The following is a 68,297-nucleotide window of genomic DNA, read 5'->3' as shown; positions in this document are numbered from 1 at the left end:
TCACTTCTAACGAAGGAGGGACAAAGTAACAGGCAATGGTAGTTTGGAAGATTAAAAATATCAAACTATCAAAGCCATTTTATTAGAAATCATCCATGTATACTTTTGTTTACATTTGGAACATTTTACCATCTGCGATTAAGATGTTAAGACTATTGCTTCTTTTAGATAAAACGGTTTGCATTCTCGAAAAAAGCAGATTGATATTTCATAATATTATTGTAGATGATAAAAGATTTCATTACATGTATATCTGGGAGTATTTTTGTATGATGTAATCTTTTGGTGATTTGTAAATATTACTTGATATTACAGAATCGGAAAGTAATAAGATTCCAAAAGTTACCCAAAAATTATGAAATTACTTTTCATTTCAACACATTATTACTGACTACTGTTGGGCTGCTGATATCCTTGGGGACGAAAAGTCCACTAGCACAGGCATCTATCCAGCGTTTGTAAAAATTCATCCAAGATATTAGGTATATGATTTAGAACGCTGGACGTGCATTTAGTCTGCACAAGACTCACCAGTGTCGCTCGAATCAAAACGGTTAAAATTCATAATCAAATACGAAGTTGACGATAGATATAAGAAGATGTGGTATGAGTGCCAATGAGACAACTCTCCATCCAAGTCACAATTTGTAAAAGTAAACCATTACAGGTCAAAGTACGACCTTCAACACAGAGCCTTGGCTCACACCGAACAGCAAGTAATAAAGGGCTCCAAAAATGACTAGTGTCAAACCATTCAAACAGGAAAACCAACGATCTAATCTATATAAAAAACGAGAAACGAGAAACACTTATGAACCACATCAACAAACAGTTTTACTGATTTAGGACAGGTGCAAACAAATGCAGCGAGTTTAAGGTAGCACTACAGTCTAACAATGATTTTTTGGAGATATTTTTTTATCACATAATTTTAAAGTAAGTATCATTCTGCACATTTTGTAAAAATCCCAAAGTCATTATCATATCACAACAGGTAGTAAATTGATAATGAACTTATGTAAATAAAAGCACATGGTAATTACTCTAAATATATGGGCATTTGGGAGGGGATAATATGTCAATCCTCTGTTGATGCCAGTGTTCAGCTGTTAATCCCTGACCACAAGATAAATATTGTGGTCTAATCTCACTGTATTGCAACAAAAGTAATTTATATAACCATGGAAGTAAACAGAGAAAAGGAAAAAGATATGAAAAGGAAAAAATCTATAAGATTTAAAATCTACCAAAATGAAAAAAAAAAAATATGGATAAGAGTGTGAAAGTATATTTGAAAGCCTCTGACAAAGGTTCTTACTACAAACAAGAAGAATATGTGTCTGAATCTTCTACATTTAAATGATGAGCGAGTCTTCTGTTAGGAGTTTTAGGCATTTTAACCAATTTTAAGTTTATGTGAAATTTTTTAATTCCATAAAACTAAAAAATCATGTGGGTCATTCTACTTTCAGGAAGGGGATGGTCTTGATATTTTTATGAACATATCTTTTATTGCATAATTTCAATGTTCTAGCTAATTTCATGGTATATTTCTTTTTAAAATACAAATGAAAATTATTCTTTATAGTGAGAATGATGATGTTAAATATTGATTATATGCAGCAGGTCAATCCTGTTATTCTCTTATCTTAGACTGTCTGGACAGAGGCGGAGCTTTGTCTATATTTCATTACTACATTACAGATGTTGGTCAAATCTGTGACGTCAAACTACCGCCAAATGCCAAGTTAGTGTTAGACAGTGCACACATAATGCAAAATTTACAGTCTAAGAGTATCAAAGACACGAACTGTGTGGTTCTACTGATAAAATAGTGGTGTCAGAACACTCCTGGGGTGTTCCCAGTGGAATGTTTATGATTACGTTGCATTTATAGGGGTTCTAAGGGGGAAATTCAGTTTTAAGGTGATTTCTCAGAACAATTTTTGATGAGAATTGTTAGCAAAAAATGAAAATAGAAGTTTTATGGGTACCCCTTTTGGTTTGGCTTAGATATATGTGATTAAATGGAGTATTTATTACAATACCGTGTCCCAGTTTTTGGATAATTTGTTTCTTAATGAATTTATAGGTCTCCAAAGATGAAAGGCGAAATGAGGTATGGCACCCAGCAGTTAAATTAATAAATCTTCTTACTGGAGGCATATATCAAAAATCTGAGACACGGTTTTGTAGCTTGTGTATGGTCCTTTGTTCATTTATGCATCATTGTCATTTTGCTTAGTTTCTGTTGTTATCTATTCTGACATCGGACTCGGACTTCTTTTAAACTGAGTTTTACTGTGCGTATTGCTATGTGTTTCTATTTTCTACATTGACAAGAGGTATAGGGGGAGGGTTGAGATCTCACAAAACATGTTTAACCCCGCCGCATTTTTGCGCCTGTCCCAAGTCAGGAGCCTCTGGCCTTTGTTAGTCTTGTATGTTTTTGAATTTTAGTTCATTTATATGTTTTGGAGTTTAGTGTGACGTCCATTTTCACTGAACTAGCACACAATTTTATTTAGGGGACAGCTGAGGATCACCTCTGGGTGCGGGATTTTCTCGCTGCATTGACGACCCATTGGTGGCCTTCGGCTGTTGTCTGCTTTTTGGTCGGGTTGTCTCTTTGACATAGTCCCCATTTCCATTCTCAATTTTATTGATTAAAGGGATGAGAACAAATGTTTACTACCATTTGACCTAGAAGTGCCATTTTCATCCAAGTTGGAAGACCACTTTTTTGGCAATTAATGAGCTATATTTTTAAATTAATCATACCAAAAATAAATTTATCTATGAATTAAGAAAGATTTATATTTTAGCTTTGAAATGAATTAAAGATTTTAAAAATCCATAGAGTAGTTTTGGAAAAATCAATCTTTAAAGACTGTTGGTTGGAGTCAGAAAATTCTGACTGTAGTGCTACCTTAAACGTTTTAACAGGCGCCAACCTTCACCCTAACCTGAAATAATAGTGTAACATCACAACATAGAAAGACACACTATAAAATATCAATTGAAATGGCTTAAATCAATCAAAAGACATATTAACAAAAACAAGTATATTTGACACAATATAGATACAAAATTATCAAAAAAGAGGGGGGGGGGGGGGGGGGGGGGGGGGGGGTGAGATGTAAAACAATATTAGAAAGACAACTATAACCTTGGACAAAATGCCGTTTAATAAAATAACGTACATAGGTAAATAAAAATAATTTTGTTGTAAGGAGTACATTGAGTACGGAAATATTTTTTACAAAATAAATAAATTTGTTGTTCAGAACAGAAGTGAAAACTTATCGTCATACTAAATACTTATCAAAGGTGATATATATTAAAAATAGTGAGACGAGATATAACACAAAATAAGTGATCATTAAATAACAAAAATGCAATTGTATCAACAGGTCAAATTAACACGAAAGTACGATTTGAGAGTACTCGCAGTTACTGAAAGCTAGTTAAAAGCCAAAAACATTTAATTATAAAAAAATCATGCATCAGAGACTAAAATTAACTAAAACACATCCCAGGGATTTAGTGTTTTAATGTCATGGACAGTCAAAGAAGACGTTACTTGTGCAATGCCAAAATAAAAGTATCGACAGGCAATAGAATAGTTAGGATTTAACCTTTTAATAAATATGTGTAATGTTGAAGAGCATTGAAAACCAAATATTCCGAAAGTTTGTGTCAAATACGTTTAAGGTTACCTATGCCTAAAAAAAACATGAGCACATTTTAAGCCTGGTATGGTCACTATCTTTGATTACTTCATACCTTCCTCCTTTGGAAAGGATGTATAATGTAGCAGGTCAGACTGCGTGTTGTTAGTTATTGTTTATACGTCTGTTTTCTTACGGAGGAGTCGATGTTGGTAGTTCGGTCTTTTGACTGTTTGTAATGTTTGGAAATTCTGGTTTTATGTTAAATTATGTGTTATTCTGGAAATATTTATAAGGAATGTAGCAAAACATTTAAATAAATCACACATTTTATTGTTTGAACGCTTGAAAACTTAGTTCATGGAATGGAATAATATAAAGAATGCAAACCGATGTCCAGAGAACATACCACTATGCTGGTGATTCCATTGGTAACAAAACGTCCACAGTAGTGGTCGTAAAAACATCAAAGATATCAGACTAACAATTCAATACGTGAGACGTAAGTTTTGACTACATAAGACTCGTCAGTCGCGCCCATATTAAACAGAGGGGGAGAATCAAATTAATTACGAAAAGCACTGAAAACCAAAATCACCTTTTGGTTGGCCATTATAGAACATCTGTTTGACAGATGACGACGAATATCTTCCAATTCTTATTCCTCGAGTGTGACCTACCAAGTTAATTTGTAATTACATGAGTAACAAGACGGACGCCACATATGGAGCAGAATCTGCTGGCCCTTCTAGAGCACCGAGGACGCCACATGTGGAGCAGGATCTGTTTACCATTCTAGAGCACCTAAGACCATCTCCTTTTTAGCTCACCTTTCCAAAGGAAAGGTGAACTTTTGCCATCACTTGGCGTCCGTCGTTGTCGTCGTCGTCCGTCCTGTGTAAACTATTTCAAACATCTTCTCCTCTGAAACTACTGCACCAATTCAAACCAAACTTAAGCTGAATGATCCTTAGGGTATCTAGAATAAAGTTTGTGTTTTATTTTATGTTTCGTCAAAAAACATGGCCGCCATAGCTAAATATAGAACATAGGGGTAAAATGCAGTTTTTGGTTTATATCTCAAAAAATAAAGCATTTAGAGCATATCTGACAGGGGTAAATATGTTCATTAGGTCAAGTTCTATCAGCCCTGAAATTTTCAGATGAATCTAACAACCCATTGTTGGGTTGCTGCCACTTAATTGGTAATTTTAAGGAAATTTTGCAGTTTTTGGTTATTATCTTGAATATTATTATAGATAAAGATAAACTGTAAACAGCAAACATGTTCAGCAAAGTAAGATCTACAAATAAGTTAATATGGCCAAAATTGTAAATTTACCCTTTAAGGAGTTATTGCCCTTTAAGGACCATTTTACACAATTTGTTCATCATGTTTTCTAACTTTTAAAAAATCTTCTCCTCTAAAACTACTGAACCAAATTAAACCAAACTTAAGCTAAACGATTTTTAGATTATCTAGAATAAAGTTTGTGTTTTATTTTCTGTTTCCCCAGAAAACATGGCCGCCATGGCTAAAAATAGAATATGGGGTAAATTGCAGTTTTTAACTTATATCTCAATAAACTGCTTTGCCAAGCGCAGCTGGATACGACCGCAGAGGTCCAACCCTGAACAGTTGGGGCAAAAATTGACACAATATTCAAGCTTGATACAGGTCTGAATTTGGATTGTAATTAAATATTTGACACATTATAGGTTTCTGACACAGAATAAATGTAGTCAAAGAACTTAAAATTGGTTATATGATTTGAATTAATATTCAATTGAAGATTTCTTGCTTTTGTACAATACACTGTGCTGTTGCGTAATACTTAGTAAATCTGTTTTCAGACTATATACAATGAATCGTGACCCCCAATTTTTCTTTGGAAAATTGACAATTTCTTAAATCTTGAAGAAAAAAAATTGACACCCCCCAATAAATTTTTTTTAACCCCCACCCCCATTTTCCAAAAATAAATATTTGAAGAAATTTTCTTGTTAATTTCTTAAAAATTGAAAATAAAAAATCATCCCCCCCCCAAATTTTTTTTTTTACACCCCTCAATTTTTTTTAACCCTCCTCCCCCCCCCCCCCCCCCCTTTTTCCCCCAAAAAATAACATTTGAAGAAAATTTTCTTTTTGTAAAATGTGGTACATTTTAAGAGACATCAATACACCTAAACACAAGTTATTGTCTGAAAACTAGAAAAATGCTTGTTTAAGACCCTTTTTGGCCCCATAATTCCTGAACGGTTTGGACAATTACCCCCAAAATAAATCCCAACCTTCGACTTGTGGTATTGAACCTTGTGGTACAATTTCAGGGCAATCAATATACTTATAAACAAGTTATTGTCCTGAAACTAGAAAAATGCTTGTTTTGGGCCCCTAATTCCTAAACGGTTGGGACCATCACCCCCAAAAACAATCCCAACCTTTCAACGACGATGTCATGATAGCAATACACGACCCCAAAATGTTTTGGCGGTCGTATAAAATCTAAAGCATTTAGAGCAAATCAGACAAGAAGTTAAAGTATTCATTAGGTCAAGGTCTACCTGCACTGAAATTATCAGCCAAATGGGGTATCTGATTTTAAGGTTATTGCCCCTGAATTGATGATTTTAAGGAAATTTTGCAGTTTTAGGTTATTATCTTGAATATTTTTATAGATAAAGATAAACTGTAAACAGCAAAAATGCTCAGCAAAGTAAGGTCTACAAATAAGTTTTGAATGACCAAAATTGTCAATGGACCCCTTAAGGAGTTATTGCCCTTTAAAGACAATTTTTCACAATTTGTTCATCTAGTTTGCTTATTTAAAAAAATATTCTCCTTTGAAACTGCTGAATCAATTTTAACAAAACTTGGGCTGAATGAGTTTCAGAGTATCTAGTATAAATTTTGTATTTTATTTCCTTGTACGTCTAGAAAGATAGCCACTATGGCTAAAATAGAACATAGGGGTAAAATGCATTTTTTTGCTTTTGAAGAAAATATGACAGATACAAAGAACATTTAAATGGCATTTTTAAGCCACTCATTAATATATATTGAAAAGCAAAAATAATCATTGAAATATTTAACCAAAAAATTACAGGTGAGCGATTCAGGCTCTTGAGAGCCTCTTGTTTTAGTTATTATCTACATTACACAAACTTTACACTGTATGACAAACTTTTATTGTGGCTGTTATGTTAAAATCATGAGGATATACCATAGCAATATAATTTAAAGGCAAAAATAAAATAATGGTAGTCTAAATCATAGTTGACTGTCACATTTCTAAATAGTTCATTGGATGTATCCAGCTGTTAACCATAAGTGATATCTGAGATCAAAGGATTTCTCTTTACCTATTATTTAATCAAACATATATTGTTAGTCTTGTATGTTTTTTTTTTGTTTTTTTTTTTTAATTTTAGTTCATTTATATGTTTTGGAGTTTAGTGTGACTTCCATTTTCACTGAACTAGTACACAATTTTATTTAGGGACCAGCTGAGGACCACCTCTGGGTGCGGGATTTTCTCGCTGCGTTGAAGACCCATTGGTGGCCAACGGCTGTTGTCTGTTCTTTGGTTGGGTTGTTGTCTCTTTGACATATTCCCCCATTTCCATTCTCAATTGTATTGCTATGGTTTTAGAAGAGACAGGTTTTCAATATGAGAAATGACAGATGGAAATGATAACAGCTCACATTGCCCCTTTTATGCCATCATATCAGACCTTACTGATAATCATTTTAAGCATAGTATCTTTGATGAGGGTTTTTATTTTAACGATGAGAATTCGTTTTGATAAAGGATGTCATCTCTGTGTATATATCCTGCATGATTCACATATAATTGTGAAATAAAAATGTAAAAAATTCTAAGATTGAAGGATGGCAATTGTATGCTAATAGATCACCAAATTTCTAGCACCTTTATTTACAACTAACAAATTTTTATAGAAAAATATTTATTGAATAAAAGTATAATGCTTTAGTTATTTGCAATTTTTACAACTGACAATGCATGGAGTTACATCAGAAGTTCATTACTGGGAGAAGTGTTCAAGCTCTCCTTATGATATGAAGATCGCACTGTTAAAAGTTTCAACAGTTTTAAAAGGTAGAGCTTAAGTTGTATTTCAGAATAATCTCTGTATTGCTATAACAATTTTATATATGAAATCAAGGATAAAAACTAAAATCATTCAATTTTAGACAAATAATTGTAAAATTTTCCAACAAGTTATATCAAAGATATCCTACAGATAACAACTACTACTGGTGTGTTTAACGAGCTTGACTTCCCTTGAGGGTCTCGCACGGTTTGTATAGTTCAAATGAACACTGCACTGTGATCTCCTTCCTGACATATAATGTTGCATACTTGTCCCAGTAATGGACTTCTGGTCATATGTGGAGGTAAGTGGTTATACAGTATAAAAATTGATCTATTGATGATTGTGTAAACTATAATATGCATATTTGAATGTATTTGCTTTAAGCTTGAATATTGTGCTCCAAGTGATGTATTGTATATTTGGTTCATAAAGCCTTTTGACAGCAATATCATAGAACTGATGAACAGTATTATTGAAACATATGAAAATCTAATGAGAAAAAGTCATGTTTGCTGCAAGCATATCACTAAAAAGGAATCCATGCTTTATAGAAAAGATATAAAACAGTCAAAACAATTAAGTAGTGGAAACAAAGCTGTGTTGACCTGAAAATTTGTAAATAAATGGACAATAAACAAAAAAAGACAAAAAAAACAACAACACATGTATAAGAGAGCACTGAACAACACACATAGATGTCTTAGGGGTTTGTTTCTTTCTTGGGTTGATTCCTAACTGATAGATACACCACATCAATCCATATGATGTATGAGAAAAAAAAACAAAATCAAGTTTTGTGTTAAATTTGATTAAGATTCAGCATGTACTTATTTTACTTCAAAAGCATAATTAAGAATGTCTTAGGTTTACTTTGGGACTGAACATATTTATTTAACATTATAATGTACAATGTATATTATACTATTTTAATAGTTTAATATTATCTTCCATACACAAATAAAACACTATATGAAAGACAGTTAACTTAAACCATACCATTACAGTGGTAAAGAAATACCACTCAATGTAAATTTATGATTTGATCATCATGAAAATATTTCATATGGCAGTGGTATAACTTATGGGTACAATGCCATTATATTGTTATCGTTATATCATAAAGATATTCCATGGCAGTATAGCTTAAGGGTAAAATGCCATTATATTGTTATGGTATTATCAAGTTTCTTAAACACCCCAACTGACCAAATATCCCTTTGAGCTTTCCTGAAAGAAAAACTATGGACAACCTATAAGAATACATAAGGAGCTTATACAAATCTATTTTGGTACAAAAATATTTTTTAAAAGAATGGATAACAAAATGTTAAAATATTTAATAAAAAGTGACTTCTAAAAATGGTGAGAAGATTCTAAGGTGTATTCTTAATTACTTTCTGACTAGTACATAAAGAGCTTAAGTAAATCCCAAAGCAAAACTCAGTACCATCTACAATCTTAAGAACTGTCTGACTAGTACATAAAGAGCTTAAGTAAAACTGAGTACCATCTACAATCTTGAGAACTGTCTGACTAGTACATAAAGAGCTTAAGTAAATCTGAGTACCATCTACAATCTTAAGAACTGTCTGACTAGTACATAAAGAGCTTAAGTAAATCTGAGTACCATCTACAATCTTAAGAACTGTCTGACTAGTACATAAAGAGCTTAAGTAAAACTCAGTACCATCTGCAATCTTAAGAACTGTCTGACTACTACATAAAGAGCTTAAGTAAAACTGAGTACCACCTACAATCTTAAGAACTGTCTGACTAGTACATAAAGAGCTTAAGTAAATCTGAGTACCATCTACAATCTTAAGAACTGTCTGACTAGTACATAAAGAGCTTAAGTAAATCTGAGTACCATCTACAATCTTAAGAACTGTCTGACTAGTACATAAAGAGCTTAAGTAAATCTGAGTACCATCTACAATCTTAAGAACTGTCTGACTAGTACATAAAGAGCTTAAGTAAATCTGAGTACCATCTACAATCTTAAGAACTGTCTGACTAGTACATAAAGAGCTTAAGTAAATCTGAGTACCATCTACAATCTTAAGAACTGTCTGACTAGTACATAAAGAGCTTAAGTAAATCTGAGTACCATCTACAATCTTAAGAACTGTCTGACTAGTACATAAAGAGCTTAAGTATATCCCAAAGCAAAACTGAGTACCATCTACAATCTTATGAATAAAAAAAAATTTGGAGTATACCTAAACCAGACTGTTACCTAAAAACAAAGAATGAAAAAAGACCTGCAAAGGGCAACAAAAGACTGGTTTTCAGACACTATATCAAGCCATTAATTGTCCTGAGTTTATTAAAGTTGTGAGGTAATTGAATAGAAACTAATGAAGATCTGCCATCCTGTCTTGTCTTGTTTTGATGAAAATCCTGCCTTTCAAAGGCACACCTCTGGTTTCAGAGTAAATGGTGTATTCAACAACCACTAAAAGTTTATAACAATATTTAGTTTCTAAAGATTTTATTAGTTCACTTCTTTGACTGAGTGATCGTTAGTAACCCTTTTTGGTAATGTTAATAATAGCTTATTCCATCTTATGTACAGAGTTAAGCAGAGTTTTCTACTAATGTATTTTATAAGATGAAGAAAGTCTGTACATTTATATTTCCAACGACAGTTGCATACCAAGGCACTAGCATTCGAAATTAGTTGAGTATTAGTTTCTAATTGTTCTACTATTCTACATTTTGCGCAGAACTTGCTATTATTGCATCAACATAAAATTCTCAAAATTCTCTAATAAGTACTGAGGAGAAAAATATAAGTGATTAAGATGAAAATGAAAATGAAAATACATAATTGGAATATGTCAATGCAATAGCAAACCAACAACACAATATAACAAAAACAAGACATCTTAGGAGCACCATTTAGCAAATACTTCATCTATTTGGGATTAAAAAAAAATTTAAATAAGGGAGTAATCATCATAACAAACATGTTTTATCTCCCTTTCATATATTTTATATAGAAAAGTACAAATGACAAAAACAAAATATTACGAATTTTCTCCAACAGAATTAAGAAATGTGTAACTACTGATCTGTTCTGAACCTGAGCTTGTGTCACATTCTCCGACCTCTGAACCTGAGTTTGTGTCACATTGTCCGGCCTTTAAATAATCAGAAACACCACTTGAAATATCACCAGAATTTTCATCTTGCAGGAATCTTAATTCCTCATTTCTCCCATTGTCTGAGAAATTTTTTGCCTCTTTTATTGTCAATATCTGTACATCGTGTGGGAGATACTGGGAATCGGTGACAGCAAATTTTTCAACCTTATCTTGATTAATTAGTTTGTTCTGAATGTTCTTCTGCTTACTCTTTTCCAATGCGTAATTCAAAGATGAAGTGTCTAGGTTTATTATAGGAGTATTTGTATTTGAACTTTGCTTACTCTTTTCCAAAGCGTAATTCAAAGATGAAGTGTCATTGTTTATTATAGGAGTATTTGTATTTGGACCTTTCTTACTCTTTTCTAATGGGGAATTGAAAGATGAAGTGTCAATGTTTATGGTAGGGCTACTTGTGAATGAACCTTCATTACTTTTTTCTGATGTGGAATTCAAGATCGATGAAGTGTCCATCTTTACTGCAAGAGTACTTGTATTTGAACCTTCATTACTATTTTCTGAAAAAGTACTTAAAATATCTGATTGCACATATGAAGAAAGAGAATTTTCACCAATTTGATTGGAGTCCTTTTCTTCCAAATTCACACTTTCAGAGTATGCATTCAAATTGTCTGATTGCACATTTGACAAAGGACGATTTTCCTTCATCTGAGTTGAGCATTGTACTTCAGAATTTTCATTTTGATTAATGATATCTGATGTATCAGTGTAATCACTGACAGTGCTGTTACTACAGATGTTGTTGCTATGGTTACTGTTACTACAGATGTTGTTGCTATGGTTGCTGTTGCTATGGTTTGAACTTTGATTGAGACTATCTGACTTCAAAGATCCATCAACATCAACTTCTACATAATTTTCAACTTGATCATTAACCTTCTCTGGTGTAAAGGTTTGTAACTGAATATTATTTGAATCTTGTAAATCTTCCATACTTTTTCTTAACCAATCTTTAAGGTATTCTTTTTTGTTCTTGGTTTCATCTGCATTATCTTTTTCCATTAACGGTACACATATACTTAAACTATTGGAAGTTTCTTCCCTTATTTTTGATTCAAAATGGTCCAATACAGATGATCTTTTCTGCTTTGGTCTGCTGATGCGGCTACTATTAGTTATGCTGGTATGATTACTGGTACCTGACTTTGAAGTTGTCGACGATTTAAAGGTACCTGTATAACCATCTGTAACGTCACTTACTGTTCTGTCCCTTTCACAAATTTTGTCCTCACTTCTGCATTCTGTTAGTTCCTCATTGTTTTGTTTATTTTCCAATGTGCCATTGAATGGATTATCGTTGGAACTGTTAGAATCAGATATTGGTAAATTGGGAGAAGAAATACCTGTCTGATTTGACAACTCTTCTTCCGGTAGGATTATTTCATTATGAATGGACACGGATGATACACCACTATCAGACGATGTTCCTCCATTTTTTTCCTTCTGCAATTAAAAAAAATTTAAATATTTTCTATTAATGCTTAGAAATTTAAAATCATAATAACAATAATAATAATAAAATTCATAAAATTCAAGTGCAGCACTTTTTCACATGAATGTTGAACATGTGTATATTAAAAGGAAATATGGACACAATACCTTTAACACTACTTTCTGATTGTTTTCACCATAAACAAATTCAAAAGCCACTGTAAGTTGAATGACATGTAACATCAAACTTGTCAGTTTGTGAAATGCGAGCAATCCAGTACATCGTTTCAAAATTAAGAAATTTTTCTCTGAAGACACATCTCCTGACAGGGAGGTCAATGGAACTCCAAACTCCAAGTTACCTCCCACTGTCACAACTCAAGATATGTGCCTGTTCGATATTTGTTGTTATATTTGTGAATTTTGTCTTGCTTGCTTCAGGGTTTCATCCTTCTTTCTATCAAATGAAAAACTGCAGCAACTACCATAACAGTATATTTGGAGATGTATTATATAAAGGTGGTAACAACGATTTTAGATCTTTTTATCTTATTATGCCTCTTATTAAAATGTATGTATAGAATGACAATTTTAGATAAAATAATAGCTCTTACCATACATTTTCCTTCATATGGGCAAGATAACGCATTTCCAAATGTAAATTATACTTATAAAACACATTAAAACGTTAAATTTAATCAAAAGCAAGAAAAAATATCACACTTTTGAAACAAAAAAGAGGGTCTTAAAGATTTTGGTGTGAAAATGTGCTGTACCATTGTGCCAATAACAAATTTCTAATTTAACCCATTGACAGCAAATTTTTTAGAATGAACATGGTGTTGAAGCTGTATTTATTTTTAACATTGTGCAAAAGGCCTCAAAAACCTCCTTCAAATAACATTTTATGGCTACTTATCTGCAATCAGATTTTTTACTGTTATTTGTTTAATTTAAAGAATTCTAGAATATTTGTAATAACAAGAATTCAAGAAATGTAAGTTTATAATTATTCTTCAGTTTATTTGGATAACTTTCTTTTTCATATTGTAACAATGGACACATTCGTCACTAGCACAAGGACAAGGACTATGTCCCTAGGGCCATCAATAGGGTTATTTCTTACCTGATTTTCTATATCAGAACTCTGAAAATAGAATTAAAAAAACAATGAATTAAGATATCTAATACATTAGGTAAATTAATTAATTATGACAACTTTTAATTGATATGATAATTGCTGACAAATTAACATTAATTTTTAGGATAAAACCAATGTTGAATTTTTTATATCCTTATTTTATCAAACTTATATTTTTCTTCTTGAAAATTAAATTTTTAAAACAAATATCCCTTTTCATAATATATGTATCCATTCACAATTTTAATGAATCCCATATTATGTTGAATCTATGTGCTCTGAATCTGTCATTGTAGTTTTGTTTAAGATATTTGATTTCATGGGTCATAAATCAAAGTCAATGACTAAATTTCTAAACTACCAATAATTTCCATGACTAAATTCTGAGACTATTAATAATAGTCTTAGCTAAATTTTAGAACTACCAATATTTCCCATGACTTAATTTAAAATTACGTATAATTTCCATGAACAAATTTAAAAACTGTCAAAAATTTCCATGACTAAATATAAAACTACCAATAATTTCCATGTCAATCAATTTTTAAAACAACCAATTCTTTCCATGGATCATGACTAAATTTTGACATTACCAATAATTTCTATGAGTGAATTTTTCCAAAACACTACATGTTTTAAACACTAAGCACATTTCACCATGATAATTGACTCTCTATGAGGTGGGAAATAAAGACCATGATAATCTACTTAGAAAGATGACTTGTCTTAGTTGTAAGGCATTAAAATTTCTTTCATAATAGTAGGTTAAACAGGATAATGTGCAAACCCTAAACCAATGCTTCCCAATAAATACTTTATGTCCTCTTTTATAACATATACTACAAGTACAACAAAATATTTCTTTCCACTAGACATGCACATATGTCTACATAGAACTGTAGAAGTTTGGAAACAATTTTACATGGTTAGTAGACACAACATACAATGTATAAGAAATTATTTCTACATAAACTATTTATATGAAGCAGAGCAGAAGTAAAATTTATAGATGTTTCATAAGAAAAAGCTTTGATAAATCTATAAATAAATAGAAAAAAATCAGCACAAATACTATTAGTATGCAAAACTACTGTCAACATGTTAATTAAAAAGATTTAAAAACAAAACTCCTCAAATATTCTATATTCAACTCAAGCAGAAAACTCCTCAAATATTAGATATTCAACTCAAGCAGAAACCTCCTCAAATATTAGATATTCAACTCTAGCAGAAAACTCCTCAAATATTTGATATTCAACTCAAGCAGAAAACTCCTCAAATATTAGATATTCAACTCAAGCAGAAAACTCCTCAAATATTAGATATTCAACTCTAGCAGAAAACTCCTCAAATATTAGATATTCAACTCAAGCTGAAAACTCCTCAAATATTAGATATTCAACTCAAGCAGAAAACTCCTCAAATATTAGATATTCAACTCAAGCAGAAAACTCCTCAAGTATTCGATATTCAACTCAAGCAGAAAACTCCTCAAATATTAGATATTCAACTCAAGCAGAAAACTCCTAAAAAATTAGATATTCAACTCAAGCAGAAAACCCCTCAAATATTTGATATTCAACTCAAGCAGAAACCTCCTCAAATATTAGATATTCAACTCAAGCAGAAACCTCCTCAAATATTAGATATTCAACTCAAGCAGAAACCTCCTCAAATATTAGATATTCAACTCAAGCAGAAAACTCCTCAAATATTTGATATTCAACTCAAGCAGAAAACTCCTCAAATATTAGATATTCAACTCAAGCAGAAAACTCCTCAAATATTAGATATTCAACTCAAGCAGAAAACTCCTCAAATATTAGATATTCAACTCAAGCAGAAAACTCCTCAAATATTAGATATTCAACTCAAGAAGAAAAGAATACTGACACTGTAGAGTGGATTCATTTATTTTCCATTGGTACCGATTTTCGTTGATTGATTTGGTGGTTTTAGTAAAGAGAGCATACAATCTTGTAGGAAATTTATTCTTTATTGAATGTTTTAGTTCCTGTTTTATCTGAACCAATGGAATCAACGAAAATAGGTACCCAACAAATAATAATGAATCACCATTAGATAAAGCTTAAGATTAGAACTGTCTGATGAATCTTACCGGTACAGGTATGTATTGACTTGGCTGAAAATTATATCATCTTACACATTATTACAATCAAATATTAGAATACTATAATCATTACATATTCCTGTAAATATTGTAAAACTGTGTTAGCATTTTGAATGAACCAATTTTAAGTAGTCAGACTTCACTTCAGAATGAATGACCATGTTTATTACTAAGACCTGCAATATAGCAGGACACATTAAACTTTGTTTACAAAACACTCTTTTCATCCTGACTATGACAGTTACTATTATTTAAAACCAACGTAGATCTTAATTCCTACAGTCAATGAACCGTGTTTTTCAGTCAACATTTTTAACATTATTCCAAATTCAAATTTCTTTTATCTAATAGGCAACTTTCGAGATCATTGCATTTCCATCAAAAACTTTGGATTTAGTGAACATAGTTTATGAGTTAATGGGCTTTGTAACTTCAGTTCCTTCGTTGAGCAAGTGGTTGAAAAAATATGATGTTATATCGCACAAATATTTTGGCAAATTAAATTCTTATAATTGAAATTCAGCGCTGCCGTAATTAGGGAAAAAGTGATTAAGTACTGACAAAAACAAATATTATTTCTAGTTTATCCTGCATATAAATGATGATCACAAAGACGCTTGATGAAATTGTATAGAGCAGTGATACAGAGACTTTAAAATATAAATAAAGGTGAAATTATATTTTTTCTATACATTCTCATTTCTTTGTGATGTTACCTCGTGAACAACACTTTCCTTTGACAATAGTTTTGTTGTATGACATCAGAGAAATACAGGATTTGTTTAACATGTGATATATCAGTTTGTAATTCACAAGGAAATTACCTCAATAAGAATTGGAATTATGGAATGTGTCAAAGACACAACAATTTATTTCGACAAGATTAACCTAATATAAAGTATAAATTCTGGGCAAACAATATTTCTCCAATTTTTTTTTTCAAGTTTTTAAATTTTGTTTTCCAGTTTTGACAGTAAACTACTCTAAGCATTACACAGGATGAAGTGTTGGAATCACTTTTGCTAATGAATTTTATACAATATACTAACAATCTAAAAAGAAAAGTTATTTTCCCCTGTAAGATGTGATTATAAAACTTAGCCACCTACAATTAGAAGATGCAGTTGGAGCTTAAACTAAACATTGTTATCTCCATACTAATGAAAACTGACAGAAAACTGCTAAATCATATATTTAAAATTTGTCAATTGTCGTCTGCACTTGCTTGTAAGTTTTCATAGCATCAATTTTGAAATGATGCCATGAAAATTGGTGATATTATCCATTCAAAATGAACGTTACAAACGATGTTGCATTTGAATTTGTGATGACACAACAGGAATTTCAAAAGAAAAACCTGAAGAAAGGACTTTGTATAAAAAATTCGTAAGGGTTCCGCGGAACCCAGTGTCTCGCCTACTTTTTCTGTTAATCGCAGGCTCAACAAAAATGAGGAAGTAAATCAATAAAAATATTCCTCTTGATACTATCTTTTGATTGTAAGAAGCTTCTGTCCAAGTTTGGTAAAAATCCAGGATAGTTTATGAATCTAATAAATGTTTAAAAACTTTAACTGCAGACTGAATGTAATGTTAACTAGAAGAAAACAAAATTTCCTTCTAGATACTAGCATTTGATCATAAACAAGCTTCTGTCCAAGTTTGGTACAAATCAAAAATAGTATAAGAAAGTTATTAAAATTTAAAAAACTTTAACCACAGAGTGAATGTGTTGTTTCCTGGCAGAAAATCTAAGTCCATTTAAAAGTAAAATACGGAAAAAATGGATTTATTTTTTTACAAAATTTCCTTCTAGATACTAGCTCTTGATCATAAACAAGCTTCTGTCCAAGTTTGGTACAAATCCAAAATAGTATAAGAAAGTTATTAAATTTTTTAAAACTTTAACCACAGAGTGAATGTGTTGTTTCCTGGCAGAAAATCTAAGTCCATTTAAAAGTAAAATAAGGAAAAAATGGATTTTTTTTTTTTACAAAATTTACTTCTGGATACTATCTTATGATCATAAACAAGCTTCTGTCCAAGTTTGGTAGAAACCCAGGATAGTTTAAGAAAGTTATTAAAATTTTAAAAACTTTAACCACAGAGTGAATGTAATATATTCCCGGCAGAAAAACTAAGTCCATTTATAAGTAAAATACGGAAAAAATGGAATTTTATTTTTACAAAATTTACTTCTGGATACTATCTTATGATCATAAACAAGCTTCTGTTCAAGTTTGGTAGAAACCCAGGATAGTTTAAGAAAGTTATTAAAATTTTAAAAACTTTAACCACAGAGTGAATGTAATATTTCCCGGCAGAAAAACTAAGTCCATTTATAAGTAAAATACGGAAAAAATGGAATTTTATTTTTACAAAATTTACTTCTGGATACTATCTTATGATCATAAACAAGCTTCTGTTCAAGTTTGGTAGAAACCCAGGATAGTTTAAGAAAGTTATTAAAATTTTAAAAACTTTAACCACAGAGTGAATGTAATATTTCCCGGCAGAAAAACTAAGTCCATTTATAAGTAAAATACGGAAAAAATGGAATTTTATTTTTACAAAATTTACTTCTGGATACTATCTCATGATCATAAACAAGCTTCTGTTCAAGTTTGGTAGAAACCCAGGATAGTTTAAGAAAGTTATTAAAATTTTAAAAACTTTAACCACAGAGTGAATGTAATATTTCCCGGCAGAAAAACGAAGTCCATTTATAAGTAAAATACGGAAAAAATGGAATTTTATTTTTACAAAATTTACTTCTGGATACTATCTTATGATCATAAAAAAGCTTCTGTTCAAGTTTGGTAGAAACCCAGGATAGTTTAAGAAAGTTATTAAAATTTTAAAAACTTTAACCACAGAGTGAATGTAATATTTCCCGGCAGAAAAACTAAGTCCATTTATAAGTAAAATACGGAAAAAATGGAATTTTATTTTTACAAAATTTACTTCTGGATACTATCTTATGATCATAAACAAGCTTCTGTTCAAGTTTGGTAGAAACCCAGGATAGTTTAAGAAAGTTATTAAAATTTTAAAAACTTTAACCACAGAGTGAATGTAATATTTCCCGGCAGAAAAACGAAGTCCATTTATAAGTAAAATACGGAAAAAATGGAATTTTATTTTTACAAAATTTACTTCTGGATACTATCTTATGATCATAAACAAGCTTCTGTTCAAGTTTGGTAGAAACCCAGGATAGTTTAAGAAAGTTATTAAAATTTCAAAAACTTTAACCACAGAGTGAATATTTGTGGACGCCGCCGACGACGACGACGCCGACGGAATGTAGGATCGCTATGTCTCGCTTTTTCGACTAAAGTCGAAGGCTCGACAATAAAACCACAAGTTGATAGGACAAAAATAATCAACTAGTAAAGGAAAATATACATCGGCTAAGAATTAAAGAAAATAACTTACTTTAATCTGTGGTGTAATGATGCTGGTATCATGATTACTATACGTTTTCCTGACTTTCCTGGAATCAGAAGATTACAGATTAAACATCAAAACAAATGGTCCTGAAATTCCATATAGTTTAGTTTAAACATATCTATTTATCGCGGATAAAGGATTCAAGATTGGCCTGCTTTTGCACCATATGAATGCAATATTATTAAATATGCTAATAGGCCTTTGGACTAGGCAATTAAAAAAAAAAGTGACACTCATTTAAAGCAAATATTGAGAATAGAATATCAAGGATTGTTATTTGAAGTTTTTGTATTTTGATCTTGGATTTAATGTGTATCCAATCAAAGACTAAAATATGAAACAAATAAATAGCAATATATATGTATAAACCTACCATAAACAAAGAAGAATTCCAAGTATGGATACTATTGAACAAAATACAACTATCAAAACTTTTATTCCAACAGGTAAAGGTGTATCTGAAAAAAGTGAAATTTATTACATTTATTCAATATCTTTAAAGCACAAATTTGAATAAAATAGAATTGAAGAATTATAAAAAAAAATCAAAACAATAAAATGCCCAAATAAAGTTTATAATGGTGTTAAATTCTAAATTGTTAACAATGGGACATACCAATGGATCAATCTATAAATCACACAAAAAGACAAACAGAAGCACACACACACACACACACAGTTGAACAGGACAATACTAAATGTAAAATGATATCAGCTAACAAGCTCTGAACAAACCACCATCTTTAGACAGAGAACAGGACACAACAGACTCAACCAACATCTACACAAAGTCATGAAAGTTGTTCCATCTCCAATGTGTCCTTGTGGAGAAGCAGAGCAGGATATGGCACACCTCTTACAGTCATGCAAGATCCATCAGGCATTGAGAGATAAAATATGGCACTCAGAAACACCACTTAAAGAGAAGCTATATAGACCAATGGATGCCTTACAGAAGACCACCAGATTTGTTGAGGAGACTGGTTTTCAAGTGAAAAGGCAAACGATAAGAAGAAGAAGATATAAAAATGGATTTGACACTTGCGCTGTCTTGCTACAGTATAAACATTACAATGAATTATAAGATTAAATTATCTGAGTTATCCCCCTTTGTGAATTTATTTGAGATTTTTAGGCAGTAGGACAGCACTTTGATAAGTTGAAAACAATGTAAAGAAACCCACATGTTTACCACCCACTTGATACAGCCCTCTCTGATGTACCAGGTTGTTACCACTAACAGTCTGTATGATTAGGAGAATTACTAATGTCATGTGATTCTAATCGGTTACTTGGTCATTGAAATACAGGTGAAGTTAACATAATAAATCACTGTAAATGTGTTTTCATTGTACAAAACATTAGACACAGAATTTGAGGTAATATGGTCTTACTACAACGAAAAACGACTGAGAAATGACAAAGTTATGATGATTCAAAGAAATTTAATATTGCAATTTCACTCATACTTCTTAATAAACTCTTCCATCTGTGTTTATGAACTTTAAAACAGTCCATGATATACATTATAACAGAATTTTTGCCTTATAATTGGATGTTATAATGATTCATGCTTATGTTAATTTTAATACTAATCATTGGGAAAATGACACTTTCTAAAGTAAAAACTACATGCCCCTTATGTCCTCTAATCTCAGACAGGAATATTTACTTATCAATAAGATGTGTTTGTACTTAATTAAAATGAAGTGTTCTTTTATCTAAATTTCTTTACATGTTATAAGTTTTCTTGTTTGAATTGGTTTACATTTGTCATTTTGGGGCCTTTAAAGCTGACTATGCTGTATGGGCTTTGCTCATTGTTGAAGGCCATATTGTGACCTATAGTTGTTAATTTCTTTTATCTAATCAGCTAGTACTAGTCTCTTGTGAAGAGTTGTCTCATTGGAAATCATACCACTTGTTCTTTTTTTATATCTGAGCCATTAACTTACAAACTTAATTGTCATAATTTTTCAGTTTCTGGCCAACCTTACACTCATAAAATGACAAAAAATCTTTGCAAAACATCAATAGATGCAGTCACCATTATATTATTCTTTACCTGTAGAAAATGTCAAGGCCATCTGTGGGTTACTGATTACTTCATCACCGCCATTACTTGTCACACCCAAGCACACTGCATAATTGGTGGATGGTTTTAAATTTTCCAGAGTTATTCCCCCTGTTTTAATATTAGCCTCAACTCTTTTATGTAAGAATGCTGTTAAAGAAAAATCAAAATGAATTCCAATTCTATACAGACTGGTAATAAGTATGTGTATCAAACAATAAAGTAATTTTAATTTATAGTATTTCTAACCCTATTTTGTATACAGTATACACCAATGGACTGCTGGGATTCTTTCTCTCCCAGGTACTACAAAATCTGATACGTTTTTCAGTATAAAATTGATAAAATCTTGAACTATTCAAGACTTCGCTAAATTTGTGGATTTTGGTATGTCTGACTGAAAAACTATCAGCACTGCTCTGTGAATAAATTAACCACATAATTCTAATCATAGATAAATTTTATCATAAAGAAGATATATTTTGCCATATAAAATGACCATAATAAATGTGATTTATTTGATGTGAAGTATTTTATAATGGTTTGTGAATATGGGAATGAAATTGGCGCCATACACTGGCATCACTTTAAAATTTAGTTTGAATGTCATTTTATACAGAAATTATTAGGATAATAGCGAGCACATTTTTAACACATGTCCTTTTCTGTATGGTACTGTCTTTATTAATTATAACCTGACGATAAAATCGGCTACAATTAGGTAGTGTCAATTCCCGTCAATATATATGTTCCTGGTAGTACACAGTATCTACCAATGGCCGGCGTGGATAAAAACTGTAATCACATGACTTTATACTATCATGTGACTTTCTGTAGTACACAATATACACCAATGGCCTGCTGGGATACTTACTGCTATCACATGACTTTGTATTATCATCTGACTTTCTGTAGTATACAGTATATACACCAATGACCTGCTGGGATACTTACTGCTATCACATGACTTTGTATTATCATCTGACTTTCTGTAGTACACAGTATACACCAATGACCTGCTGGGATACTTACTGTGATCACATGACTTTATATTATCATCTGACTTTCTGTAGTATACAGTATATACACCAATTACCTGCTGGGATACTTACTGTTATCACATGACTTTATATCTTCATGTGACTTTCAGTAGTACACAGTATACACCAATTACCTGCTGGGATACTTACTGTGATCACATGACTTTGTATCCTCACGTGACTCTTTGTAGTACACAGTATACACCAATGGCCTGCTAGGATACTTATTTATATTACAATAATCGCCAGGTTTAACAACTAGTTCTGTCTGACTTTCAGGTATAGCACTGATGTCGGAGATGCCTAAAGGACCTGTTAATAAAAATACCAACAATTTATATTCATGCATCCTGATACTTATGTTTATTGCATATTTGTAAATGCAAAAATGAACTTAAATTTTCAAAAGTTTTTATGTGGATTAATCATAATAATTTGACAAAAAAACCTTAACAATGGTAATTTTTTATGGTTAAGTGGAAGATTTTCATGATTTTGAAAATACATTTTTTTTTAATGACAACCTGAAGATAAGAATTAAAGAAACTATGCAAAAAACTTAGTTTTTAATGAAATGCTTAAGAATAAATGAATAAGTTTAAAAGTAAAATAAAAGTTTTAGTACTGCCAAAAACTGTACAAATATAAATGATATTAACTGGGTGTACAGTTTACTGAGATAAATCATTGACAATATTATCTCTGAAATATTCATTAATAAACTTTGATCAAAATAAACAAGACGACCTTATCATGCTTGTGCAAAATAATATCAATACATCTTGTTAATCTATTTCAGTTAAAAAAATCTCTATGGAAGGTCATCCTTGGGTTAAGGAATTCGTGGTACCTATGTAACAACCATTGCTATATTTTAAGGTTGTATTTATATGTATTTGTATATATTGCCTTTACCTGAAAAAAAATTATTATTATTACATTATTATTATGTAACTGTTTAAAAATTAAGTTGTACAAAAAAGACCAAATTTTATCTTTTATTTCTTATTTGAATGTTCCAAAAAAGATCAAAATGTTAAACATAGATATAAGAAGATGTGGTATGAGTGCCAATGAGACGACTCTCTCATCCAAGTCACAATTGTAAATTAAAGTAAACCATAATAGGTCAAAGTCTGAAACAATAGATAAAAAAGACACACTATAAAATAACAATTAAAAGGGATCCCGCTATCATGTTTAACCCCGCCACATTCTGTATGTTTGTACCTGTCCCAAGTAAGAAGCCTGTAAATCAGTGGTTGTCATTTGTTGATGTGTTACATATTTGTTTTTCGTTCATTTTTTGTACATAAATTAGATGGTTAGTTTTCTCATATGAATTGTTTTACATATGTCATTTTGGGGCCTTTTATAGCTGACTATGCGGTATGGTCTTTGCTCTTTGTTGAAGGCGGTACGGTGACCTATAGTTGTAAATTTCTGTGTCATTCCAGTCTCTTGTAGAGAGTTGTCTCATTGGCAATCATACCACATCTTCTTTTTTATATTAACTCAATTAAAAGACAAATTAATGTCTGTGAACATACACTGAACGAATAAATTTGATCTTTGACACAATGTAAATACATATACATATACATATAGATTCTACCACTGCATCAAGTGTGATACGATATTTATCCACTCGAGACAGTTAAATTTTCAAATTTAAAACGCGAAACTTGGTGGTGGAATCTGTTTCTCTAATGATTTTCAAACAATACACAGGCAAACTTATTCCGTCTTTTCGAATGATCAGCAAAAAGATGTGTTCTTTCTATGTGACGTCATCAGGCATGTTCGCCTTTTTTCATGCTGTCACAATAGGAAATTCAGAGGAAAGCAAGAAAATTCGACGTCATAATCGGATTTTAACCAATGAAGAACTGAGATCAAACGAACCACACGCTGATTAAATTTTTTTATACAATGGGTGCAGATAGGAATAAATTGAGGAAGAATTTGAGAAATGTACATATATATTTGCACTTGCAAAAGGTCAATTTTTATTCAATGCAGCTCAAATTATAAATAACATACTTCCTGTGAAATCAGGAAAATGACACTTTGAGAAAACCATTTCTGTGTTATATCCATCAGTGTAGAGATAGGACACAGCAAATATCCATCTATCTTCTCTCTCTGTGGTGACTGATATATTCGTCAGATCACGAGATACATTAATCAAATTCAAATCACTCTGAAAGTAAAGTCAGAAAATATATCAACACTATGTCATATTGTAAATGTTTAGTATGTCTTGTGGTATGCTCGTTCCTAGTACTACGTTCCAGGTATTAGCTGATAGCCATACTCTCTCTATATATATATATATATATGGGTATATGTGTAACATACTGATCGGGAACCAGTCTAATCGTGTCACGTAAATAAACTGCTAATTTTTGAAAGTATAAATTATTATTAGTATTAATTAGCCCTTTCTATCTAATTCTTTAGAAAGTGTTCTAATTGAGATTATTTTTCTTTTTCTTTCTCTTCTTTCTTCATTCATTGTATTTTTGTTTTGCGAGATGTTGATAAGGTATTTGGTATATGATAACAAGCAGTATAAAATTGAGAATGGAAATGGGGAAATCAAATTAGTGTCAAAAAGACAACAAGACCATAGAGCAGAAAACAGACCTTGGCCACCAATGGGTCTTTAACATAGAGAGAAAATCCCACACCTGGAGGCAGCTTTCAGCTGGTATACATACTTTGATTCATTATTTTGTACAAAAATTAGGCCATAAATTTTCTCGTTTGAACTGTTGTTCATTTGTTATTTTTGGGCCTTCATAACTGAATATGCGGTATTGGCTTTGCTCATTGTTGAAGGCTGTACAGTGACTTATAGTTGTTAATTTCTGTGTCATTTGGTCTCTTGTGGAGAGTTGTCTCATTGGCAATCATACCACATCTTCTTTTCTATATAAATTGAAACCAAACACCTTGTAACCTGAAATACTTTTATCTCCAAGAAAATCCTCTGAACAGATTATTATGAAAAGAGGCACATAAGACTACTGACCTGACAAACTGTCTGAATACCAACGCACCAGTATACAACAATCTTCTCTAATTGACTGCTTATATTTCTACTCTGTGTGTCCCAGGATACACTGTAATGTTTACCTGATCCTTCCACAACAATATATGCTGGTGTTTGTCTTCCTGTAAGTGATGCACATTTCTTAAAGTTAATTTCACTATTAAATTTTGAATTGAATTGTCTAAGTCTACCCAATACATATATTTGCTTGGTCATATTATCAAAACAGTTTGCCATTATTCAAGAATTATGTGAAAAATATACCATAAACTCAACATTTATAGAGTTAAAAAAAAAAATAGCAATTTTGAGTTTCAATGTCCCTGTTTCTCATACAAAGTATGGAGTTCTTATATTTCAATGTAAACCACAAGTAATACTTCATTGTATTTATAAACTTCTTTAAATAAAAAATATGTCAAAGTTGATGTTTTCCATGGATCTAATGAACATCAACAAGAAAATCCAATGCTAAGCTGTTGCTGATAAGGATAGGTTTTTGTTGCAGATTGTCAGACTGGAAAAATTCAAGGCAAAATCATTCCATTCACCATATACAGCTGATCTATTGCTTTCCAGAAACAGAACTAACCACAAAAAGTTAATATTGACCAATGAACCATGAAAATACAGTCAAGGTCAGATAAAACATATAGTATCTGAGATACTGACTTAACCACAAAAACTATACTTTGATCACTGATCCAAGAAATGAGGTTGAGGTCAAGTGAACCCTGTCTGACGGACATGTAGACCTTGCAAGAATCCTTTATATCTAATATAGTTATCCTATAACTAATAAGTGACTACTTCAAATAACAAAAAACCCTGAATTTTTTTCAAGCAGTCGCTGAACTATGAAAATGAGGTCAAGGACATTTTTACCTTCTGAAATATAAAGCTTTACACCAATAGTTCACTTCATCACAGTTGCTGCCAGATAGTAGCCCCTATGTTTTGTAATCTAAGACTTTAATTCATTGAAGGCAAAAAAAGGAACGGGACATGTCAACTCTAAAATTTACATATTTGGTTTGCCAAAAAAAAAAATCCTGCCCAATCATTCCAATCTTTTTGTACATGAGATAAAACTTCCAAGGCTTAGATTTTCCTGTAACAAAAAACTTAACTGAATGAAAAACAAATCTTCTGTTCAACAGGTTAATATAAAAAATACTGATAACAAGCATTCTGAGAGTATTGCATTGGTCAAAATTCATTGTACTGGAACAAAATGCTAACTTGATCTATAACTTGTCATGTTGTAAACTATATAATAAATATCAAGTCAATATCTTCAAGCATGATGAAAAAAAATGTGGAAAACTGATTATTTGAGTGAATTTTCTAAGTCCAAGGATCATAACTCTGCACAAAATCATCAGATCGGAACAAAATTCGAACATAATCTGTAGCTTGTCATGATAAAACAATGTACTAATTATTAAATCAATATTTTCAAGCATGATTAAAAAAAAGTGTGGAAAACTGAATATTTGAGTGAATTTTCTAAGTCCGAGGACCATAACTCTGCACAAAATTATCAGACCGGAACAAATTCAAACTTGATCTGTAACTTGTCATGAGAAAGCAATATACCAAATATCAAATCAATATCTTCAAGCACAAAGAAAAAAAGTGTGGAAAACTGATTTGCCGGACTGACGGATGGACAGACAGACAGACAGGCGGACGGAGTGCAAGCCTTAAGTCCCCTTGGACTTCGTTGTAGGGGACTAATAATAAATCATTCACACTTTAAATGACACAGTTTAATCAATCATACCACAATGTCCTTTTAAGGCATAAGTCAACTTTAATTATTACTTTAATCCTCCACAAGAATTATTACCTGAATCATACAATGGTGTAGTAATTCTACTGGAATCAATACTCTCTCCAATATCATTCACCGTCTTAACTTCTATCAAGTAAGATGTTAAATTCTTTTGAGGACGGGTAACTTCTATCATTGCTATGTCCCATGACACATTCAATTGTCTAAAGACTGGTCCTTCAGAAGTTGAATATACTGTAACTGTGTAGAATGCTTTCTCAGAAAATTTTTCCCTTTTACTAATAGGCTGAAATATGGATTTTTTTTTGAAATACTGTGGACTTATTAATATTACTCGAATACCAATTTTTGTGGATTTTGTGGGTATAAGTGAACCACGATTTTAAATGTTCAATGAAGTGAAAATTTTCTTTTTTTTTAATAAACAAAACTTTATTGCAGTATTACTTTTTAATCAGATTACAGGGTTAGTCAAGATACCCCTGTAATAAGTTAAATTTGAATGCTGGTAATTTCTTTTAATTAACCACAAATGTTTTATAAGCTGTGCACAAAATATCAACAAAAATCAAATATCCATGAAAACACAATTTTTCCTCAATCCAAAAAATTTGTTATACAAGAAATTATGAATGAATCACCAGTATATTTGATATTTCAAATATTTTACAAAGATTCTTAACCATTAATATTTCTAGAAAAAACAGAATATTATTTGCAATATAAATGTCAGAATATCTAATTTACCTTAATGCTGCAGATGATAAAATTGATGATATTTTTATCGCTTACCCTAATATAAAGAGACAGGACTCCACTAGACCAAATGTAGCCACCAATATACGGTACACTAACAGGAGCTGAAATAACCATAAACATACTGATAAATGATATAAAGAGACAAGACTCCTTTAGACATAATGTAGCCACCAATATACAGTACACTAACAGGAGCTGAAATAATCATTAACATACTGATAAATGATATAAAGAGACAGGACTCTGTTAGACGTTATGTAGCCACCAATATACGGTACACTAACAGGAGCTGAAATAACCATTAACATACTGATAAGTGATATAAAGAGACAGGACTCATTTAGACATAATGTAGCCACCAATATACGGTACACTAACAGGAGCTGAAATAACCATTAACATACTGATAAGTGATATAAAGAGACAAGACTCCTTTAGACATAATGTAGCCACCAATATATGGTACACTAACAGGAGCTGAAATAATCATTAACATCCTGATAAGTGATATAGTGAGACAAGACTCCTTTAGACATAATGTAGCCACCAATATACGGTACACTAACTTGAGCTGAAATAACCATTAACATACTGATAAGTGATATAGTAAGACAAGACTCCTTTAGACATAATGTAGCCACCAATATATGGTACACTAACTGGAGCTGAAATAACCATTAACATACTGATAAGTGATATAAAGAGACAAGACTCCTTTAGACATAATGTAGCCACCAATATAAGATACACTAACAGGAGCTGAAATAATCATTAACATACTGATAAGTGATATAAAGAGACAGGACTCATTTAGACCTAATGTAGCCACCAATATACGGTACACTAACTGGAGCTGAAATAATCATTAACATACTGATAAGTGATATAAAGAGACAAGACTCCTTTAGACATAATGTAGCCACCAATATACGGTACACTAAAAGGAGCTGAAATAATCATTAACATACTGATAAGTGATATAAAGAGACAAGACTTCTTTAGACATAATGTATCCACCAATATACGGTACACTAAAAGGAGCTGAAATAATCATTAACATACTGATAAGTGATATAAAGAGACAAGACTCCTTTAGACATAATGTAGCCACCAATATACAGTACACTAACAGGAGCTGAAATAATCATTAACATACTGATAAATGATATAAAGAGACAGGACTCTGTTAGACATAATGTAGCCACCAATATACGGTACACTAACTGGAGCTGAAATAACCATTAACATACTGATAAGTGATATAAAGAGACAGGACTCATTTAGACCTAATGTAGCCACCAATATACGGTACACTAACTGGAGCTGAAATAATCATTAACATACTGATAAGTGATATAAAGAGACAAGACTCCTTTAGACATAATGTATCCACCAATATACGGTACACTAAAAGGAGCTGAAATAATCATTAACATACTGATAAGTGATATAAAGAGACAAGACTCCTTTAGACATAATATAGCCACCAATATACTGTACACTAAAAGGAGCTGAAATAACCATTCACTTACTGATAAGTGATATAAAGAGACAGGTCTCCTTTAGATCTAATGTAGCCACCAATATATGGTACACTAACTGGAGCTGAAATAACCATTAACATAGAAAGAGACATAACTTTTTAAATGATAAACTTATTGAAGTAATATTATGTATACATCAAATTGTCCCAATTGTTAGGGTACCATAGCTGAAAACTACTGTGTTACTTATAAAGTAGTCATGAAATTTTTGGTATGGTGTAATAAGATACCTGCTGGTTTTGTTGTATAGGTACCAGTCACAGTAGGACTCCAGTACTTATCTCCCTTAGATTGAGGAACTTTAGCTTTCACTGTGACAGTATATGCTGTGTATGGAATAAGATCAGGAAGAATGACAGCATTACTTTCATTAGGTGAATTGAACTGTGTCTGAAAATTAAAAAAATACTGTATTTCAACTATAGAAGTTAGGGATAGATGTCAAGTTTTAAATGATATGTTATATTTAAGAACGGTTATGAAAAATGTCAGTTTAGAGGTTAGGGATACAATTTACCATTCAAAATGGTTAAGAAGAAATGTCAATTCAAATTGATAAGGAATAAATGACAATTTTAATTTTTTAAGGGAATATATGTCATTTCTACCAACTAGTTAATAAAAAATTGTAAGGGTTCCGCGAAACCCAGTGTCTCGCCTACTTTATGAATGTAATTAATGTTTTAAGAAGTTTAACTGCAGACTGCATATTATGTTAACAGGATGAAAAACTAAGTTCATATATAAGTAACATACGGAAAAACTGAAAATATATTTTTACAAAATTTCCTTCTGCATACTAGCTTTTGATCATAAACAAGCTTCTGTCCAAGTATGTTTGAAATCCAGGATAGTTTAAGAAAGTTATTAAAATTTTAAAAACTTTATCCACAGAGTGAATGTAATGTTAATTGGCAGAAAAACTAATATAAACAAGAAGATGTGGTATGATTGCCAATGAGACAACTCTCCACAAGAGACCAAAATGACACAGTAATTAACAACTATAGGTCACCGTACGGCCTTCAATAATGAGCAAAGCCCATACCGCATAGTCAGCTATAAAAGGCCCCGAAATGACAATGTAAAATAATTCAAATGAGAAAACTAACAGCCTAATTTATGTACAATAAATGAACGAAAAACAAATATGTAACACATAAACAAACGACAACCACTGAATTACAGGCTCCTGACTTGGGACAGGCACATACACAGAGAATGTGGCGGTGTTAAACATGTTTGCGGGATCCCAACCCTTCCCCTAACCTGGGACAGTGGTGTAACAGTACAACATAAGAACGAACTATAAAAATCAGTTGAAAAAGGCTTAACTCATCAGATGAAAAAAAAACAATTACTACAAATACAAGTGGACGTGTCCGGGTACTTGTACATCCCAACAACAAAAAGACACTAAGTACAGATCTGAGAGTACTCGCAGTTACTGACAGCTAGTTCAAAGCCACTAACAACTAATAAAAAAAATCATGCATCTAAGACCATTTATAAGTCAAATACGAATAAACAGGATTTTTTTTTTACAAAATTTTATTAAAACAGAAAGTTATTAAAATTTTAAAAACTTTAACCACAGAGTGAATGTTATGTTAACCGACAGAAAAACTAAGTCCATTTATAAGTTAAATAAGGATAAACAGGATTTATTTTTTTACAAAATTTACTTCTGGATACTATCTTATAATCATAAACAAGCTTCTGTCCATGTTTGGTAGAAATCCAGGATAGTTTAAGAAAGTTATTTAAATTTCAAAAACTTTAACCACAGAGTGAATAATTGTGGACGCCACAGACGACGGAATGTAGGATCGCTATGTCTCGCTTTTTCGACAAAAGTCAACGGCTCGACAAAAATGTCAATTTTTAATTGGTAGCTAACAAAGTTATGGAAAGGTGTCAATTCCAAATGGGTAGAGATTCATCAATACAAGACTTTTGTAATGACTGATGGTGATCATTATCAATTGGATTCTTATAGCACTGTCTCCCAGGTAAAGGAAGACATGTTACCCTATTAACGTTCATTTAATGGATCTGTGTCATTACAAAATACAGTAGGTGTAAACAATGGCAGGACATACCCTGAGAATCAGACACATTGTTTGAAGTTTTCAGTATTGTATATTTTATCTAAGAACAGTAAGTTAATCATAAAACAATCTTTCTCTAATTTTTGCGCTACTTTCACATTTTTTGAGCGGTGTGAGAAAAATATTTCTCCTCACTAGTGAAAAATCTGTTCACGGCAAATGATTGGTTGAAATTTGACAGTGACGTTAAATTTTCTTGGCTTCTTCTGAACTTTCCTATTGTGATGTCATGAAAAAAGGCGACCATGCCTGATGATGTAACATAAAAAGTACACAACTTTCTTCAAATCTTTGAAAAGGAAGGATAAAAATCATTCGAGAAACAGATTCCACCACTATAACTCATGTATTACCATATTTCTCCACTCTCAACAGTTAAATTTTAATTATTTAAAAAACTCGGCAAACCTCGCGCTTTAAATATTAAAATTTAACTGTTTTGAGTGGAGAAATATCGTAACACACTTGTTGCAGTTGTGGAATCTATATTTCTAGTTCTCACATGATTAGAACTGTTAATTTTTACCCAAATTTTGTTTCTCTGCAGTAAATTTCCACCAAAATAATTTATATTTACATTGGATTCACATGCAAAATATTAGCATATAGTTAGAATACTTTTAAATCAGAAATTTTTGCAGTGTTTTTATTTTGCAAGAATTGCAATTTGAAAGGGGTTGCAAAAATTAATAAACAGCTGCGCCACGAGCGCATGATACGTCTGTCGTCTTGTGTGTGAAGTTTTATGCAATAATCATAAATAGTTTCCGAGATAAGACGCTACATGTGAAAAAAAACCCCTCAATAACTCTAAAAAAAAAATTTGAATCATCACCAAAAAGTATACACATCTTTAGACTAATATAACTAAGAAGTATGTAAAGTTTTAAGCAATAATCATAATTCGTTTTTGAGATACGGCGTGACATGTGAAAAAAAACACCCCCTGTTTTAGTTACAAAGTCCAGTAACTCAAAAAGTTTTAATCTTATTTTCACCAAAAAGTATACAGATCGTTTGACCATCATAAGAAACAACTATATTAAGTTTCATGAAATTTGGATAAGTTGTTCTACGGTGCAACATGTTTACGCCGGACAGACAGACGGACAGACAAATGTACGCCGGACATTTGTATACCATAATACGTCCCGTCAAAATTTTGACAGGCGTATAAAAATCTTTTTTTCAACAATTGCAATAAGAAATGCACACAACTTTTTTTCAGAATTTAAAGTAGTAGTATTTAATGATAAAAGAACTTATTTAACACATAACACTTACAGTATTGGTTATTGTGTCCGTAGTATAGACTACATCATATAATATACTGCTATTTATCCATATATCTATATAAGAAGCCATGGATTGCTTTGTTGATAAAGCAATTTCTCTCTCAGTTATGTTAAGTAGTGTTACCTTTGGTGGGGAAAGTTTTACTGAAAAAAAGACAAAGCAGACTTATTATTGTAATAACAGCAGGATTATGATCACAAATAATTTACAAAAAACATTAACTTATCACAGAAAAAAATATTTCTCATTGAATGTGAGAATGAACTAGGATCTCAGAAAATTTACTAACACCTCTAACTAAAGCTACTGTGCTATTCAAACAGTATATCAGAAAATTAACAAACACTTCTTTTACCTATACTAATGTGTCATATAAACAGGATCACAAAAGAATTTCAAACACCACTGGCTTACGATAAAGTGTCATGTAAAACATGTCAAAATAGGAATTATGAGTCAAGGAACAATATCCTATGAAATGATATTTCTAGAATAGCTAATCGAAGAATTCAAATAGAGAAACATATTCAACAAGTGACCGAACAACACATAAATTCATGAATGCGCATAGCGCATGAGTTAATTATCAGTGTTGTTCGGTCACGAGTTGAATATTTTTCGATATTTGAATTCTTTGATTAGTTATTCTTTTATAAATTACATTGGTAAATGGCTTTTTTTTCTGAAATTAAAGTAGATAAAATGCTTCGCTGAGTGCAGCCTGATACGACCGCAGAGGTCGAGCCCTGAACAGTTTTGGGGCAAATTTGGACACAATATTCAAGCTTGATACTGTCTAAATTTGGATTGTGATCAAATTTTTGACATAATATAGGTTTCTGACACAAAATAAATGTGGTCAACGATCTTACAAATCTATTGCGCAATACTGTGCAATTGAAGATTTCTTCTTGAAACTTTTAAAAAATTCAAAATTTTAAAAATTTAGAAAAAAATATGAATCCCTTAAATAAATTGGAAAAAAAAATCCCCCCCCCCCAACTTTTTGAAACCCCCTTTGGAGCAATAACCCAAAACTCAATCCCAGCCTTTCCTTTGTAGTATAGAACCTTGTAGTACAATTTCAGAGAGATCCATACACTTAAACACAAGTTAATGTCTGGAAACTAGAAAAATGCTTGTTTTTGGCCCTTTTTTGGCCCCTAATTCCTACATGTTTGGGTCAATTAACCCCAAACTCAATCCCAGCCTTCCCTTTGTTATATGGAACCTTGTGGTACAATGTCAGAGAGATCCATACACTTACACACAAGTTATTGTCTGGAAACTAGAAAAATGCTTGTTTTTGGCCCCTCTTTGGCCCTTAATTCCTAAACTGTTGGCCCCATAACCCCTAAAATGAATCCCAACCTTCAACTTGTGATATTAAACATTGTGGTAAATTTCAGAGCAATCGAAATACTTATACAAAAGTTATTATCCTGAAACTTGAAAAAATGCTTGTTTTGGGCCCCTTTTGGGCCCCTAATTCCTAAACGGTTGGGACCATCATCCCCAAAATCAATCCCAAACTTTCTTTTGTGGTATTGAACCTTCTTAAAAAATTTCATAGAGATCCATTCACTTAAACTAAAGTTCGACGACGACGCAGACGACGATGACATCATACCATTATACGATCCCAAAAATTTTTTTGCTATCGTATAAAAATGTAAGGAACTATATCTTTTTCTAAGCATTCACAATATGTTTTGATCCGATGTCATGATGCCTATTGTTGTATGACGTCAGAGGAGTGAAATAACCACGTTTATTTCACATGTGAAATTATCGGTTTTTATTTCACTGGGAAATCAATGTAATTCATTGCAAACCAATGTAATATTTACAATTAACATCTACAAACAATAGTGAATTATCAATGTTTCATAGTTACTAAAACAAGAAGGTAACTTGAAATGATTCATGATATATATGTATAACAGAACAGAGGGTGGTAAAGGGGGGGTGCTTGCACGGAAAAAACGTGAAATAAGACATAATTTCACGTTGAACGTGAAATAATTTCTGTCATGAACGTTGCACGAAAAATAAAGACTGTTGTGAACCTTTTGTGACTGAGTCACTGTCTTTTTGTATATATAAACTCTCTGTTTTACTTGTTATTCCCGATTTAGTATACACATTTATGATGTAAATGGTTTACGGCTTTTAAAAAAGTATTTCTTGACGATCCCTGCCAAGTATTTGATTTTTATTTGAAAAATACCGAGCACGCAAAATAAGCAATTGAAAATTACGATGCACGTAAAATTAAATAAGCAGAACACGTTGAACGAGGTACCTGTCTTGCACGACTGAACGTCAAATAAAAAAGTAAAAACACGTTGAACGTGAAATAAAAAACGGCGATCACGTTGTACGAAAATAACCCTTTACCACCCTCAGAACAATTCATGATAAAATGAATAACTGTATGATTCATGGTAAAAAGTATAACAGTAATATTCATGGTAACGATTTATTATTTAAAATTGGCTTTGAAGTAACTTTGAGTAACTGAGATTACTCTTAGAACATTTATTTTAGTTTTTTTAATAGTTGTTTTTTTGTTAAGTTTTGTGCATATTTGATTACTCAAGCTTTTCTTTATAATATGTTGTTATACCTTTTTCCCAAGTTAGGGGGGAAAGCAGTTACACACATGGTTCTCATACTGTTTATGATGTCTTTATACTAAATCTGTTGGATGTGTACTGATTTATACTTTAGTACCGAAAAAGTGGGGTTGGGGGAATGGGGGCACATACCTGTTATGTCTTGATACTTACTAATTTCTTTTATATTGACATTATGTTCTGTCATTTGAAATGCACAAACATTAGATGCATTTATAATTACAGTGTGGTTATTTCCTGGCTGAAATGTACACTTCTCAGGCTTCGATGATGGAGCAATATAACAGCTGGTTTGATCTCTCTTTGTAGGCTTAGGGTGTGGACAGTTAATCTTTCCATACATGGGACTGTAAAAAAATAATAGAAAAACTGCATTTCACTAAATGTCAAACAATATTTGATTGTAAATGTTTTGATAGGATCATTTAATTCAACACACCAAATTTTTGTGGATATAAATAACTGAAATGAATTCATATCAACAAACTTTGCGAAATAAAATCAAAACAGCCATAAGAAATAGAAAATATCTTTTTTCTTTGGTCTGAAGTTAATTTTGTTCGTAACCCCTGCAAAAATTCAACATGAATGGGTGCGTTTTAGTTGGTTTGTATTTGATAGAGTTTACCACTGTCAATTTCTATTCTGTTAAATAGCTATTTATAAAAAAAACCACTTTAAAATCACACAATTGTTAAAAGATAGATTTGTCACTGATATATATAAATTTAAAATGTTTACCTGCTGTGTATAAGAGATATGAAACAAGGCTATTATAGAACATCAATAATGGCATGATTTTCTTCCAAACAGAGATCAGATTGTCCAAGCTATTTCTAAAGTTTAGCATCATTAGGTCAAGGGTTTCCAAATCAGAAAAAGACAATCTAATGAACAGCAATATTGCTAATTAATTCTCAGTTGCTGGGCCATGACCTAGGTTGCAGGACCTCAAAATGGTCATCTTATATGTACTGATAGAAAGCAACTTTATAGAAAATATCATTGATCTATCACAAGTAGTTTCTATAAAACTGACTTAAGCAGAAACCTAAACATTGAAAATTGTTCATTAAATCAGAGTCAATGGATCATGACCTAGGAGCCGGGACTGGAAATCATAAGTCTTTAAACTGATATGTACTGATAGTAATGCAACTTTATAGAAAATATTATTGATCTATCACAAGCAGTTTCTATCAAACTAATTTAAGCATTAAACTTAAGAATTGTTAATACACCTTATCGCTATTTGGAAATCTTGACCCAAGAATCTGTCCCTCTTGGACTTTTGAAGTATTACAACAATCAGATATTTTCTATTATGAAGTCAAAATTTTACGGAAACTGCTGTGATGTCCAGTAATAGTGGTAAGGTGTATGCCCTCACTATCACGTTTGCCAGAAAAGCAACACCTATCTCCCCTACTGTGACAGGTGAGACAACAACATAAGTAACACCTATCTCCCCTACTGTGACAGGTGAGACAACAACATAAGTAACACCTATCTCCCCTACTGTGACAGGTGAGACAACAACATAAGCAACACCTATCTCCCCTACTGTGACAGGTGAGACATCTCCCCTACTGTGACAGGTGAGACATCTCCCCTACTGTGACAGGTGAGACAACAACATAAGCAACACCTATCTCCCCTACTGTGACAGGTGAGACAACAACATAAGCAACACCTATCTCCCCTACTGTGACAGGTGAGACAACAACATAAGTAACACCTATCTCCCCTACTGTGACAGGTGAGACAACAACATAAGCAACACCTATCTCCCCTACTGTGACAGGTGAGACAACAACATAAGCAACACCTATCTCCCCTACTGTGACAGGTGAGACAACAACATAAGCAACACCTATCTCCCCTACTGTGACAGGTGAGACAACAACATAAGCAACACCTATCTCCCCTACTGTGACAGGTGAGACATCTCCCCTACTGTGACAGGTGAGACATCTCCCCTACTGTGACAGGTGAGACATCTCCCCTACTGTGACAGGTGAGACATCTCCCCTACTGTGACAGGTGAGACAACAACATAAGTACCATTTTTTGTACATTATGAAAAAGTTCTTCCAAAACACAATTTAAAAATACCTGATATCAAAGAAGGATTTGTAGACAACAGGAAGTGGATTGTTTTCGTCTTGTTTTGATTTAGTCCAGGAACAATTGAGGTCCCTCATATCATTGGAAACACAGCTGATGTTTTGTGGACCAAAAGGTTTATCTAAAACATACAAACATCCTACATATAAATTTTAGTTTGAGTGGGATAAGTGTTCTTAGATAAAGTCAATAGAATTTTTTAATGATGTAGTTAAATGTAGTTTATTTGTGCTTTTTTTCCAAAATATAAATATGAGTTAGCGGGCTTTTTTTTCAAGCTATAGCATGTGAAAAAATGTCAGCTTTCGTATAGATTATACACGGATGTACATGTCTTTCTATGTTGTGATGTTACACTATTGTTTCAGGTAAGAGTGAAGGTTGGTACCTATTAAAACCAGCTGCATTGTTTGAACCTGTCCTAAGTCAGGAACCTGATGTTAAGTGGTTGTCCATAGTTGATGTGGTTCATAGTGTTTCTAGTTTTTTATATAGATGAGACTGTTTGGTTTACACATTTTAATGGTTTTACACTAGTAATTTTGGGGGCTTTTTATAGCTTACTTTTCGGTGTGAGCCAAGGCTCTGTGTTGAAGACCGTACTTTGTTTTTAAAAAATTGTGACTTGGATGGAGAGTTGTCTCATCTGCACTCATCTTCTTACATCAATAAACACTTTTATTTGAAAGAAAGAAGAAAAAAAAAATAAACGATAGAATTTAAAATAGAATATGAGAATGTATTAAAGTTAAGATTATCTGACTTATCTCCCTTTAAATGACTAAGATGAACCAACAAAAATTTGTTTTTACAAAAAAACAATCATACTAATTATATAAAACAGTTTTTTGTCTCATTTAGATGAAAGTATTACAAATAAATTACATTCATCTATCTCAAAATTTGCATATTTCATTAAAGATTTTTTTCCATTTTACAAAACAATGGCAGATGACACCTAATCTTCCTTGAGCATACTCTTTAAACCATTTTCCCTATCCATATCATATTTTACTTACACCCAATTTTAAGATAAAAGTTATCTTCAGTGGTTTGTGAGTTGTTATACTGGCAGAAATATGTTCCTGTGTCCTGCACACTAACGCTAGGACTAACAAGACTTATTGTCCTATTGTCTATTTTAACCGTATCTTTGACAACCTTACAGCTGGCACGCAACCTAGATGTACAATGCTTGATCTTTAAACTATTTATATTAATGTTGCATCCCGAACAGTTAACAGGGGGTCGACATGAACAGTTTACTTGGAATTTCTGTCCAGCCAGAAGGTTTGCATCAGTATGTAGTGAAAATTCTGAAAGTTAAAAAATACCACCTAGAATTGAAAAGTTACATTTTTGTTTTAAGGATTAAAGTTTGTCCCTTTATTACATTGGAGGGAAAAAATATAAAGTTTGCATTCCTAAAATGGTGATACAAAATTCATCTAGAAAAAATATTAGAATGTGCATTTTATATCCCTGGAGGATAAGTTCAATTCATCTGTCCTGAGCGATCTTTTGTTTATTTATACTGTATTCCTGTCACATAAAGTTGTCATTTTTAACATTGCCATATAAGCGGGAGGTTTAGCTAGCCATAAAACAATGTTCAACCCACCATTTTTCTTGAAATGTCCTGCACCAAGTCAGCAATATAGCAGTTGAATATATAGTTCGTTTCTATGTATGTTGGCGTTTGTTTTTGGTAGCAGTTCAGTGTTTCTGTTATTTCGTTGTTTTCCTCTTAAAGTTGATGTGTTTTTCTCGGTTTTCGCTTAATCAATTTATGACTATTAAACAGTGGCTTTATTTATTGTTGTTCAAATCTCATAAATCCATTCTATAGATACAAATCAAAGTTAAAAAATAAACATTGAGGAAAGCCCATGAACTCTAAAAAAACAAGTCATAAGGAGTTTTTACAGATTAGAATGTCTCAACTATGCAAACATCAACAGCAATCTATACCACACTCAAATTAGAATGTTACAATCAGAAATAGGACACAATTGGCAAATATATTCAAATCAGACAACTTTTCTTGTAAAGATTTATCCATATTTGATTACTGCTGCTTAAATCTTTTGGTCTTTTTTTTTTTTTTGCCATGAAGTTGTCAGCTTATTTTTGACTTCCCTTTGGTATCTTTCGCCTTTCTTCTAAATGCTATTTGGTTCTATGTTGGATACTTGTCCCATTGTCAATCATGTCACATTTTTGTTACTTAATCAGGCACTGTGGTACCATTGAGAATAACTTGATACAGGTAAATACCAGAATTACTGAATTTAACTGCATTTGACATCAACTTAAATGAAATTTTAAAACATAAAAAAGTACAATAATAAAGATTATTATACCTCAGTATGTTTTTTCTATATAAAAAAGAATGAAATATTTTGCTTTTTTATTCCACAGACTATTTGCCAGTCAATAGTTTCAAAGACTATTACCCTGTTCAATAGTTTAATAAACATATTTCCTGTGCTGCTTTAAGAAAATAATATCAATGATGTAAAAACGAATAAAGAACAAGAAATAAAAAAAGTTTAAAAAGACAGTGAAGGTAGTTGTTCTTACGTGGTTTGTATTGATTGTCATTATCATATAGAATATCTTCACCAGAATAATTATCATAAAATGACTGCTCTGATGACCACACAGAGCCAACAAGTTCTCTGACAAGTGCTAAACAAAGAAAGATAAATCCTATCTTTATCATCTTGTTTCAGTACAAATCATTACCTGAAATAATAAAAATTTAACTTTGTATTATTTTTTATGTCTTAAGACATCTTCATACATAAGGTATTTAATTATGTATTTAAAAATCCTTTTGACAATTCCACCTCGGTAGATATTTAAAAAGTAAAATCTAAGGAAAAATAAAATGGAAAGTCTCTTATCAAATGGCAAAATCAAAAGCTCAGACACATCAAACAAATGGATAACAACTGTCATATTCCTGACTATGGTGATTGAATCTGGTTTTATAGCTAGCTGAACCTCTCTATTGTATTACAGTCGCATTAAATTCTTGAACCTGGTTTTATAGCCATCATCATACATCATTATGGTTCATCATAGTTTAAAATTGGAAAAAATAAATATCACCTCCCCCCCCCACCCCCTTTTGGAGCAAGTACCCCCAAACTCAATCCCTGAGCCTTCCCTTTGTAGTTTCTGGACAATAACTTGTGTGTAAGTGTATGGATTCTGCATACACTTAACCATAAGTTATTGTCCAGAAACTACAAAAATGCTTGTTTTTGGCCCCTAATTCCTAAACTGTTGGTACCATAACCCCTAAAATCAATCCCAACCTTCCTTTTGTGGTATTGAACCTTCTAGTAAAATTTCATAGAGATCCATTCATTCAATCTAAAATTATTGTCCGGAAACAAAATGTGTCTTCGGACGACGACATCATAGCATTATACGAACCCCAAAAATTTTTGCACAATCACAAACTTTAATATTGGAAATACTGTAAATTCAGAAATTATTGCGTGCATTTATTATTGCGATTTTTAAAGAATGGACTAAAATGCGAGATTTATTATTGCGATTTCAGGAAAATCTGCATACAGATTTTTGTATCAGATATCAGAATGTGATTCTTATTATTGCGATGATCACCAAGTCGCATTATTCGCATTAATAAAATCCTCGCAATAATTTCTGAATTTACAGTAATATGTTGAGGGCCGTACACTGATCTAATGTAGTTCCTTCTATGTCATTTGGTCTGGGGTGTAGAGTTGTCTCATTGGCAATCACACCACCCTTCTTCTTATTTTTTTTTATATATAAGCAAAAATTTTTAAGTCAAAGGACAATGATGAAGGTAGAGCTAAATAATTTACATGGAAATGATCAGATGTGCCAATGCTAATAAAACTGGATACCAAATACCATTGACCTTATCACAAACTAATACAATGTTGAAATTCTTGCCTCCGGCACCTCTTTGAGGTGAGAAAAAATAGAAAAATCTTGATTCCAATATGAAATACATAAAACATATTAGTAATGTCACACTGATAATGTGCACTAGCTGTCATCTAAAATAGTAGTATTAGATGGAGAAAAAATGCCTATAGATTCATTTCAAGAAGGAGTAGAAATATTATATCTGTAAATAATAATATATTTACATTGTTAAATGTAGTGAATTTTTGCATTTTGATAGTGTCTTATAATTCTGAATTAAATTGCTCACATTGTACGTGTTATTGATTTACAGTATAAAATCATACCTTATCCCGTATTTTTGTATAAAAAAGAAAATGCACATCTGGTACAGTAAATTTGGTGCAGTTAATGTTATTACTACCACTGGGTCAATACCTCTGTTGGTGGACTGTTTGTCCCTGAGGGTATCATCAGCCAAATAGCCAATCCTGTGAATACCCCTGTCACTCTATTATAATCATAGTCAATTTAACTATTGTCAGTTTATCGTCTCAATACTGTATGCCATAACCATTTAATGTAAATGTGTTTGTGCTAATAAATATTGTCTATTGTATCATTGGCATTAAAATAGGAATATTGGACTATTGAAAGGAGTATGCCTGGTAAGACCCCTTTTTAGCCGTTTTACAAATTTGCTAAAAATATTAACTGTTAGCTATTTATTGAAAGTAAAATACTTCTATTACACAAATATGGGCTGTTTTTATACGACCGCAAAAAAATTTTTGTGGTCGTATATTGGTATGACGTTGGCGTCGTCGTCGTCCGGCGTCGTTGTCCGAAGACACATTAGTTTTCGCACTCTAACTTTAGTTTAAGTGAATGGATCTCAATGAAATTTTACCATAAGGTTTAATACCACAAAAGGAAGGTGGGGATTGATTTTGGGGGTTATGGTACCAACAGTTAAGGAAAGAGGGGCCAAAAGGGGCCAAAAATAAGCATTTTTGTAACTTCCAGACATAACTTGTGTGTAAGTGTATGGATCTCTCTGACATTGTACCACAAGGTTCCATATCACAAAGGGAATGCTGGGATTGATTTTAGGGGTAATTGCCTCCAAATTTTAGGAATTAGGGGCCAAAAAGGGGCAAAAAACAAGCATTTTTCTAGTTTCATGACAATAACTTGTGTGTAAGTGTATGGATCTCTCTGACATTGTATCACAAGGTTCCATATCACAAAGGGAATGCTGGGATTGATTTTGGGGGTAATTGCCTCCAAATTTTAGGAATTAGGGGCCAAAAAGGGGCAAAAAACAAGCATTTTTCTAGTTTCATGACAATAACTTATGTGTAAGTATATATGGATCTTTATGAAATTGTACTACAAGGTTCCATATCACAAAGGGAAAGCTTGAATTGAGTTTGGGGGTAATTGCCCAAAAAGTTTAGGAATAAGGGGCCAAAAAGGGGCCAAAAATAAGCATTTTTCTAGTTTCCAGACAATAACTTGTGTTCAAGTGTATGGATCTCTCTGAAATTGTACTGCAAGGTACCATACCACAAAGGGAAGGCTGGGATTGAGTTTGGGGTGATGAATCATAAGGGGGTTCAAAAAATTTGGGGGGGGGATTTTTTTCCTTTTTTTTCTTTAAAATTTTCCATTTTAAATTGGTTATTTCTGATTTATATATAAAAGCAAATAATAATGATATGGTTTGAATAGGTAAATTAAAAAATTTTAAGTTCTTAGACCACATTCATTCTGTGTCAGAAACCTATGCTGTGTCAAATATTTAATTACACTCCAAATTCAGTGCTGTATCAAGCTTGAATGTTGTGTCCATACTTGGCCCAACTGTTCAGGGTTCGACCTCTGCGATGGTATCAAGCTGCGCCCCAGCGAGCATTTTATTGACTATACAATGCACATGCATCAGGTACTACCTTCTTAATTCATGCAAAATTACTAAAATCTTCATAATTTTAGCATTTGTGTTAATTTTTAGGCGTTTTTGTTTAAAATGGAAGTGGCCCCATTTGTGTTCAGTCTCAATATTTTAATGCATGTTGTATTTGTTGATAATACATAACATATATAAAGGATGAATCTGAACAGGAATGCTGCCACTAACTCTTTTGACAAATACCATCTGAAAAGTGACGTTTTATGGCACAATATTAGATATATTTTACACATTTAAGCTTGAAATTGAGCATCTTTAATGAGCAAATCAGTTCAAATCTTTCACAGAAACTAATTGAATGGACTGAAGAAGACACCTAATTGTTTACAGAGGCGGATTTAGAGGGTTTTTCAGGGGGCCCGGGCCCCCCCCCTTTTTGGGGAAAAATTTGGTTGATTATATAGGGAATCACTGAAGCATGACTGGAGCGGGCCCCCTCTTAGGCAGTCAGTGGGCCCTCACTTATGAAAATTTCTGGATCCGCCACTGGTTTAAATAAACTGTTATCAAAAAAATATGTCTCGCTTTTTTGTAATTTCGATAATGCAAATGTTGAAATTAACATAGCAACACTTTAACATGTAAGTTTTGCAAATATTCAAAGTCAATAAACCATGACTGAAGGTAAACGGCTAAACAATCTCCTTGGAAATGAGATGTGCCAATGCTAATACAACTGCATACCAAATACCATTGACTTATCATAAGTAGTTCCCTTTAAACAAACCTATTATCACAAACTAAAACATGTAAACTAAGCAAAATTTCAAAGTCAATTAACCATAACTGAGGGGGCCAGGGTCAAATAATCTCCATGGTAATGAGATGTGCCAATGCTAATATAACTGCATACCAAATATCATTGACCTACCACTCGTGATTCCCAATAAACCGACTTAATCACTAACTAATACATGAAAACTAAGCAAAAGTTTCAAAGTCAATAGACCATGACTGAGGCAGCTGGGCCAAATATTCTCTAGGGAAATGAGACATGCCAATGCTTATACAACTGCATACCAATTATCATTAACTTACCACTAGTGGTTCCCCATAAACTGACCTAATCACAAACTAATACATGAAAACTAAGCAAAAATTTCAGTCAATAGACCATGACTGAGGGGGCGGGGTCTAATAATCTCCATGGAAATGAGATATGCCAATGCTTATACAACTGCATACCAATTATCATTAACTTACCACTAGTGATTCCGCATATCACAAACTAATACATGAAAACTAAGAGAAAATTTCAGAGTCAATAGACCATAACTAAGGGGGCAGTGCCAAATAATCTCCATGGTAATGATATGTGCCAATACTAATACAACTGCATACAAAATACCTTTGACTTACCACTACTGGTTCACCATAAACTAGACCTAATCACAAACTAATACATTGTTGACGCGGTTGCCGCCGATGCCGGAAACAGCATACCTGTGTCTCGCTTTTTGACTCCGTCAAGCGAGACAAAAATGTCAAAAATCATTCATCAGATGTACCTGACATTTTAGGCCAAAATTTGCCCTTACCGGACCTTCTCCTTTGCTGTAAGAAAATTTTGAAAATTATCATAAATTAAAACGAATAATGATAATAATAATAATAATAAATTCTTTATCTAAAGAGGGTAAACACAGTTAGTTACAATTACTAATCTTCCCTGAGGCCCTCATATACAATACATGTAAAAAATAATAATAAGAGAAAAAAGCAAACATACAACATATTAACACAATCGTATAGTCATGATAGTTCAATGTACATGTACCATAATTAGAACATATAAAACAGTTACAGATTGCATGTAGTAAATAGATATTATATACAAATCAAAATCATACATTCTAAAAAAAAAAGAGTAATAGTTGCAATCATTTCAAGACTGAATATTGGGACTGCCTCAAGTATCGTTTTAAAATTTGTTTAAAAGAAAAAGTGTTTTGCACTTTATGCATTTCATATGGTAGTCCGTTCCATAAAACTGATCCAGAATAAGCAAAAGATTTTTTAAACAGTTCAGTTTTTGGCTTAGGAACTATTAAATTACCTTGAGTAACACCCCTTAATGCATAAGGATTATTAACAGATATAAGTTGAAACTTTTGAAGTAGGTACTGTGGTGCTTCTTTCTGCATACATTTATATAGCAGTAAATATTTGTGGTATTTGATTCTGTTTTCTACTGTCATCCATCCAAGTTCTTTAAATAAGGGGGCTGATGGGGATAAAGGGTCTGCATCAAGAATTAATCTTGCTGCTCTTTTTTGAAGTTTTAATATTATTGTTATCCCTTCATTTTTACATTCTCCCCAAACGATACAGCAGTAATCAATGAGCGGCAGAATATAACCATTATAATATGCTTTCCTGGCATTAATATCTAAAAATTTCTTTAATTTAGAAAGATAGATATGTTAATATCAATAGATATGGTTCAATTAATTTTTATCAGACCTATAAATTGTCTTTGAAAATTAACAATAAAACAATATAAAGACATATAAAATTATCTTTCAATATCAATTACCTTTTTTTCTTGAAGTAATGAAATGTATAAAGATGATAAACATGCATGACAAACATATATCGTCTCATTACTCCAAGCTTATCCTTTAATTTTCATAAACTAAAGGTCAGAGGTCATTTAAGATTATGTTTGTGCTTTAATATGATTTGATTCTTGAAGAACTATTCAAGGCAGAAAAATTCAAATTCTATGAACCAATGTCAGGTAACTTAACACTTTAAGTCATTCGAGATTTTTATATTCTTGTCTCAAAAAGAAAAAAAGTATCCAATTTAAACCAAAAGTTCACAAAGACCTAAGATGAGGTTTCATTTTCTCTTTTACATATTCTGAAGATAGACCTAAAAAATGAGGAAAATATTTGTAGAATGTGAGGAGATAGATACTTTATATGTTTCCCTGAAATAGTATAGTAAAGAAACTGAAATTCTTCTGAAATACAAGAACCTGTGCACTTAATAATTACATTATAAATTTGATGCTTGGATAAATGTTGGTTAGTATGACATGGATAAAATTACAGGTAACAATGACAACACAAAAAACCAAGTCATTCTGTTTGACAGCTCTATTTATTATTCAACATTTTTTAAATCAATAGCCCGCGCAACAATAATAAATCCATTTCTATGTTGTTTGAATATTCTAAAAAAATAGAAAGAAAATTCCAAATGTGTAAAGAGCAGCTTACTCTATGCTGGGCAACTTTGAATATTCTTCTATGAAGTTGGGTTTCTGTTTCTAGATGTCAACCCCAGAACTATTTTAATTCATTCTCATAATATTCTTCCTGCGTATTATCTATCCCAGGATCATACATGTATAAGATTATTTTAGTTTATTTTGGGTAGGAGTGGGAGTGAGACTTAATTCCGATGACACCCTTAAATAAGATTTCCATCAAGATTAAGTCATAAAAAATCTTGATAACAAGAGTCAGTTTCCTTATTCTATTTACAGGGATAAATACTACTGAAGGCTGCAGTATATATGTATATAATGCAGTTTTTGTCTTCCACCAATTTGTTTTCTCACTGAGGGCGGTAGTGTATTTCAAAATTATCATCTATTATTGTAAAATCTTTAAATTTTGTGCATTTCTTTATTCATTCAAATAATCAGTCAATCCATCCTCAATCCCAAATAATAATAATTGATAATTATGTGCTCCACATACTGTGGATTCAGATAATTTCATGGCTACTAATTTCCCTAGATTGAGGAAAACTTTTGTGGATATTTGATTTTGTTGTTTTGCCAAAGTTTTAATACAAGCCTATAGAAAATTAGTATTTCTTTGAACATTTAAATTCCTGGTTTACCAATACTAACTAATTCTAAGGAAATTGGTATCCCATGAATAATAATGATGAAATGGATGGCTGTTTATCATCCAGTGGCAAATTAAATGCATATACAGAACGAAAACAGGTTACCGTGATATGTATATGAACCCTACTATGTACTAGACTGACATACTGAGATGGATTTTGAAGGTGCTAGTTCACAAGGTGACAGTTTTTAAAAAGACAAGCTACCCAATCGGGACACTTTATTCTGACTGCGCCAAACAGTATAACACCTTAATGAAGCATGCTTAGTAGAGAAGCAGTACATACCAATTTAAAAGTCATTAGTTTGAATCAATCTGGGAACAAACCCACTACCTATCACAATCTCAAGGCAAGCATGCTACCACTAGACCACTTAGGTGATTACAAATAACAATTAATCCACAGTTCTACTACTAGTAATAAATAAATGTAAAACCTATCCCTGGATTACAACAAATTTCTCAAAATTTTAACTCTTTATCATCTACATTTGAACTTGAAATTATTTATTACTTTATACATTTGAAATTCAAAATAAAATGCACCCTGGAGCGCAGCTTGATACGACCCCTGAGGTCGAACCCTGAACAGTTCGGGCAAGTATGTACACTACATTCAAGCTTGGTACAGCTCTAAATTTGAATAGTGATTAAATATTTGACACAGCATAGGTTTTTGACACAGAATGAATGTTGTCAAAGAACTGAAAAATTTGAAATTGGACTTTTACCTATTACTTTTATGGCCCAATAACCAAAATCTAAATACATGGTTAGATTCAGCATATCCAAAAACAACAAGAATTTTATTTATTCATTTATTAATGGACAATATTAGCTAAGTTTTTAAAGGGGTTTTGCTCCATAAAAAAAATATCTATAGCATTCTGAAAATTTATTTATACAGACAGAATAACAAACAAACCTATCATGAAGTTCTTCAAAAAAATATTTACCAAAAAAATGAAACAATTTCCAAAATATCATTCATCATTAATACGATGTTTTTAAAAAATCTATAAAACTTACCTTTCATTAATTTTCAAAATATCTAATTATAATGAAAAGTAAATTCCAAACTATATTTATACATAATTTCTTCTCTAAAATTAGAATTTAATGCTGTATCTTTTTTTAACTATGAATCTACTTACAATTTCTACTAATTGTGCAATACAGCTTTTTTGATAACAGGGCCAAAAATCAAAAATCTAAATACATGTTTAGATTCAGCATACCAAAGAACCCCTAGAATTCAATTTTTGTTAAAATCAAACAAAGTTTAATTTTGGACTCTTTGGACCTCAAATTGATCCACTTTGATAACAGGGCCCAAAATCCAAAATCTTTAACACGGTTAAATTCAGCATATCAAAGAACCCCCAAAAAATTCAATTTTTGATGAAACTGAATAGCCCGTTAGATTCAGCACATCAAAAAACCCAAAGAATTCAAGACTTTGAATTATACCCCATTGAAATTGGTGAAGAAATAAGCAATTTACACAAATATTAGAAAAGTATTGTTTTTGGCCCCTTTTTCCTTAACAGTTAGGGCCATAACACCCCAAAATCAATCCCAACCATGTTATTGACATCTAGCACTTTATACTTTAAGCTATCTTGTTGAACTTTCAGTACGAGAGGTGTGATCTTATGTTCCACTTTATAGTGACTTTCAGTACGAGAGGTGTGATCCTATGTTCCACTTTATAGTTACTTTCAGTACGAGAGGTGTGATCCTATGTTCCACTTTATAGTGACTTTCAGTACGAGAGGTGTGATCCTATGTTCCACTTTATAGTGACTTTCAGTACGAGAGGTGTGATCCTATGTTCCACTTTATAGTGACTATCAGATGGAGAACAGCAACCATAAAGGCATACGCCTGTTTTGTAAAGTGCATGCAAGGATTTTGTGCCATGAATTAACACACAATACACCTTCTTTTCTATTTCAATATTAGCTTGTATGACAATTTATACCAATTTTTTTTAGTATTTCATCCAACACAATTGTTCTCTGGTGCCTTTTCAGGTTCTACATTTTATAAATGAAGAGATATACCTATTTGCTCTGCTATCCAATCCAACATAATCGTTCTGGTGCCTTGTCAGCTTCTACATGCATAAGAAAATATATCTATTTGTTCTGGTATCCAATCCAACACAACTGTCCTGGTGCCTTGTCTGAGCTTCTAGTCATATTTTGAACAAGCACTTGTTCATGTCTGTATATGTCCACTGTAGAACCTAGGGTAAAATAAAAGTAAAACTTTTAACAATCTGTCTAGGCTCTCTCTTTGTGAAGTAAAACATGCATATTATTTATTTGATCAATTAATTTGGGTGATATTTGATTCTGTAAATCTGATTGTTATATCACGCCATGCTAGAATGTTTGAAACTGGACCTATGATTTTTTTAAATTATTCCTTATGATTCCTTCCTTTTTGAAATTCTTTATCAATAAAATATGTAATCTAGGATAACACAGATTGCCTTGTTCCCATAAATATTCATTATAATAATATAATTATTAACAAGAGTGCACACGCTGAAATGTCTCGCCTTCTTTACTAGCCGTTGATATTATGTTGATAGTCCTAAATATAAAGCTTTACTACAACTATCACATAAATTAAACTTAACATGATCCAAAAAAATGAGGTCAAGGTCAGATAAACCTAACTGGAAATACATATACACCTTACAATCATTCCATACACCAAGTATGCTTCAAATATAGTTGACCTATTGCACATCTAAGAAACAATCTTGACCAGGTAAACTTAACATTGATCAATGAACCATGAAAATGAGGCCAAGGTCAGATGAACCCTGCCAGACAGACATGTACACCTTACAATCATTACATGCTTTTAATATAGTTGATCAATTGCATATAGTATCTAAGAAACAAACTTAACCAGGAAAACTTAAGATTGACCAATGAACCATGAAAATGAGGTCACGGTCAGATGATAATTGCCAGACAGACATATACACCTTACAATCATTCCATACACCAAATATAGCTGACCTATTGCTTATAGTATTAGAAAAACAGACCAAAAAACCAAAAAATAACACGAAGCAATGAACCGTAAAAATGACGTCAAGGTCAAGTAAAACATGTCAGACGGACATGTACATCGTAAAATATTTTCATACACCAAATATAGTTGACCTATTGCATACAGTATAAGAAAACCAGACCAAAACACAAAAACTTAACTTTAACCACTGAACCATGAAAATGAGGTCAAGGTTAGATGACACCTGCCAGTTGGACATCTGCACCTTACAATCATTCCATACACCAAATATAATAGACCTAATGCTTATAGTATCTGAGATATGGACTTGACCACGAAAACTTAACCTTGTTCACTGATCCATGAAATGAGGTCGAGGTCAAGTGAAAACTGTCTGACGGGCATGAGGACCTTGCAAGGTACGCACATACCAAATATAGTTATCCTATTACTCATAATAAGAGAGAAATTAAGAATACTAAAAAACCTTTTATTCAAGTAGTCACTGAACCATGAAAATGAGGTCAAGGACAATGGACATATGACAGACGGAAACTTCATAACATAAGGCATCTATATATAAAGCATGAAGGATCCAGGTCAACTACCTTTTGAAATATTAAGCTTTTAAGAAGTGTGTTAACGCCGCCACTGCCGCCGGATCACTATCCCTATGTCGAGCTTTCTGCAACTAGAAGTCGCAGGCTCGACAAAAATGGTTAGGGAAGAAAAAAATTAATTTCAATTAAAAGGACTGAAATATAGGTCATTTTGACTCCTTTTATGGCATTAAATTGAATGCATTCAAATATGTAATTGCATGAGTGTATGCTTATAAGTAATGGATAAATATAGACTCTACCTGTTGCTTTAGATAGTTATCACCTTGAGATTATTTAATTCTTTAAAAATCAAAATGTAAGGTTTATGATATCTATCTTAGGTGGCCACAATTATAATCTATTTATCACATATTTAAGTTCTGCAGAAAAGAGAAAAAAGTTCAATTATAACAATTTAATGAAATATAACAGGTAAAATCTTAAAAATTTTATCACAAAAGTTTTAACACACACATTTTCAAATTTAGTTTTTATCATTTACTCCATAGAAATTTATTGTCTCATTTCCACTTTTTTTGGAGTATGGCAATACACAATTGCGTAATTCTCCGGCACTTTTTAACCACTCCTTTAGAATTTTAATGTCACTTTTAGTTTTTTTCCTTGGGTTAGCGTTTTTCATTTGCTCTACAAAGTCTGCCATATCGCTTTCCTCCACTGCGATGAAACGAGCACCATCATTGTTCGCCATTGTCGTTAAGGACGCAATAACGTCACGTCATTTGGAATCAGGGCACAATAACCAATAACCTCTTTTTTTGCCCCAGCAATTTTGAGGTTATTGCATATGCAAAACCCAACGTATTCGTAACAAATATGTGATAAATCATTATATTTCTACCTTTACTCACTCTTATAACGTGCTGTTTTCAATTTTTACTTTTTACTGCACAGCGTCTTTGTTAGATTATTTTGTATGTTTGATTGAATTTTGTAGTCAGTTGTGTTGTATGTCTATAATGTATGTTTACACAGTTTTTGCTGCTGAATCCCAATTATCGTCACATCAACCTATTATGTCTGTTTGGATTGCTCACACAATTTTGTCAAATAACTGTAACAGAACTATAAAAATGTCACTTTTATAAAATTCCTAGAAAGGATAGATTATATAAACTGTGCCACTTGCTGAAGGATGAAAAACACTTCCTCCTTGAATGTAAAATTAATAAAAAACTACGGCAGCTTATCTGTTTCAGAATTGTTCACCTTCTCATAATTGTATGTCTTTTACCCAAGAACAAAAAGTAACAGAAATGCTAAACCCCTCCATCATGGAACATGTTAAAAATATTGGCTTCTTTATAAAGCAGTCATTAGAACTGAGGGCAGAAGTTTTATACATATTTTCATGTGTTCATTTACTATAGAATTGTTATTTCTTTGCTATATTATGTATTTTTTTTTGGTTTTTTGTCACAAATTAAATATGTTCATATGACAATAAAGATATTATTAATTAATGTAAACAATTGTCATACAAGTGGGAGGTTTAGCTGCTAGCTATAAAACCAGGTTTAACCCACCAGTTTCCTCCGAAAAGGCCTGTACCAAGTCAGGAATATGGCAGTTATAAATTCACTTGTTCTGTTGATTGATAGTGTTTGATTTTGTCAGATTTTATGGACTTCCCCCCTTTTTGAATTTGCCTTGGAGTTTGGTATTTTTGTTATACTTTTTTACCCATCAGACAATTAGTAACCTACAATAATTTAACTTGGTGCAGGGAATGTTACAGCCACTCTGACCTATATTTCACACCTCATTGACTTAAACAAAAATTCAATCTATTCTAAAAGAGGTGACAGACAATTACCACACTTAATAAAATTGAGAATGGAAATGGGGAATGTGTCAAAGAGACAACAATCCGACCACAGGACAGACAACAGCAGAAGGCCACCAACAGGTCTTCAATGCAGCGAGAAATTCCCGCACCCGGAGGCGTCCTTCAGCTGGCCCCTAAACAAATATATATACTAGTTCAGTGATAATGAACGCCATACTAAACTCCAAATTGTACACAAGAAACTAAAATTAAAAATAATACAAGACTAACAAAGGCTAGAGGCTCCTGACTTGGGACAGGCGCAAAAATGCGGCGGGGTTAAACATGTTTATGAGATCTCAACCCTCCCCCTATACCTCTAGCCAATGTAGAAAAGTAAACGCATAACAATACGCACATTAAAATTCAGTTCAAGAGAAGTCCGAGTCTGATGTCAGAAGATGTAACCAAAGAAAATAAACAAAATGACAATAATACATAAATAACAACAGACTACTAGCAGTTAACTGACATGCCAGCTCCAGACTTCAATTAAACTGATTGAAAGATTATGTCTTCATCATATGAATATCAGGCACAATCCTTCCCGTTAGGGGTTTAGTATCATACCATCATAACATATATGTGAAGAACATAACCCGTGTCATGCCAACAACTGGTTTTTAAATAAATGTGTTTAATGCCGAAGCAAAGACCCTATAAGTGAATCAATATTAACGCCAAAATATGCAATCTTTAATGACCTGACAACAGTATCGTAACTATATCCCTTCTTAATAAGTCTATTTAAAGGTTTTGTTAGTTTCAGAGGTGAATACTGACATTTTTGTGCTTTATAAAGAATATTTCCATAAAAAATTGGATGTGAAATACCTGAACGTATAAGAAGTCTGCATGTTGAGCTATATTTACGAATGATGTCCTTATACCGATGATAAAATTTAGTAAATGTTTTGACTAGTTTGTGATATCGAAAACCCTGGTGTAATAATTTTTCAGTAATACATAAATTTCTCTCGTTAAAATCTAAAACATTGTTACATACACGAGCGAATCGTACAAGTTGAGATATATAAACACCGTAAGATGGTGACAAGGGAACGTCACCATCTAAAAATGGATAATTAACGATAGGAAATGAAAAATCATCTCTTTTATCATATATTTTAGTATTAAGCTTTCCGTTAATGATATAGATATCAAGATCGAGGAAAGGGCAGTGGTCATTGTTAGTATTAGCTTTATTTAAAGTAAGTTCAACAGGATAAATTTCTTTAGTATACATACTGAAGTCGTCATTATTGAGAGCCAAAATATCATCCAAATATCTAAAAGTATTATTAAATTTGTGTATCAGTTGTTGTTTCGATGGGTCTTTACTGATTTTTGTCATAAATTGTAACTCATAGCAATACAAAAAAAGGTCCGCAATAAGTGGTGCACAGTTAGTCCCCATTGGATTCTTGTAGGGAATATCTTCTACCAAAAGTAGGTCACTTAGAACTTTTTCCTTTACTCATTGACAGATATTAAGTTTAAATACATTTAAGGTTTATTTTTCAGAAAACATGCGAGTTTACTATTCTTTCAAATAAAACTAAACCTGAGCAAATGATGTTAGAAATTTAAGGAAGAATGTCCTCCAGTCTGTAAACTAAATGGACAAACAATCAGAAAGACATGGATATGATTGATACTATCTCAATTCTGCTGATAATATTTATTTGGTCATAATGAAAACATGTTTACCAAATATAACCCAAACTTATTTACTCAATTTATTATAAGGCATGTTAAATATAATTGTCTGATTTTTTTATTTCAAATTTTAAAACTTGTTTATATTGTGAACATAGAATATATTTTTTTTCTTATATAATTCATATAAAAATAGATCTGCTTAACAGTTGTCAGACTATTGAAGTTTCTTCAAGCTGAAATTAATCATTAAAAACTGACGTTTTCATTATAATAATATACAAAGACCAATTGAAATTTAGAACTAGAACTTTCTATGAGTTTCTACTGTGTAAAAATTTGTTTTTTTGTACTTAAAAGAATTGCATATTTTTTTCTTTTAAATTATTGCATAATTTCGATTTTATCATTCAAATGAGAAAAACATTTTAATTATTCACACGATAACTTGAGGCTCTAGAGGAACTGTATTCACTTGCCTTGCTTTATGTCCAATTAAAGCAGTGGCCATTAAGACACATTGATTTATGTCCATTTCCAGCAGTGGCAACTAAGACACCTTGATCAATGTTCATTTTCAACAGTGGCCACTGAGACACCTTGATTTATGTCCATTGTCAACAGTGGCCCCTGAGACACCTTGATTTATGTCTATTTTCAACAGTGGCCACTAAGACACATTGATTTATGTCTATTTTCAACAGTGGCCACTGAGACACCTTGATTTATGTCTATTTTCAACAGAGGCCACTGAGACACCTTGATTTATGTACATTGTCAACAGTGGCCCCTGAGACACCTTGATGTATGTCCATTGTCAACAGTGGCCCCTGAGACACCTTGATTTATGTCCATTGTCAACAGTGGCCCCTGAGACACCTTGATTTATGTCCATTTTCAGCAGTGGCTACTTGATTTTTTTTAATTAAACATCAATTGACAAAAGTTAGATACTGCAAATTAAGTGGACCTACCAAGGCTGGAAATGAAACTGCATTTTTCAGACTAAATGATTCTTAATGTTATATCTAAATGATAAAATATGATAACTATAGAGCAATAAGCGCACAACCATACAGAATCAAAATGTATGTTAAGATTAGATGTTAGGAATCAGCATGCCGTCATTGTTATTTTTCAATGTGTAATGAGTTGTGTACAAAAAAGAAACCAAATAAATTTTGACTTTCATGCAATACAAGAATATGTCCAACTCTGAGATGTCCATTTGACACAGTGCCCCTTCTTTTTCACCCAGAGTTGCCAATCGTTAGCATAAAAATGTTAAACCACACTTAAAAGGTAATCGTTGACCCATCATCTTGACATAGATTATAAGTATCTATTTTGCTGGCATAATCTTTAATGTAGTTGCATCATACTTCTACTTCATGTCAAACTATTGACACCTTAACATGATCGATCACTGAACCATAAAAATTAGGTCACACCTTTCTTTTGGAGCTGAGTGTTAGTGATAACAAATCTTTAACATTAAACTGCTTGAAGACTGAAATGCAACACAAAAACCTAACCATGGCCAGTGAACCATGACATTTTGGTCCCATCAGCCTTTGGACCTGTACTTTGGATAGTCAAAATTATTAGTCTATTCTATGGTGATAATTGTGATATCACGTTCACTTCACACTAAACTAATTCAAACCATACAACTAAAAAACCTAACCTTAATCATTGAACCAAAAAATTAAGATCATATCATCCATTAGCCCTTATTTTAAAGTTAAAATATTGGTGTATTCTGTGGTGCAGATTATGGTATTATAACATCTTCACATATAATATGTACACTTTACTTTCACATATCACATTCACTTCACACTTTTAGTCCTTTTTATCAAAGTTAAAATATTGGTGTATTCTGTGGTGTATATGTTATTATACATATATAATATGTACACTTTAACAACCAAAAATAACTTAGTCATGATCACATGCAAAGCCGATGAAATGCTTTGTACATGTATTCTGAATTGTTTAAATCTTAATCTATTTTATTAACAAGTTATGTTGCAATATCAAATCTGTTTCAACACCTTTACATCTACACAATTGTACGTACTAAATTATTACTGCTGATCCATTGCATTAATTGTAAATATTCAATAAGATTATATAATGTTGCCAAATATTTATAAGCATAGTTGGTTTTCATTTTATATTTCAAATAGTATAATAATATAACTTAATTGTCATTTGATTAAAAAAAATCATCATTATGTAAATTTGGAATTCAACATTTCAATGCATTTCAATTTTTATTTACAATTTAACGTAACAGACACATAAAAAATTTATTAAATTCATATTTGAAATTTAAAAAATTTAGATAAAACATAAAATGATAGAGAATGTAAAACCCTACCTGCCACCTAGACGATATACCATGAAATTTAAATCTCATCTTTACCCAATCCTTTTTCTTGGTAATCAGTCTTAATTTAAAAATTTCAATAAACCATTAAGTGTTATTGGTTTATTTTTTTCTTAAAGATACCTAATATACATGTTATAAAAAAAACATTGTTACTTAATTTGCAAGTCTTTCCAGTCATTTTTTTTAACTATACTATATATTATTAATACGGTTTACATATATTATAATATCCCATTCTAGTCTTGTAAACAAATGTGTAGAACTTAAATAGATCTAGTTTCAATTTACCTTACAGTTTATTGAAAAAAATAAAATGAATGATTGATAGTTGTTTACATAATTTCTATTGGCAATTATTTCTTTCATTATCTCTGGACAACATAAATGAAACTGTTGGGACTAATTTTTCATCACTGACCGAGTAAATTAGAAAGAGCTTAACTTTCTACAATCCCTGTAATTACAAAACGATATCTTAACTTGCATCAGTTACTGGAAATAGTACAGTGAATTAGAAAAACTTAATTTGTTTACTAGAAAGAAAAAAAATTGGTTAATATATTGAAATTTATTATGCTCAACTGAGAAAAGTTTGCTTTAAAGGTGAAAAGGTTTTCTAAAATCAAACATTACTTCTTTCACATTGCAATGTTTAAAATGAACTAGAGGATCTTTTAGCTCACTTTGATATGTGCTTAATCACCGTGTATCATCGTACAGCAGATATAGGTACTAACCAAAAGGGCATGATCGATTTTGAACTGACACAGAAACGAAAATCTTTGTTTTGTTTTATCAACATTCAGTGCACATTTCTCAACATCTGAAATTCCTGCTCCAAAATAATTTTCACATCGATTTTTTCCTATTTATAAGACAACTTTGATATTCTAATAAGAACAATTAACTTGTTAATGCGCAAATAGTTGTGAATGTCAACACCAACTTTCAATTTCGATACAATTGTCGAGACATTTACATGTTTTATCTGAAAGAAAGCTAATACATGGCAAAAGTAATAGTTACCAATCATAAACCTACCTGTGATTACTCATTCCTTGAAACTTTTTGGGTAATAAACGAGTATGAAAATTTAGTTTTTGTGTACGGTGTACAGCAACTTAACTATGCACTGTACAGAAGGATTTATGTGGTCAGCTAAACACTGTACACAACGCTTCTTTTCGTAATAAAATATCGAAAAAAACATATGCATGAAAGATTTCAATGCCAATTATTGAAACACCTATACTTATTAAACACACACAGTTGCCTTCTACCAGAAAAAGAGTTGCAATGAAAATAGAATTATATCGGATGAGACGAGTGCCAACTTCTTTGACAAGTATTTGTACATGTTTTTAGTAATCATTCTTGTTTTGGGAAAATAATGAGACATCTCTAATCATCAACCTACGACCAAATCATTTCTTAAAACAACAATTATGTTTAGATTGAAGTACACATTGATATTATGTGAACAAAACAAAGATTTTCGTTACCGTGTAAGGTCAAAATCGATCACGCCCGCTTGGTTAGTACCTATATCCGCTGTTCTGATGATACACGGTGTTAATGTCAAAAAGGGTCACAATTCATTACTACTGGTATATATCAGAATCAAGATTTCTGTCCAGTGGGACTTCATTAGGTAGTTTTTCTAAACACCCATCCATGCAATATTCCTGACAAGATTTGTGTCCAGTGGGACTTCATTAGGTATTTTTTTCTAAACACCCATCCATGCAATATTCCTGACAAGATTTCTGTCCAGTGGGACTTCATTAGGTAGTTTTTCTAAACACCCATCCATGCAATATTCCTGATAAGATTTCTGTCCAGTGGGACTTCATTAGGTAATTTTTCTAAACACCCTTCCATGCAATATTCCTGACAAGATTTTTGTCCAGTGGGACTTCATTAGGTATTTTTTTCTAAACACCCATCCATGCAATATTTCTGCAATATTTGGATCTGATAATACAAAAAGTGTAATTTCCCTAAGGGTATAATGAAACCTTGGTGGTATCATTACCTTTATATTTGCCACCTCTCAAAATAAACGTGAAGTCTTTGTATAAATTCTGGATCATCATACTTAGGAATTTACAAAGATTTGGTAAATTGGGATTAAAAAAGCTGATGCAGTCATGTTTTTTTATCCACTCAGAAAGTTATGCCATGTAATTTCAGAGAAGATGATGAAAATGTTTTTTTCGACATGATTACTATGCTCAGAAGAAACGAACCTTGACAGGGAGGTAAAATTTTACATTTAAAAGAAGAAAAAAAATCTCCAAAATTCTCTCTCTTTCACATTCCTTCATAGATTTAATAGAAAAATGCCTGTCTTAAAAAAATTTGCAATTTATAGAAAAAGCATACCATCACAAGATAAATACAAACAGTTTTCTTTATGTATTTTTAAAAGATATAAGCTTGACAATTTACTTTTAATGTATTTGGTAAAATATACAAAAAAATATAATTTATCTGCATATGATTTTATATTACACTGCTTCTATAAAAGTGTGTTGATGGGGTTTACAGAATAGAGAATAATAGACAAAATGAAAATGTCCCGTGCTATAAAGAATAGAGAATCATTGGCAAAAAAATTAAAGAAAAGAGAAAAATGGACTAAAAAATATAGAATACAGAAATGAGACCTCCATCAAGACCCTCTACTATTTCTTAATATGAAACTTTTCTTCATAGAAGGATTGAATTCACAATCTAATTTTACCCAACCCCTCCCTTCTTTGTGTACTGAGTGCACCATTATGTTACATAAACATTAAAGAGTAAAACATTGATTTTAGGCAATCATTGATTCATGATTTGTCATGAATTGAATTGAAAACAGAGATTTTGTTTAAACCTCACCCAGTATAGTACCTTTGTTTGTAAGTTAAGATATTGGTCTGTTAAATATATATCAAAGTATGAGCAAAATCTATATTTATAATTTGCTTTGTACAATTGCACTATGATCTCACAGGTTAACAAAGGAAATCATAACCTATTAACATATGAATATGGTAGCTATGTCCCCAATTAACTTCTCATTCTAAGATAAAACTTTTTAAGGTCTGATGAAATATTTCTAAAAATAGAATCAAATTAAAGTTTTTTGTCCTTGTTTTTGAAATCTCATTTATTGATTAATTGTTGTTTTCTTATTGTCCAGTGGCAAATATACCATGCATTTTCTGGACATAATAAAGTCTAAAAAAATGAAATAAATAATGCTGGTTTGCTATATATAGCCAAGATTTGTTCATAATTCATGTCTCAATGCAAGCTGTTTTTAGACATCAACTTTTGAGTAATAAACTGTGTTTAATAAAACATAGAGCATGATACAAAAAGAACCAATAAATAGTAAATAGTTAGCCATAAAGGACTCTTGTTTATCTCATATGTAACAATGGTCAAACTTAAAGTGAAATACAGGTTATTATATTTACATCAGTATTCATGAAATTGGGTGAATCAAATTATTTAAATTTTTATCATTTAAACTCAATAATGATTTTTTCATTAATTCATACCCTACATATCAGCAAGAATTATAAAAAAAGGAAATTTTAAGGTTGTGTTAAGCAACCCCCCCCCCCCCCCCCCCCCCCACCTCACCCCAAACTAATTTGCCTAACTTCCAGTTGTCCACTTTCTCCTAAAAGTTGTACAAATCGCATGTCTTAAACAATCAGTGGTCTATTATCAGTGATCGTATTATTTACTGATTGTTTAAACAAATATTTCCACACATTCTCAATATCTAAGTACAAAGGTTTTGTTTATCACATCTGCCATTAATGTGCAAAATAATGCTATGAAATATCATGCAATCTGAATGTTTTTTTCAAAGGTCTCAATTATTAATTGACATTCACCCCAGATCACTTGACTTCACCCCAGCCTTTTCTAAATTTACTTCTTTTTTACCATTATGTTACCCTGAAGATCTAAATTTTATGTGACTATTAAAATATCTTTTATGATAACCGATAATGAAATAATGATTATTAGCCTGTTAAATCCAGTAAATGTTGCGAATCATATGATCGATAACATTGTTTACTGACCACTTATTCTTTACTGATAATGATGTAAACATTTCAGAGCTTTCTCCATACTATGATTACTACCCACCACTTAATAACTTTTTAGGGTTCATTAAAAGTGAAACAATCAAATACAAAGATTTACATACCTGGAGCTATTTTTCAATGACTCATTCTTAATAAAATACAGTACTATTGATAGAGTCCACAATCAGGATATAAAAAGTAAATCAATACTGTGGATTAATTATTATTCATTGGTACCCAATTTCGTGGATTTCATTGGTAAAGTTGAACTATCCATCACAGACCAAATGTCATAGAAGTTAACAAATATATAGGTCAACATACGGACTTCAACAATGAGCAAAACCCTTACTGCATAGTCAGCTGCATAAAAGGCCCAGACATGTCAAATATAAAACAAATCAAACGAGTAAAACTAACAGCCTAATTTATGTACAAAACAACAAACGAAAAACAAATATGATATACAGCAACAAACAACAACCCCTGAATTACAGGCTCCTAACTTGGGACAGGCACATACGGAATGTTGCGGGGTAACACTAGTTTGCTGGTGATAAACCCTCCTACTAACCTGGGACAGTGATGTAACAGTACAACATAAGAACAAACTATAAAAGAGTGCACACACTGAAATGTCTTGCATGTTCATAATTGATTTCATTTTGAGTCACAAAATCCTAACATTTACAAATGAACCATAAAAATGAGGTCAAGGTCATATGAACCCTGCCAGACAGACATGTAAACCCTACATTCCTTTCATACACCAAATATAATTGACCTATTGCTTATAATATCCGAGAAAGAGGCCAAACAACAAAAACTAAACATTGTCCAATGAACTATGAAAATGAGGTCAGATGACACCTGCAAGTTAGACATGTACATCTTACAATCATTACATACAGCAAATATAATAGACCTATTGCTTATAGTATTAGAGATATAAGACTTGACCATGAAAACTTAACCTTGTTGATTGATCAATGAAAGGAGGTTAAGGTCAAGTGAAAACTGTCTGTCATACATGAGGACCTTGCAAGGTACGCACAAACCAAATATAGTTATCCTATTACTCATAATACGAGAGAAATTAACATTACAAAATATCTTAGCATTTTGTTCAAGTAATCACTTAACCGCGAAAATGAGGTCAAGGACAATGGACATATGACAGACGAAAACTTCATAACATAAGGCATTTGTAAACTAAGTATGAAGCATCCAGGTGTTCTACATTCTGAAATATTAAGCTTTTAATGCCAAATGTCTCTCTTTCTACGACAGAAGTCGCAGGCGAGACAAAAATCAGTTAAAAAGGCTTAACTCAGCAGATCGATACAAAGCAGAAAAAACATCTACCAAATCCACAGACTGGACGTGGCAGGTATTTATGCATCCCCACAACAAAAAAAGATGCTAAGTACAGATCTAAGAGTACTCACAGTAATTGACAGCTAGTTCAAAGCCAATAACAACTAATAAAAAAATCATGTATCTAAGACTAAAATATCAATCAGTACACATCCAACATCCAATGGATTAAGTGTAAAGATGTCATTAACAGTCAGAGAAAAAAACATGACCTTGTGCAATTCCGAGATACAGGTATCGACAGATTGTAGAACTGTGAATGTGTATATGGATATAACAATAATATTTAGTTTGATTTTAATTTACTGATAACAAAATCAATATTAATACCAATAAAAACAATATTCAATTATCTAACTTGAGTTTTGAATTGGTAACCTATTAGAATAAGTTTATTTAAATGATAGATAAGTTTACCCAGAATATATGTAAATTTCCGGGCTAAGTAAACATCATCTTTCTAAAATTTAGGATGTGCTGTCCCATTTGAAATAAGTTTTCTACAGATACAGCCAAAATTCCAAACCAAATCTTTGTATCTATGGAAGAATTTTGTAAAGGTTTTAAGTAATTTATGGTGACGAAATCCCTGACTTAATATTTTACCAGTAATACATAGATTACCTTCATTGAAATCCAAAACATCACTACAGACACGGGCATAACGAACGAGTTGTGATATATAAAAAAATATAGTGGATCTTTCTTGAAATATTATGTCTTTTAAAATATTTAGAATAAAAATCGTGCAATTGACAGGAAGTAATTCATTGTTTAATAAAGTACAGTCATGATGAATCAAAAGTGGGGGTAAATTTTCTTTCATTAAATTGCAGAAAGTTTGAATCATGTAAATGTATTACTTCTATATAATAAAGTTTTAAATTTACCTAAAAATTAAAAGGAAAGAGTGTATGAGTGACTCATCACAATAAAACTATTACATAATAGTGAGAGAAAAAAAGTTTTAAGAAATTATTTGTTATCAGTGAGACCCACTGAACTGAAATATTTGATGTCAAAGATAAACAAGAACTCATATAAATCGATCTGGTAAACGTGCAATGTGAGAATCTGGTAACCGTGCAATGTGAGAATCTGGTAACCGTGCAATGTGAGAAAAGAAATTTCTGATCAACATGATCAATCTTGATTTGTATTAAGTTTATATACTAGCTATAGGCATGGAAACCAAGGAGACCTGTAATGGTCCTTTCAAGTTGGTAAGCTGCATGAAAGATGGATGGAAGAAAATGGAAACAATGAAGATGGTTAGCTGAAAGATGGAAGGAAGAAAAGAAAACAATGAAGATGGTTATCTGAAAGATGGATGGAAGAAAATGAAAACAATGAAAATTGATAGCTGAAAGATGGAAGGAAGAAAATGAAACAATGAAGTTGGTTAGCTGAAAAGACAATTAAAAATCTGCCAATTTTTGAGCCTCATGGGCTTCCTCTTTTGCTTTGAATTAATTATGAAATATCACACAACAATACATTCACAGGATAACAGTCAACAGCAAAAATACTTGACACTACAAAACAGACCACATCAGCCACCAGCACATGTCTCCTTCAGAAAAAAAGATGTACAAACAATGCATGGTCCATATACCCCAACTTTAGAGAGGCATGACATGTGGTGGGGTCCAAGCTGTTATAATTTATAACAGCCAAATTACAATTATTTCAGATATCTATAAAATACACAAAACAGATATTTTTACAATGAATGTTAGAAAGTTGTTGAGGAGATTAAAATCAAATAATCAAAAGTAAAAAATAGGGAATTAATAAAAACTGGAATAATATCTAAAAATATGTAAATGTTTCACGGAATCCTGTGTCCTGCCTGCAATTGCTGCCGTCATTGTAAAAGTTGTTGACTGCCAAAAACTGTCAATTTATCATTAGATAACAGAACAAACAAGAATGTGTCCATAGTATACAGTTGCCCCACTCACACTATCATTTTATATGTTCAGTGGACCGTGAAATTGTGGTCAAAACTCTAATTTGGCATTAAAATTAGAAAGATCATATCATAGGGAACATGTGTACTAAGTTTCAAGTTCATTGGACTTCAACTTCATCAAAAACTACCTTGACCAAAAACTTTAACATGAAGAGGGACAGACGGACGGACGGACGAACGAACAGACGCACAGACCGAAAAACATAATGCCCCTCTAATATCGTAGATGGGGCATAAAAAATCAACTTCATTTCTTCAGATACTATTTCTTAATCTTGAAAAAGCTTCTGTCCAAGTTTCACAACATTCCATGAATGTTTAAAAAAGTAATTGATGTCTTAAACAAATTATTCACAGAATGTGTGTAAATGTTAACTGCGAAAAATTTAAAAAATTTTGCTTTAAATTACATTCTCTTTTGATTATTAACGGCTGAAATAAAGTTTTAAAAATATTTGACAAAGTAATTAATCCCAGACTGTATCTTAATGTTAACTGCAAAAAAAGTCTTTTTATCAGTAAAATATGAAAAATTTTGGTGTAATACTGTCTGTTGATCATAAAGATTATGTCAATGTTTTGTAAAATTTCATGAAGGTTTGACAAAGTTATTGATACCTAAAAAACATCAAATTAGACTGTTAATCTTAAATTTTGTTAACTGAAAAAAAAGTCAAATTTTTTTACAGATACTGTCTTTTGATTTTAAAAAAAGCTTCTGTCCAAGTTTCATAAAATTCCATAAAGGTATATTTGACAATGTTATTGAACTCTAAAACACATTAAACTTTTGACTCATATCTTTATGTTAACTGCAAGTCCATTTATCAGTAAAATATGGAAAAATCAAAAATAAAAGGTAAACTTTAGCTTTGGATACTGTGGTAAATTTGGTGAAAAAAAGGCGTCTGTCCAAGTTTCATAGAATTCCATGAAGGTTTGACAAACCTATTGATGTGTAAACTTTAACCACAGACTGAATGTAAATATTTGCAATGCTAATGACAGTGCCAGAATATAGGATTGTTATGTCTCGTTCTGCGACAAAATATCATAGGCATGACAAAAATAGAAAATGAGTTTAGTTTCTTGTCTATATAACTAGCACAACTACATGCACGGCTAAGGGTCTTTTATTGGTTAACTTAGAAGTAAATATAGCTACCTAACCCCTTAGCCATGCATGGGTAACCCTCTTTAGTCAGGTTAGTGTTATAAATAAATATTACTAAATATTCCAGATTTCATTATTTTTACAGTTTCAAATAATTCCTTGTTCCAATAATACTTTCCTTGTGAAAGGGGGACAACAAAGTATAAGATTTAACCCTTTGACAAATAAATATTTGTCCACTTACCTGTTGATTGGGACAGAAATTCACAAATAAATACTTGTCCACTTACCTGTTGATTGGGACAGAAATTCACAAATAAATACTTGTCCACTTACCTGTTAATTGGGACAGCACCAATCCCTTCACTGCATTATCATCTCACTGAAATATTTATTTAGACACAATACTAAAAAGGTTATACGGTAATCCAAACCTGGGTATTGTTACCCCGTCCTAATTGAACAATTTTATCACCAATGCACCCTATAAACATACAAATAATATCTCCTATCTATATCTTATCATCTACTGATACATTATTTAAATGTTTAAATGGGTTTGTAAAAGAAAGAAATGTACTTGATTTTTTTATGAAATATATTGATATATTCAGTAATGTCCTGATTAATTGATTGACAGGGATTTATTACCTTAAAGAATAGATTTATTAATTGAGGTCAAAGGCCTAGGTTAATATTACCTGTACCCAGTAAATCTAAAATAATGAATTTTTGTTGTTATATGACACATTTTTATGATGTTTTTTTTGGCCAAAATATTTTAAATAAAGGTTCATCATGATTATAAATAAAAGAATATGTCGGAAATCCTTCAATGAGTCAACAAGCCAACAACCAAAAACAACCAAAAGAAATTTAGAGGGCAACTTCACAATAAACAGGTAACCAATTATACAATAACACAAGGCAATATCTGATATAAGGAGTCTTTCAATGGTTTTGCCCAATCGACATTTTAGAACCTCTAGCATTGCTGATCATTTTTGCTGTTTACAGTTCTTTTATTATGATAATAGGCAAAAAAACTTTAAAAAAAAGTCAAAAATAATATCCAAAACATCTTAATGAAAAGAAATTGATTTTGTTACAGTTAGTGCCCCTTGAAAATGAGGTCATGAATGTAGGCTGAAAATCAAATACATAAATTAATTTAAGATAAGAATTTTGTGGTTGAAAGCTTTTCCATCTTTCTAAAACATTATGTTTTGTCTAAAAATAATTTATTGCAATTGCCCACAGATAAGCCTTCCTATATTCCAGCAGAGGAAATTGCATGAGAAACATTAATTAATGTTTACAATATTTTAGATTTAAGATTTTTAAAGAAAATGCTAAAGGAGTAGCAATTCATCAGAGGTAAAAATTAAAAGAAATTACAATACTTTCTACCATGGTGAAACATCTATGAATATATAAAGTTGACTATAAATTCAGAAACTATTGTGTGCATTTATTATTGCAATTTTTGATAAATGTACAAACATGCCAAATTAATTATTGTGATTTCAGGAAAAGCTGCATACAGACATATGTTTTAGATACCAGAATGTGAGTTCTTATTTTTGTGATACTCCCTCAGTCACATTATTCGCATTTAACAAAAACTTCGCAAAAATTTCTGAATTTCCAGTAATTGTCTCTTATGTTAGTGTAAGCCAAATATATGTCGACTAATATCCCTTTAAATATCTATAAAAGCCTAACAACTGAATATTGTGAAAAATGAAGGAAATAAAGATAGGTAACATCATTATCCATTGTGACATGGTAAACACTGAATATGAATATTTATACCTGAAATGGAAAATCCTTTAAAGTGCATCTATACTTTACAGATATTAACAAAAAAAAAATAAGATTGAAAACATGTGAAAAAGTCATAAATTAAAATAAATTCAATACAAGATATGAAACATGACCCCCTGTAAGCTATTATTTTATTTACAGTAGTGCATTTTTATAGCCTCTTAATTACTATACAAATCCTTGGCCTCATTAAAATCAAATTTGAGTTGATGTACCTTAAAAATAATACCAAGACTTCTTTATCAACATCTGCTATTATAAAATGAGTTGAGTTACATTTGTTTTAGTTATCATAAATTTTGTGGTCATTTTTCAAATTGTGAGCACATAAATTTTAAATTTTCTTTTTATTCATCCTTAAACTTCTATAATAATTGCAACTGGGGAGGATCAGGAATTTTTTTTGAAGCCCCAAATTATAAAGAGCAGCTTTTGGTCAATTTCCTTCTAAAATGTTCTTCTTCATTTGCTAGAAGTATAGGGGGAGGGTTGAGATCTCACAAAACATGTTTAACCCCTCCACATTTTTGCGCCTGTCCCAAGTCAGGAGCTTCTGGCCTCTGTTAGTCTTGTATGTTTTTTAATTTTAGTTCATTTATATGTTTTGGAGTTTAGTGTGACGTCCATTTTCACTGAACTAGTACACAATTTTATTTACGGGCCAGCTGAGGACCACCTCCGGGTGCAGGATTTTCTTGCTGCGTTGAAGACCCATTCATGGTGGCCATCGGCTGTTGTCTGCTCTTTGGTCGGGTTGTTGTCTCTTTCACATATTCCCCATTTCCATTCTCAAGTTTATTCTGCAGATTTATTCGCTGGCCAAGATAGCTATGCTAAATATTTCTTACCTGAAGTTTTGTTCGTACAAATTATGGGTTATAGCCCTTCTTTTCCTAATAAAAGATCTTCATCTTTCTATTTCCTATAACAGAGTCTAGTCCCTATATTTCTTACAATAAGGTCTGGTCTATATACCTCCTATTATGTCTGTTCTGTCTGTTTATATAGCAAGGTCAAGTCCCTTTTATCGTGTCTTTTTCTTACAA

General features: G+C 31.8%; 1 protein-coding gene across 9 annotated transcripts; it reads right to left on the bottom strand.

The window, feature by feature from the left end:
* Positions 1–7,623: 7,623 nt before the first annotated feature.
* LOC127737155 (uncharacterized) lies at positions 7,624–65,920 on the bottom strand. Of its 9 annotated transcripts, none has more exons than XM_052247691.1 (20): positions 65,761–65,920; positions 49,384–49,568; positions 40,142–40,306; positions 38,578–38,874; positions 37,547–37,679; positions 35,585–35,778; positions 32,781–32,935; positions 29,616–29,775; positions 27,875–27,942; positions 27,137–27,368; positions 25,264–25,406; positions 24,270–24,429; positions 22,377–22,538; positions 21,178–21,336; positions 19,486–19,570; positions 19,098–19,155; positions 15,649–15,672; positions 13,515–13,535; positions 9,541–12,400; positions 7,624–9,480 (listed from the first exon to the last, which is right to left on the bottom strand). In XM_052247691.1, exons 3-19 carry the CDS (start codon positions 40,281–40,283, stop codon positions 10,820–10,822), a joined length of 3,774 nt encoding a protein of 1,257 aa, XP_052103651.1. In that variant the 5' UTR covers positions 40,284–40,306; positions 49,384–49,568; positions 65,761–65,920; the 3' UTR covers positions 7,624–9,480; positions 9,541–10,819. The 9 variants fall into 9 exon arrangements, with proteins under 9 accessions (XP_052103651.1, XP_052103690.1, XP_052103684.1 ...); XM_052247730.1 differs by having other exon boundaries at positions 7,624–9,420; XM_052247724.1 differs by having other exon boundaries at positions 7,624–9,300.
* Positions 65,921–68,297: the final 2,377 nt, after the last annotated feature.

Source organism: Mytilus californianus, unplaced genomic scaffold (assembly GCF_021869535.1).
Source record: "Mytilus californianus isolate M0D057914Y unplaced genomic scaffold, xbMytCali1.0.p SCAF_1, whole genome shotgun sequence".
Taxonomy (NCBI): domain Eukaryota; kingdom Metazoa; phylum Mollusca; class Bivalvia; order Mytilida; family Mytilidae; genus Mytilus; species Mytilus californianus.
Note: the sequence above shows the minus strand (reverse complement) of the source record. Positions and strands in the feature narration are given on the sequence as shown.

What these genes read in the sequence shown, in the direction of transcription:
- LOC127737155 (XM_052247691.1), bottom strand. Translation starts at nt 40,283, where the DNA reads ATGATAAAGATAGGATTTATCTTTCTTTGTTTAGCACTTGTCAGAGAA. An exon ending in AAATCCTTCTTTGATATCAG is followed by an intron (nt 35,779 to 37,546) that starts GTATTTTTAAAT and finishes ATTTTTTTACAG; the next exon opens with TCCCATGTATGGAAAGATTA. An exon ending in TCATTACACCACAGATTAAA is followed by an intron (nt 15,673 to 19,097) that starts GTAAGTTATTTT and finishes TATAATTTTCAG; the next exon opens with CCAAGTCAATACATACCTGT.